The 72,089-nt window shown below is 37.7% G+C and overlaps 1 protein-coding gene across 1 annotated transcript; it reads right to left on the reverse strand.

Annotated features, from left to right (window-relative positions):
* Window positions 1-3,108: 3,108 nt before the first annotated feature.
* Window positions 3,109-53,220, reverse strand: NDUFS4 (NADH:ubiquinone oxidoreductase subunit S4). The gene is made up of 5 exons (XM_086479782.1): window positions 53,135-53,220; window positions 32,723-32,801; window positions 11,916-12,088; window positions 7,689-7,762; window positions 3,109-3,317 (listed from the first exon to the last, which is right to left on the reverse strand). Exons 1-5 carry the CDS (start codon window positions 53,218-53,220, stop codon window positions 3,214-3,216), a joined length of 516 nt encoding a protein of 171 aa, XP_086335908.1. The 3' UTR covers window positions 3,109-3,213.
* Window positions 53,221-72,089: the final 18,869 nt, after the last annotated feature.

The raw sequence follows: 72,089 nt of genomic DNA on the forward strand, positions 1-72,089 counted from the left end.
CAAGACAGGGACTTTTCTACCTTCCCTTATGATGAATGTGGATGTGAAGAATCAATACTTTAAATCCAACTGAAATCCACATTTTAATACCATTTCATAATTTGCCCTTTTTTATTCTATTAAGGTGCTCTAGGCACATTTATTTCCGCAATCTTGTGATGTTGGTGATATACTCCAGCATTAATCAAGTATCAATTAAAAATAAATCCTTCTTAGAATGTAGGAATAAGAACAAGGGCTTATCAAAGCAAGCGGCCTTACCAGACATACCGTAACTTAGTAGACAACTGTCTAAAATTATTTTTTTAGGTTGTTTCACGCTCATTCTCACTGTTTTTCTTTTTGGAGTATCAAAATATGTTGGCATGCCCAGTAACCAAACATAATGTCAGATAAGTTTATCCCTGGCAAAACCAAACTACACCAGTTTGGCATGAAATTACAGGCAAAAGGTAAAATTAGTCCCAATTAGCTTCTCCTTTTCTACCACATGACAAAACTTTGCAGATAAGGGTAATTAAATTTTCCATTTCATAGTCTGATTTGGTTTAAATTATCCATCAAACTACACAGTATTAAGAAATACACTTCTAAAAATCTGAAACTGTGCTTTTAGTCTCCTGACAGTCTTTAGGTTCCATTAAAACATGATGATTTTGAGAGATGCAGGGCCCTTGTTATAATAAAAAACTTGTTTGTTGGAATTATGAATGCTGCCAGTCTTCAAAATAACTTTGTATCCTGCAAATGTTATTTTACTTCAACAGAACTATGCAAAATTTACCAAACTATTTGCAGGTATGCACCCATATTTTGTAGGGAGTCCTATACTGCAAAGTAAATGCTGTTATCTGTAGCTAGCAACATAACAGGAAGCATTTATACTTCCAGCATTTCAATTTGGCTTAGGTAAATGAAATGCCATAAAAGACAAAGATTATGATCATTCAGAGCATTCAGAAGATAGCTAAACAGTGTTGTTCTGGGATTTGTTTTTCTGTGGCTCATCACTGAATTATGTAAACAGGCATACATTCAACAGAACCGAACTACTTGCAAAGAACTTGGGCGAAAAAGTGGCTGGAAGGGGGAAATGCAAATACAGGGTAAAATTAAAAAAAAAAGGGGGAAGTTTACTAATAAAGTTAAAATTACACCAAAACATTCCTGGTTTTAAATGACTGCCAGCAAGCTCATTCTTAAGAAGCCATCCAACAGGAGAAAAAAAATTTCCAAGTTCTAGGAAAGTCATCAGAGGAAAAGAAGGTCTGTGTTCAAACAGAACTTGGAAGACTTGAAGGTGGAGTGCACAGTACAGAATCATAATGAACACATGCATTTTAAAAAAAAACAAACAACAAACCAAAACAAAGAAAAGGCTTTCTGCTTTGGGAAGAGAAGGGGACTAAACAAATTCTCCTTTGAATATTGCCATTATCATAGCAGGAGAAACAAAAAAAGAAACTGTGCTCTATGTAAAACTGATTCTAGTTACGAGAAGTATAGGTTAACATACAGCAATTTCACACATTAGATGTCCAAAGTTAATGCTAGGTATCTAACATATATCAGTCATTTCCCTTGACTACACCATTTCAAAAACCAAGCTGTGCATCTGCTGCATTAGATATCCAAGCACTTTTCAATTTTAATGTTGCCAGTCTCACAAAGCTTGAAGACCATTAAATTAAGATCTTGTTCCTCTTATAAAATATAGAAGACAAAAAAACCCCCAAACAACTGGCTTTTCTTATTACTGTCTCCTTAGTAAGATCAGCATACGAAGCTTAGACAGAATACAAAGAGATGTAGTAGATTCTGGACTGTTCAAGATTCCAGTTTGGTGCGCTTTGGTATTTCTGGAGGACTTCAGGCTCCACTGCACAATGCAGCATTCAAAATGCAATAGAAACATGAATTGGAATAATAGTTCTTGTCTGTGATAGGAAAATAGTGACATCAGCCAACTGGCTGACTACATTGAAGCTGTGTCAAAAAAAAACGCTTTAAAGAAATGTTAGCCAGCATACGGGGCAGCTGGTTAAAACTGAAACAAGAATATAATCAAATATGGGCAACCCAAGGTAGTTTTATGCCTTCTTTTAGCTCGAATTCAGTGCATAGCACTTACAGCATTCTTTAGATCCATGTGGAGAAAGCAGTCTCAACTGCTTCTTTTGTGATAATTGGGATAAAACTCACAGTTGTATATGAAAAAGGTGTACCCTCCTACAATTTGTAATAGATTCCACTGATTATGTGTTGATATCTCAATTTGTTAAGTAAAATTGAATAAATCAAAAGTCATAGATAATGTAATGAAGGATTCAGAAAAGAATATTGCACATTATTAAAAATTAATGGTTTAATATCACACAAGAAAAACTGAGTTTAGGCTTTGTATTCAATGTTAAGGCTGAGATGCTATCACCACGTTAGCTTGTCAGGCAACAGGAAACCTTAATGCAGATAAACACGTAATTAGCAATAAAATCCCAGAACTATAATAGTATAATTAGTATATTTTGATACTGTATGAGGCACCCAGCACTATTCTGACTTAATTTGTGAATATTTAACTGGCTTAGTTTCACTCTTGAAGAACATCACAGTGTTCAACATCATTGCAATTTCAATCTTTCGGACTAAACCTCCCCCATGCCCAACACAAAACCCTGTGCTTTCTAGTCCAGTCATGAATGCTTCTGGAATAATAATATTAATTTGGGCAGAAAGGAGGTTATATAACATACATTTATACAGAATAGTCTAAGTTATACTCAAATGTTAAGTTTTATATATCATACTTCGCTCTTCAATTGACAAACTTCTTTTGTATAGAAAGAAAAAACCCCAGTTTCTATTGAAAGAATTTGTATAGGCAAGGCTGATAAGTTTGAACAAGATAGTGAATATAAAATTACCACCAAAGATAAACCATAATCTTTAAAGTTGCAGCTGATTTCAAACATTCCTTTTGATAGATTCCTAGTGCAGCAATTTTTTAGAAGTATGAACACTCCAAATCTCCTCTATTTATAGGGAAGTTTGTAACAGGTTCAATTGGAGACATCAAAAACATTTTAAATAGACATCACAAGATGCATCTGTAGTTTAAAGGTCAAATTTATTAGGAGATTAAGAGATGTATTATACATGGACTATAAATATAGCACAGCTGACTTCATTCACAGTCAGACAGCCAATGCCAACCTATTTTGTAGACACCCTTGTTCTTTTGTTCCAAGAAAAGTTTGCACCGTAAGACTTGGATTTAGGTTTTGGAATCTTCTTCTCTTCAACATCATAACTCCAGCCTGGATGTTACAGGGAAAATGGTGGGGAGAGACAAGAGACAAAGAGAATTCTAAATATTCTGAACACACAATAATGAGCAAATGCAATTTAAACATTTTAACTTTAATATCTTTTTCTCCACAGAGGCATCCACTAGTTTATTCCTTTGTAGCTGGCAGCAGAGAATAATGAAACGCCATAGATGTGACATATGCCCAGAATTCTCTCAGCTGGTAAGACTTCACCATACTATGTACCTCCATTTTCTTTACTCCTGCAAAAAACTTGACAGTCATCAGCGAAAAGCTCAACAGGGAACTCTGACTGTCCCTGCACGGCTGCAAGACTCCATAGCATCACAGAAGCACTAAGGCTCCGTGTATACTGCAACAGGAAACGAAAATAAAGATAAAGCAATGTGGAAAAAAATAGCATACAGAAGAACAATCCCAAAGGTTGGGAGAGAATGGAGACCTTGGAAAGCTAGAGAAAAAAGAAGGGCGGGAGGACCAAAGAAAGGAAGAGCAAAGAAAAAACTTCAGCATTAGAAAGGAGTTTAGTACTTAACACTTTTATAAGGACATAAAAAATCTGGAGTAAAAGAAAAAGGAATGAAGTGATAGAAGACAAGTAAATTATGTGATAGTTAAGCAAGAGAAATGCTAAAAAATGTCAGAAAAGAGGAGGTGGAGACATTAGTGTTTATGTAAATCAAAATGCAAATTGGTTGCAGCCTCCAGGTGCCTGGAAAGTTGCCAGGGCAGCACTCAGTACTCCAAAGTTTGGTCTCTTTAGCTGCAACATTTCACTCAAAGTTGAGATACTCGTTGAAGCTAGAAGTGGTTAAGTATGCAGTTTTAACAGATACTAGTAAGATGATACTTTTTTTCCTTAAGTTTTAAAACACAAACTTGCCAAGTACTAAAAGGTTGAACGTGTATCTTAATTTTTACATGTAAGATGTTCACAGAAAATGCTCAAGATACATCTACACAACAAAACACATTTTGTAAGATATATAAGTTGTTACGTCACTCTGCCTAAATTCTGTCTACTCACAAATGTCACACAAACATTTTCTTCATGCTCATGAGGCTGAACCAATGTTAATTGCAAGTTACCTATTCTCCCTAAGAAATACTGGAATAGAGGTTTTAAAAACATATTCTTTCCATCTGTGAGAGCATTGGCTTTTGCCTCCTGTTCTGATTAAAAATATAAGCTTTAGTAAACAGCCAGAACTCGATCCAGAGACAGACTTTGGTATTGCAACATTCAGCATTGTAACACCTAACTTCGAGGCACTTTGCTGCTGGAATGGAATCTACAGCCTCAAGTTATTGCTTCATATTTCTACACACTAGATAGAGAGCAGCCAAGTGCCTCCAAAAGAGATTTGCAACTGCCAGCACAATGACTTGGGCTGCCGTAGCTATCCAAAGTCCACAAAGTCAGTTGCATCTAACTTTGGACTGCAAGAGGCCACCATATGTGATAAGGTTTCACACATATCCTTGAGTTGGTCACCTTCACTTTTTGATGACAGAAAGCACAGATCACTTTGTAAAAATACCACAATAGTGGGGGAGATTATTCTTGCCTAGAACCCTGCAATACAAGCCAAGTGGATAGAAAGCAGATTTCATCATCTCTGGAAGAACATCCTCATCACCTGACCAAAGGTTATTGTGGAGTAGAAAAACTCTCCATCCTTGTTATTAAAGCTGTTTTGTTTTTAAACAACTGCCTTGGTGATGTCGGACAGGACAAAAAAAGAATTTAGGTCCACAGACTAAACTTTTAATTTCATCCAGTTACAAGTGTTTTCTCCTTGCCTTGACTTCAGAACATCCTCAGCTGTCACATTTTAGACAGAGAGCTCTCCCGTTACTGTATTCAGTGCTACATTAGAAAACACATCAGATGGGGCAGGCAGAAAGACAGTTTGCCTCAGGTTCCTGAAGTTCTCAAGTGAGAAAGAACTGTTAGGTTTCCCAACCATATCAAAATACTTGCAATATCTAGGATTTGCAGAAATTAAACTTGAGGTTCTTAAGGAATTTTGTAATGGAAAACTTGGGTGTTCGTATGGGAAGGACAGAGAGGTAAATATTTGTGTTCCTAGATTTAGGCATGTTTCAGTAACACCTCAGTTTAGAAGCTAAGTTCCATCGTAAATGTGTGCCTAAGTTTCTTATTTCTTTCTAAAAGCAGAACTAAATATTGTGAAATTTGCATTTCCAGCTACGTCCGATACTGAAGCTATTACTACAGAAAATATTATGCATACATCATATGCATAAAACTAACCCTAAATCTAAACGCAAATGGAAAAATAATTTAAGGAAGCCAGTATCCACAGAAGAGGTTGGTACATCTCAATTATGGTAAAATTAAGGGTGCAAGCTAAGTGAATATTGAACTAAGAATATTAATACTAAGTCATAACCTTAGTTTAGTTGGTAGAATTTCTTTGTTGTTTTCCTGCACAATGGAGATTCATTACTAATTCAGTGAAGGCATAAACTTTCCACACTGAACAAATCAAGTATTTTACTTGAATCTGCATTTTGAAAGAACAAAATATAACATGTCCAAAGAGATGACATAAGTAGCTCATTAATATTGCGATATATAGGCCAGGATTCATTTTTTTTCTTATAGGCTGAATTTCTCAAGAAATAGAAATACATGAAGAGAAGCATAAGTAAAGCAACAGCAGATTCTCCCAAATTTCATAGTTGTTAACAAAATGCTACAAAATACTATCAACATTGCACAGTAATTAGTATACCCAATGCAAATATGCTGATCCTATTAATTTCTTAATGAATACAATTTATTTTTCAATAAAATTAAGACTACTAAGTTTAAATAAATATCCATTCAAAGAGAAACAGAGGAAATAAATACTAGCCTTTGCCATTAAAAGTGCAAAGAAATTGCACATTAAATTGTTTAGCTTGTTAACTGTATACATTAATGGACTTATCCTGTTTTTTCAGTGTACAACATAAGCCGTCTAACAACTGCATAATTTCGCCTGACCAAGAAACTTTGCTATCTATTTAGCCCAGACTAAATAAAGTTGAAAGCTGTAGACCACAGGGAACACTTCTGAAGAAGCTTACTCCATGTGTGTCATTCCTAGCTCTAACTCAGTACCAATTAATCTTCTTCATATCCATGAGCACTAAGCATTAAGGCTAGCTCTTTAAGGAAAATGAAACTGATTTAAAAAAACCCACAAAACACAGCATAAAAATCATACCAGCACATAAAAGGACTGCCAAATATTCAAAAGGCTGGGATTATGGATACTGCTTGTGGTACCATAATTCTGTGAGACAATAAAAGCCTAAATAATGAAGTTAGTTTACAGATACAGTCCTTCTGATACATCATCAGGATTAAAAATATTAAGTAACAATACTGACTTTTCTACTGTCTTTTTCTCAACTACAAAACACCACCAAGTGTAAGCGTTTAGACTTTAGTATTATACTTGGGAAGAGTTAGTTGTAACTTCCTCAGTCTACAACTGCCTCAAGGGGGGGTGGCAGAGGGGGAGGTGCTAATGTCCTCTCTCTGGTGCCCAGTGGCAGGACACAATGAAATGGAACGAAGCTGCATCACAGGAGGTTCAGACTGGACGTTAGGAAAAGGTTCTTTACCGAGAGGGTGGTCGGTCACTGAACAGGCTCCCCAGGGAAGTGGTCACAGCATCAAGCCTGTCAGAGTTCAAGGAGTGTCTGGACGATGCTTTTAGTCATACGGTTTATTTTTAGGTAGTCCTGCGAGGAGCAGGGAGTTCGACTTAATGATCCTTATGGGTACCTTCCAACTAGAGATATTCTATGATTCTACAACAAATCTGTTTTGCAACATGGCCAAAACCAAGTCCAACAATGTTTACCTGGTAGTCAATTTTAGTTTTTTCTCATTATCAAACATTCACAAAGGTTCTGACAGTCTTTCCTTAACTAGAATTCAGATGTTTATGTCAAGCCTTCAGGCAAAAATCCCGCTGCTACATAGCTGGGAGCCCCAGCCTCGGATACTCTTAAGTATTAATATCACTTTTCTCTAAGACCTGAGAAAGGCTCAGTTCTCATTCAAAATACAGATACTTGCAAAAGCATTGTAATAGTGATGCTAAGAGGCCAGAACACTCTTCCAGAAAGTGAAAGGCCTAGATTCAATGCCTTCAGCACCCTCAGAAATATTCCCCTCCATTTTCCTCTTCCTCAAGTAAAGCACTAAGGGTCTACTGATTTCGCGAAATAGAGGGAAGATACTTTATCCTGTACTTTTTTCCGTTGTTAATACTTAGACATCAAGACTGCCTATAGAAAGCTGAATCCCTCATACCCAATACATACAATACGTACCATTTTTTTCAGCAAAGGCAATGGCATCTTCTTTAGTAGAGAAAGTAAGAACCATGTTGGATAAAGGATCAGCTCTATAAGAAACCAGATGACAAATTTTAAGCACATTTGAAATACAAAATAATTACATCTGGATTTCAAATGCTAGTCAAATGCTGTATTACAAAACTTTCTGTAGTACACCGCCTCACTAGTCACTCAAAATCCTTTACTTTTAATTATTTACAGGAATTAATACTCTCTGCAGAGTATAGTTTCACTCTTTCAGTCTGTTAAACTTCCCTCCCAACTCCTTACAGAAATTAGTATTTTAAGTTTTTTCTTAGACAAACACGTCTAACCACCTGCTGAGGTTACAGTAAACACTCTGCAACAATCTTTTTAAAGCTGTGTAGTCCCTCTCTTTTTTGGGAGATCAGGAGGCTTAAGGTAATTTTGAACTTTTCAAGAGGCCCACGAGTATTCTGTAGATCAGTTAGGGAAGAATAATCTTACACAGAAAAGAGCAGAATATCTGAGCAGAGCAGGAATTAATCAGAGACTGAAAAGTATGTAAAAAAATCTCAGCAGTTCAGCTTTGACTGAGGTCACATGACCTCCACAAATTACTCCACTACAGCAAGCAGATCGCAGGCCACCACTGAAAACAAAACTCAGAAATGCAAACTTTAGCTAACTAAATACACAGTGGTCAGTTTTAGATGATCAGCTGTTCCTCAACTGCATTTCTGAAAGGAGTCAAACAGCAAAAAGTTTTTTGAAACAAATTAAAATCTCAGTTAAAAAAAAACAAACTGCCTTACTTGTTGCTGTAAAAGCTCAATTTAAGAACAATGACAAAGTATGAAAAAACCTAACCACTGTTCTAAAAGTTAATCTACAAAACTTTTAGAGAACTAAGATACCAGTTGTAGCAGCACAATGATTAGGTAACGCTTCCCTTAGACAACCCTGCACATGAGCCTGGGAGACAACCAGGAAGACAAGACAAATTCCAACAACCTGTTGAAGGAGCTGCCTCTCAGTTGTTCTCTCTTTGAAGCTAGAAGGGTAAATGAAGACAAAAAGCAAACAAAGATACATTGAACTCTCTACAATAAAGGACAAAGCCTGTGACTGGTGAAGGGGGAGGGGAAGAGGGGGAATCTAGCTTCCAGCAAAGACAACAATGTAATTTTATTTGATGTACACATGGAAAAATGGAGTTCACTATAAATCCAATATATTCCCCAATAAAAAAACCCACACCAAACCAAAAAAAAACAACAAACCAAAACAAACAGGATAAAGGCAGAAATTACATTTTCACAAGCCACTGAGATGGGCACTCTTGAAGACATTTATAGATTTCTCTTATAAAGGCAGTAAGAAGAACGAAGGAATTAAGAATTAGTCCATGTGACCATTAGTCCATCAAGTGACCCAAATGTATTGCAATATTGTGTCATCTTTTGCTTATCGTTCTTCTCTTCCATGATTGGGGTTGGAAAAATCTTCTCAACACTACTAAGTGGGAATAAAGAAGTTTAAGTCTGAAGTGTAGTGAGGGATCAGTGCCTGTTCTGTACTGCAAGTTTAGCGAAAACCTTCCAGGAGAGAGGCAGTTTGGAAATGAGAATTGTGCAGAAATGGTTTGTTCTGTTTTCATGTGGGATCATCCCTCATCCAATCTAAATACAGCTTTTTGATTTCTTTCCATAAATGAGCCATCCACGTGTTTACATTCATGATAAACTGTAAGCAAACTGGAGTCCAGGATGGCTAGCCCCATGCCTGCCCTAAACTGTCTTATCTGTCATACAAACTGGGATTCCACATTCTGTTTTCTTATGAGGTCTCGTACAATAGAAACCATGCATTTCCCACGTTTCTTTGTTTAAAGCTTTGTATTAAAAGATGTACTCAAGAACTATCCATAGGCATTCCTGCAATGAAACCTCCCAATTAAAAAAACTGCCATGGATCCATATTCTTTAGATCTACTACTGGGTAATTTTCAGAGGAAAAAAAACGCAACAAAAAAAGCAAACAAGACTGTAAAATGACAGAAATATACCGAAGACCTATAGGTAAATAAGTATATCGAGTTCAGAGGAAAAGGGCTCTAATCCACTAGTACCGTTACATTATTCAAAAGTAAACAGGAAAAGTTCTAAGAACTGTTCTTTGCAAAAATTAAATCTGAAGAAAAGAAACTCTTCTTGGGTAATTCTGGGTGTTGAACAGTAACGTGAAATTACCAGAACATCCACTAACAGTTTTTGTAAGAATTCCTTAAAAAATGAACAGATACGAACTAGTTTACAAAACCCTTAAGCTAGCAGTGTCAATTCTCAACACAGCACCCGCCTACCTGGAGCTTGCTTACAAAGGAAATCTTCCTTTCCCCACCCCAAAATAAAAATGCAAGCAGACATGGATTCATTTGAAACAGCCATTCCTTTTTAAATTCCCATATTAAGCTCACTCTAGGACAATTTAACATACAGGTAAGCCCTTAATACCATGGATCATTATTCTAGGTGGTTTATTTAGCACAAATTGTTATAACTGTTACAAAGTTTAAAAGCCATTGTTTTGGGTGAGATCATGCAAAATCCCACCCAGAAAATAATTTGTCTGGGGAGCTGAAAAGCAAAGAGGTATTAGAAGAGAAGTTAAATTCAACCTAAACTAAAGCAGGTGTTACCGGCACCTGCTACAGTGTTATAATGTGTGCAGTGGTATAAATAGACCAGCCTTTCGTGGCTAGACACTTGGAGGGCACACAAGACAGGAAGGAAAGGTGTATTGCTGGTCAACGTTCTATTGCTTCATTAATTTATGCCCTGTGAAACAACCTGATCGTTACTTGCTAAACGCAGTAGCTACCTGGCAGTAGTCAAATCATCCAAGGCATACATGTATTTAATAATTGAAATCTTATCCCCTGAAACAGCAATTTAAATATGCTTAAGACAAAATGGTGAAAAATCCCAGGACGTGCTTAATTGTTATATACAGGCTTAAAGTTTTAAACCAGACTATTTTAATACAAATAATACTTTAATTCATATTCAGTATTTTTTCTTGTCTAACAATAGTTGAGTTTGGCTTCCTAACCCTTAGCAATACCAATACGTGCAAGACATTATAGGTTGTGAGCCTCCTCAATTTGTTATGGGAAACCAACACAACAGCAATACTTGATTTCAGAATTATTTTGAACTAATACTTCTAGATACATTTATTTTATAAATAAATAAAAATGACAAAAAAGTCATTCTGTGACCGGGTTTAGAATGTCAATAAATCTAAAAAAAAAGTGTCCTCACATGATTTCATATTTAAGTTTTTAAGGTTTTTTTCACAGAATTTTGATCTAAGCGCTAGTATGACTGCAGCCAGATATTTTCAGTAACACAGTCTCCTTTTTGAAGTTTGAAAAATAATCTCTAGTGGTTGATTTTTGTTTATTTATGTACAAAAATTAACTTTTCTGAATATGCCTCAAAGAAGACAGCTTCAAATCAAAATTACAATATTGTCGGGAGAATTGCAGGCATAGTTCTCACAGTTCACAGGAATTCTAATCACACTGTAAAATGTAGGTAGTGTATTCATATAGGGAAAAAATAATTAAAAATTAGCTGCAGCCAAGTTACACTTATGTCTCCAACTTATAGCATATTTAGCTAAGATTAGTGCTTTTCTGATGTATTTAAGAGTTTTTACTACTAATATTAGCAATATGAAAACAAACAGAGAAATATTTTAAATAGATTTGGTTTTGTTTTCAAGTTAGTTGTGGCTCCTCATTTCAGATCTTCAGGATATTTCTAAAACTTTGTAAAAAAAAAATAAATCCAGAGGCCAAGTATGTTATTTTATGTTTAGCCCAATTTAGAAGATGTAACTGAGAGCTGAGAAGGATTTATTGCTTCAGGTAACTAATAACCATCTTTCCCTTATGCTGCCATACAGTAACATCACCACGAATGTAATTGTTGAAATTTCTGCTTGATAACGCTTTTTTCAAACTCTTCCAGACGATGTTGTGAATTAAAATTTACTTTTAAACACAACAGATCATTAATCATACAACTAACAAACCCAACCCCTTACTCTAAGTACTGTTAAAACACAAGTAGATTTACAGGTAGAAAGCACATTCCAAACTTAAAATTTATATGACTATTAAGAGTCAAATATAGAAGAAAAGTATTTCCAAATTCAGTAACTACTCACGTAGATGCCCAGCCCATTAAAGGGTTCTCCCAGCGCTCCCTGTTATCAAATTCCATCTTCCATTTCTTTGTATTGTTAACTCCTGCCTGCATGGCATTACGTGCTGGAACAAATATGTGAACTTTTCTAGTTTTGATGTGCTCATCCGGAACACCCGTTAAAGCAGTGATATCCTATGAAAAACACAATGGAATTTGTTAAAAAAAGGGTTCACATAAAAGGCTTGTAAATAATACTGCTTATGCTTTTTATATAATTTCATGCTTTATTTTTATTTTTTAAGTTCCAAAAAAAAAAAGAAAAAAATTCCAGAAAAGTATGTTATGAGTCCAGTTGTATAGAAGTGAAGCTGATACATGTTGGGGCTGCTACCATCCTGCTTCCCCTGCCTGAATTAGATTTTGCATGGATCAGTTACCCGAACCTGCTCATCTCCCAGCTACACAACTGCTAGTGCCAGAGGAGGGACAGGACTTTCCCTCCCATCCTCTGACCATACCTGCAAAATCAGTACTGCTCTAACTTGTACCAGCTAAAGCAAACGCAGAAATGTATGAACTCTTCTTTCTCCCTTAAAGAAAATATTAGAGCGCAGACTGAAACATTGACAAGTCCCAAACTTTACATTACCATTAGAAGCCTAAACTTCACATGAACAGGACTACTGACCAAAACCCTAGCCAACCAACTATGTGTTGCTGTGTGTGTGCTTTCACTTGGGCTTAAGTCTGTATACAATTAAGAGGCAACAACCTCCACACTGACTCAAGAAGCCTTCGTTAGCATGAAGGAAGAGGCAGGAGGTTATTTTTCACACAATAACCTATTGATTGTTTGAGCCTGCAAAGCAGGTCCTTGAATTCAGCTCTCATTTCTTTAACCATTAGTTATTACATAAAATTGACTGCCTTGTGGTGTTTCGAGCTATGAATATCAGCTTTTGAGAGTCAATTATTCTGTTGATGTTCAAGATCAAGAGAGGAACATTTGATACTGGTAACATTCTTCAGTATTTTTGTGAAGGACAAAATAATTCAGGAGATTCCAATCTTCAAGGGAAAAAAAAAAAAGAAACAGGCTTGTAACATGGTATATAGTCAGTAGCAGGACATCCTCCTCTACTAAGGCTTGGCTTGAGCGCCCTCAAAATATAAACCTAACAAAGATAAAAACTGAAGGATCACAAAAACATCCTAAAAATATTAACTGACTTTAACAAAGAATAAGATAGGGAAAAACCTCACAAGAATTGCTATCAAAAATTAACCTCAGCAGCATCTGATATAATCAAAGTGAACCTTCTCACTAAAAACTAAACAGTAATTACATAAAATTAACTTGTCAGTTCACCCTAGTAAAGAGTGAAATCAAATATCAAATCCATCTCTAAGGATGCTAAACTACTCCTGTTCCTTACATACTTAAAAGGCCAGTGGGAGCTCTTTGGTCCCCCTGCCTGCCCTCCCCTCTCCTCCTCTCTCGAGGAACAGCTAGTAAACTGGTACAAGTCCAAAGAAGTGCTGCAGAACTCTGGGCATATTGAACCGATCTCACCAGTATGGCCACAACTTGAATGGAAAGGCAAACAAGTTTTAAAAAAACACTGTGGCTTTACATGTCTGTAGCTACAAACTTTATGGGATTTCGTTTTGTGGCAAACTTAAAAAGCTCTTGGTGCTGTCACCAGATCATTCTTTGAAATGAGGCAAGTCTCATTCTTTGTTTTACTTCTGAAAATAATTTTTGGGAGATCAGTCCCTCAAAACTACACAAGGGAGCAAGTTTAAAGCATTTGACTTGTATTTGTAATTAGAACAGCAGGGGAAACAAACAAGCATACCCCCTAATTTTCCAACTTCTAACACTTCTGCACAGACTACCAAAAGAAACTGTCAAAATATCTTAACAATTCCATTATAAATGCTTTCATTAGGACCAATTAATGTTTATTTTTAATATGAGTCTAGCAGTGATACTGAAACACTACCAGTCACTGGAATGTTGCAACACGTATGTTAAAACACCTCCTGACAGACTGGCATTTCTGACTGCTGAAGCTTAAACCACAGTTTTAGAAGGAAATAGCTTAGAGTTTTCTTATTTGAATTGGCAAAGTGCTTTGTTTAACAAAAAGGGTTTTTTACCTGCAGTTTGGTGGGGCTTCAATGTTTCAGCTTGTCTGTTTATAGGAGTAGACTAATATATTAGGCTTTGTTTCTGTATTTAACAAACATGCCTACTGAGAAAATGTAAGAATATTCACAAAAAATGTTTTCCCCTCTGAAATAATCTGCTACATGCAAGAATTCTGGGTTCCTTATCATTAAATACCTCTGAAGATGCAAGCTTCAAAATAACTCAAAATTATGAACCTTTTTTCCTTTACTATAATCATTCTCAGCAACTTGTTGTCCATTATGAATTTTATGCTTCAGATTTAAAGGCTTTTGAAGCGTTCCAGAATTATCTGGAATTATTAACATCAGATACTAAGTCAAATAACATTAGGCACATATACAATTTTCATTTTTGAAGCCTCCACACCAGAGAATCACAAAAATACTACACATTAGTGCATACAGAACACAATCTAAAAAGAGTATTAAAACCCAGCAAATGCTATATTTAGAGGGAACTGTAGTAACGAAACACCTAGACTCCTTCATCTGGATGAAAATAAAATCAAAATTCCAGACAAATAATAAAACCCTTCAAGCCATGTTTTTTCTGGCATTCAGTTGGCTCCAAATCAAAGTTATTTCACTAATAATAGAGGATTCATCTCATAAAAATATTTTCTAGGTGAAAATTAAAACTTGCCTACTTTTCGAAACTGAAATATTTACACGGTGTTGCTAGTTCTTCATACTTTGATTCATTATAGCTAAAGTTTCCATGCCTTCTGGGAAACTAGCAATTGTTTATTGATATCTTCCCCATTTTAAAGCTGGCAATTGAACAGACAGTTGTTAGGACAATGAGTTTCTGGTTTCTGGAGCCCAAGTTGTCCTGACATAAAATCACTGGTTTTGCTTGCTGTAGACATGTAAGGTACTGTAGCATAGCTGAGCTGTTGCCAAAGATATGGAATAAAAAGGCTTGGCATCTATCACATACTTGACACCTAAAGAGCACAGAAGCTCTAAAATTCCTATTCCCTGTAGGCGCACTCTTAGTCTAGACAAACTGATTTCTCACACTTTTAAAATGCATTACAACACTCTATTGTGATCATTTCATCCACACAGCTCCAGCTAGTGACAGAAGAACCTGTCCTTTAAGCGACATTTCAATGGGCTAAAGCTCCCGCTCCAAGATGCCATTAAAACAATATAATACTTGAAAAGAACTACGCTGCACTGGGTTGAACTCTTTACTGTGTCTTCAGTGCTTTGTTCTGAGTTCAAGTTCTCATTGAAACTACCTGTGAACCAACTTTCCAAAACAAAGATGTTTTTGACAGCTGGCTTCACATTACTATTTCTTTTTTTTTTTTTTATATATACTGTTCCTTACTGAATTTTGCTATATTAGCACACTAAAATATTAGTGAGGTGTTAAGCATTCAAAATTATAAATAATAAGGTGACAATATAAAAGACTTGAGATTTGAACTGTATAGGTTTGCTTTACTAAAAATTAACAACCCAGCTTCACATTTTTAACACAGATTATCAACTAAAAGGTGCAATCTGACATTCTGTTTTTCTTAATATATATAGAAGGGGGTTTTAATAGCAACCTCTGAACTTTTTTGTAATTAAAAAAAAAAATACTAATTTTGAGGCATTTTGGCTCTCCTGGGAATAAGGTGAGAGGGACAAAACACCCACTTGTTTTAAACAGCAGAAATCATGTCAACTTGCTTACCAATTAAGAGCAGATTCTGTCTTTATTATAATTTATGCTATTTAAGAATGCTTGTCATAGTGGAAAGCCGGATAAAGCTGTTCTGGAAAAAGTAATAAGAAATGATAAATGTGCTATACAGCGGGGAGAAAAACTGGTTCACAGAGGCAGTGTCAATGAAGGCAGTATTCGGCATGAAGATGGCTTTTAGTACTCTACTAATAGCATGAATTCCAAAGGGGACAAGAAATAGAACTGTAATTCAAGGAAAAGAGACAAAATGATTGAAAGTGTCTCTGAAAACAAGCGGTTTTGAATAGATGGGTCAGGTGTGCATAAAGGTGTCATGTTTCCCCTGTGACATATCTCTCCACGCATAGACAAAAAATGTACATAACCACTATCAACTATCTACTGTTTAGCACCCCCCCACCCTTTTTTTTTAATAAAGGAAACAGGGAACAAGCAATGGGAAGTTGATGTCAAAACACAGAAAAACCTCCCAGCAAGCTTCCAGCAACCACCCAGGATTTAGAGTCTTGCTAGCTGCTCTCTTTTCAATACCAGAATTTCACACATTTCAATGACCATTATGACTTCAAAGAATCAAATTTTCATCATTGTCCGTCATCTGCCGGTTGATTTGTATAAAGGAGTTCTTCTGCATGCACTCCAGACAAAGGGCTCCTTACTTTCGTGGCTATATATCAAGTTTAAAAGTTCTGTTTGTGACAGTTGTGTCTGTGGTAAATTAGGGTAACACTGAAGGAGTGCAGCTGCTCTGCAGGAACCTCCTTTTTGGCATCATTTCACTTAAATAAAAACTGAATAATTAGCTTCTGCCTTTATTAAACCGCAAAAATGCCACTGGCCTTAGTAATTACTTCCGGTTGCCCCACCTACTTAACCTCAATAGTTTACACTTGTTAGAAAGGAGGGAATGTAGAAGTTTTCTGTACTTTATAGGAGTTTACAACAGCTTGCTCTCTGCCCCACCCCCAACATGTTTTACCAGACTAAGTGCATAAGTTTGGCTATAAATTCATGTTGCAATACACTTTCTTTAGGAGCTGTTATATCAAAGCACAGAACATCTTGCATAATATCCACAAAATAGCTGCTGTGAAAGAAGCTTTTTATTTAGTGTGCTCAGCTGCTTAGGCTGTAAGTCAGGATATGAACATTTATGTTTCTACACTCCAATATGGTATTTTTGAAACAAATGTAAGAGAACAGAATCTATTATGCAAATTGTAAGTGGAAAAATGGAGCAGAATGAACTAAACATGGTCAGACAACATTTACCTAATAGCTACAGACATAACAAGGGGAAAAAAGCATATTTGCCCTTAGGAAACTCTCTATCACACAGAATGCAGTTTTCTTTCAGGCTTCACAATCATTTTGCATTATCAAATCTGTGAACGACATGGTGTTACCCGTAACATGTTCTCTCATCTAACCATCCTGCAGAGCAATTAATAAAGTAGTTGCAAAAAGCAGTGAAAGAACCGTAGTTTAAAAAAGAAAACTGAACATTGTAAACAGGAAACAGGACTCAATAATAATAATGATTGCATGAAAGCTTCTATTTGAAGAAAATATCTTTCCCTAGGCAGTTTTGTATCTGAAGAGACACTGGATATGGAGAAAAGGCTATGCTGAAAAGTGGGTCTAACAGAAACAGAAATTGTCACATTACTGGAATCAATTCCATTATAATACTTTTTAGACTCCTGACTGCCATTATGCAAAGGAGTTGTAAGCATCTGAAACAGCCCAATATTTGCAGGTTAGCTTCAGCAAACTCTATTCATCAGTTTGTATTTCACAGCTGAGGAGCTACTACTCATGGCTAAGTCAGCTACTACACGATGGCTAAGCATTCCCTGTTGTCGCAAAAACTCCTTGAGAACTTCCCTGTCATCTCACTGCACAAAGGCTCACTCCACTTTCCCAGTATTGTGCATGTCCAATGTTACATCATGCTGCTTGCATGAGACACTACAAACAAAATGGCATAACACATCCCATACACCATTAAACCAACGTCACTTGGATTTTTCAGAGAGAACATGACGAAAGAGTAAACAGGAATAATTAATTTGGTTTCTAAAAATCCCAGGTGCTCTCTACAAATTGGGACATGACTTCACACTAATAAACAGAAAACTTCCCCCTCACCAATCCTTCTTTTACATCTTAAAAAACTTTCCTTATAGTCTGCATTACATTCCCAAATTTGTATCCACATTTGTCTCCTGCAAAACTCATAGAAAGATTGTATTTATAAAAGTGGTTAATGGCAGAAGTTATGGCAAAAGCTGCTAAGCTGAGCTTTTGTTGGTTTAAACCACAATACTAAAAATAAAACCAAAAATCTCAGATTTTGCACCTCTCAGTGCCCTGACAAGCCTCAAAACAGAGAGGTATTTTTCTTGACAAGCGTGCAAAACATACCCATCATTCAGCCTGCATTCTTGATGGACAGGTAAGCAACATTTTAGAAATTTAAAAATGAAACATTCAAAACACGTAAGTCCCACTTTCAGCACAGACGGATATTTCATGCTCAGTATAGTTTTTCTGCCAAGAAAGAATAAAAGAGCAAGACAAAATGGTTATTTAATTATTAATATATTTTTTTTTTCCTGTAACAGTATGTCTTAGTCTTGTAAAAGTTGTCTGGGTAAATATAATGAAATTAAAGAGAATTGGAATCAAATATCTGGGTTACACATTGCAGTTCCTCCATACAACTCAAAAAACCATTATTAATGGAGGAAAGCAGGGGTGGTCAAGGGAGAAGAATATATTTCAAAAAAAATAGATTGATGTTGCTACTGGTAGTCATCACAGACTTCAGTGTAGTCATGACATTCTTCAAATTGAGGAAATGATAAACAGCATGTTTATCTGGAACAACGTGGAAAAAAGTTTGAATGAATTACAACAGATCTTGTAAACTACTTTTTTTTTTTTAATAACACAGCAAGATACATAGAGAACATACTTTCCAGAACTCATTCAAAGCATATGTAAGCAAATCTTTTGTTTCCACACACACAAGTGGATTTTTTTTTTAATTATGTGCAAGGCATTTAAAAATACAGAGTTTTCTACAGTGCATAACTTTCAAGCATTCTACAAGAATTTCAAAATCCTCAGATTATAAAATGGGCAAAAACCCCCAGTTAAGAATAACACTACAAAGTTTTTAGACTAAACTTTCAAATAAAAGGAGAGGCAGTTTTAGTTTACCTACATCTAGAAAAAGAAAAAAGATAACTAACAATTGAAATAATCTGATTCCTTTTACAATAATTTACAGTTATGGCAACACTCCACTGCTTTCCTACCATAAGCAACTGTTCTTCCAGATACTATTTCTCAGTTGGAAAACAAACATGAAGGAGCTTTAAAGAAGACAGAAGTACTAGCAGCTAGAGCCCACCTAGAATAAACAGCTTTCTACCGATTCCCCTGATCAGCTCAATTTTGTATATATTATTAAATAAATAGTATATTGCAGTACACTAGTATGGAAGAATGTATGATAGTGTATTCTTTCAAAAAAAAATTATTCGGTGTGCCGTTGTGATTATTTATGCTATACTCTTAGCATAAGTCACAATAAGCAGACTGGCTTGCAAAGCTAAACATAGTATTTCAAGAATATCGTGGTGAATTATTCTTACAGCTTACAGCCTGTAAAATACACTTTTGCTCATGAACACCCAAAGCCCCAACCAGAACTCTGGGTGAGGTCTTCCATATCTTAAGTGAGGGCCAGAATTCAGACTATTGAACATTTGGAATAATTTCCGTATTTCTGGGGTGTTTCTGATGCCATTTTTGTAAAGTCCTTATTTTTAACATTCATTAAAATCTACCTGTATTAACAAGATAAATCATAAGTGTATGACTTAAGTGAATTTTGTAAAGTGACTGTTTTTCATGAATTTTGTCAGGAACAAGAAAATCAACAGTTCTGATCTGCTTTATGCCCATCTGAAAACTTTACAGTACCCATTGAGAAATTTTCAAGTAAGGCTCAGGTAGAGTTCCCAAATATGGGCACTACTTGTTTCACTATCTTTGGCCTTTGGAGGGGAAGGGCTCTAATCTGTGTCAAATGTGTGGAGTGACTTTTCTCAGTTTTATGGAAAGATCCCTTACTAGTTCAAACTGCAAAAGACCCAAGGGAGCATGATGTTCAGAGCCCAGCAGTGAACCAGGACACTCCTTACACATAAGCAGTGCAATTGCTTCTGTGAAGCAGGAACACCTTGGCCAATTCATACACTAATGTGGACAGCAAACATCCTGAGGTGTGAGCTGTTGAGTTCAAATTTGGATGTACAGTAAAGTCTTAAGACTTGCTAACTCCAGTAAGATTTCCTATGATGAAGTCACAAGAAAGATTATCATTGCACTATATGGGACATCCATTGCGGATTCAGTTTTTAAGTAGCTAACAATCCCCTTGCGATGGTAGCTAGAGCAAGGAATAATAAATTATTATTTTGTAACATTCTAGTGGCCTTTTCACCTCTCAACTATCTATTAATTCCCTATTTAATGGTAGCTGTGGAACACCTTTTAACTTTAATGGTTAAAATTTAACAAACTATTTTGTTTATTAAAAAAAGACACTCATCAAAGGTGGGGGTGGGGAAAAAAAAAAGCAAAAAGCAGTGTTTTAAAGTGTAATTTGGCAACGTTGTCATGCTAGTGAATGGTGTGCTACGAAGAACAATATTGAGAAATCCTGGTTGGCTAGAAACATACTCTGTAAACCATGCCACTGCCCAAAACACCATCTTAGGCCTCAAAAGGCAAATTTTGTGCGGACATGGCACGTCAGAAAGAATTGAATGAGACAATGGGACACATTTCCGAAATAACCTAATGAACACCTGGGCAAAGAAACATGGCATTGAGTGGGTGTATCACATCCCATGTCACCCACAAGCTTCTGGAAAGATTGAATGATATAATGGACTGTTAAAGATGATGTTGAAAGCATTCGGCCATGGGGCATGGAAGCACTGGGATGTAAATTTAGCAGAAGCCACTTGGCTTGTTAATACCAGAGGATCTGCTAACCGTCCTGGTTCTGCCCAAACAAAACCTCTGCATACTGTGGGAGGAGATAAAGTCCGCGTAGTGCATACAAGAAAGTGGCTGGGAAAGGCGGTGTGGGTTGCTCTTCCCATGGGAAAAGGCAAACTCATTCTTTACAACTCCTTTATACAGAAAGCGATTTCTGTAACAGATCTTTGCACCACATAGTAACCAGCGGTGTGAGACACAGGGGAGAAAACCAGAAGCAAATGCCGAATCAAGAAATGCAAATTTAGAGCAAAATCCCTGTTGGTGCACATTTTGTAGAAGAAAAGTTGCATTAAAAAAATTACAAGGAAGCCGGACCTGTTAAAAGCTGTCCGTTACCCTAATGCAAGATGTAATGCTTCTATGTAATACACACGGACTTTAGAAGATGAAAGCAAGCGCTAAATAGTGTACACAATTTCTACACACAGCAGGTAGTGAAGCAAGAACAGAACTGACACAGTTACCTTCGTCAAAGAGATGCACAATAAAGAACTGTTATGCAGTGTTAGCATACTGAAGGTCTATGCATCAGGGATATTGTGTCTATTACAGCCTAAATGTTCACTGTATTTTGTTAATTAGTGCATATAGCTTTTAAGTCTTAAATGTGTTTTAGAAGGTTCTTTTCTAAGCAACACATTCATTATTCCCTGGTGGGGATGGGAAGGGTTGATGGGGCTTCAACTGTTTCAACATCATCAATAAAATACACAGCTTAATACCATGGGCAGTAACAGTTTCTTTAAATTTATCTATGTGGTTAGTTAAAATAGAAGCTTTTTACAACCTCCCTCTAAAAAGCTGAATCATAACTAGAATGTCTTAGTTACTTTACAAACTGTTTTTAGCTTGCTGTATCTAGAAGTCTGTCCCTGTAATTTGTGCTTTGGCCTTTATATGTTTGGCCTTTGAGGTTATTTATAGGACAGAAATTGTGGTCTCATACTTCCTGATACAATAGAGAGAAACCTGTCACCAATTAAGTTAAGTAATTCAACTGGATACACTACATCTTTCCTTTCAGTTTTCTATTACTGTGGGGAAAAAAAAAAATCAAAGGAGAGTACAATGTATAACTGTGTTTAGTAAACAGTGATAAAACCATAAGAATTTGTATTATAAACAGACATTACAGAAGATGTTCAACTTTTGACTCATCAGAGAATCAGAATTAATTGACCCAAGAATGCTTTCCAATGGTGCAGACATGGCCAAAAAAAAAGGGGTCCTAAGAAAATGCACCTATGAAAAAATACAAAACAGAAGAAGAATTAACAATAAAATATTAGTACAAACTATGATTTTAATCTTAAAAAAGTTTCTTCCTGGTTAATACGCTACTTAGTGAAAAATTTAAAATATATGATTTATGATGATGATGATGTTGCCCTATATAGAAAAATACTGTTATTTATTTTATACAGGAATATATGTGCACATCTGTAAAATTAATCTGTAAAGAAAAACTATCCACTTCTTCAGATGTTTGTAATCAGATTTAGTCACCATAGTCGTATTTTTTTAAAAAACATTTGCAACATAATTATTACATCTTTAAAAAAATCCTGTGTATGGTATGACTTACGAGTATTTTGTAGAAATTCCTTATAGCTCAGCTTGTCACTTGTTAATCCAGTTTTCAGGCTAACAGGTAAAAGGATAAAACTTACTTCCCCATCATGTGAAGATTTTCTTTTGTGCTGAACATAAGTCAATGGGCTTTATGGAGTGAACAGAACTGAGTATGCAAAAAAGATACGTAAGAGCGAGAAATTTCCTTACAGTGCATGCTCCACAACACAAGAACTAAACTGTATATTAAAACTCTGTAAGTGAACATTGGAGGCTCTCTCCATGGTCCATGTCCCCTCTTACACAGGTCAATGTTCCTAATTTGAGAAAGCAGCCATGAGTAGTTCAACGGGATTTTATAAACAAGCCACCAAGAACTGGAAGAGCACCTGGTTCCACTTCATCATTGATCTTCCAGGAAGAGGTAATACTGAAGAAGCACCAAGCTTTCTTGCACCATGACCAAGATGTTCAAGGATTCCCACAGGATTACTGGGCTTTCCAGACAACGAAAGCTTTTCCCTTCTGACTTGATAAAATGATTCAGCTAGAATTTTATGACTAGCAACAGCTTTCAAGTCTGTACACAGAACTTTGTTAGTTAGGCTAGGATTTGTGTCTCAAATCTACAACTTAGATATACCACAAAAATGCAGAAAGACACATCTGATTGAACAGAAAAGCAAGCTCTCTAACGAGGAGCTGTTTATTCACTATTCCTGACAGGACAAGAAGAACTCATGTCACCTACAAAAATATTTCATAATAGGGGATACTAACTTACGTGTTCTAGAAAATGTTTGGATAACAGTGTTGTTTTATGAGGACATGAAAACACTACCTAGTCTTTAAAAAGCAAAACTACTAAACAAAACAGCTTCAAAAATGAAGTTACTTCTAACCCCTCTTGATTACTAGACTGTATCGAAGACTTACTTTTATTCTTTCTAGCAGATTAGAAACATTGCTTGCATATTTAGACTTACAAAACTAAACAAGTATTTGCATGTTGAATAACCCTTTGGAAGCTAGACAAACTAAACATGGCACAACAATACTCCTTTAATTTGTTCTGAGCAGCCATCATAGCAAGCTCTTCAAAACCAGTATTGACAGAAAATGAAACACTACGTAATGAAAAGAAAAAAAAAATTGCCTGCATACCCTTCAGAGACACATATTCTTTGACCCAGTGCTCCAGACTAAAGCCTTGAAATTTTTGCACAAGAATGCTGCATGAAGGAAGCCCAGACAAAACAGACACTCGAGATGTTAGAAGGTTGTGTAACCTCAATCTCAGACACTCCTCCTTCCAATACTCAGCAGAGATAACACTACCATGCACAAAAAGAAAAGGCTCTTAGACAAAGAACTCTAAACCCTTTACCCTACCCTAAAACCAAAATAAACCTACATAGGGATGAGACAGCAATTGCTCTCATTGATACAATTATGTATCACTTTATAGGAGGTTCTGGGCTACGTGCAAAGTGCAGCTTTCTAAACTGAAGAACAAAATTATCTCAAGATGAAATTTAGTAATATAGCAGTATTTACTGCTCTTAAAAGACAGCTAAAGGTGATGGCAGTTTCTTTACTTGGACTGTCAGAGTTATAGAAAGCTTCTTTATCACGGAGAGTAACTTGTTGCCTGCAGACATTCTTACAGAAAGCTCTTTATCGGTATCCAGCCAACCGCGTGTTCTAAACCACCGCAAGCTTCATCAAACTACAATTGCTTACAAAAACAAGTTGGAGCAAGCAGTATAGACTGAATTGAGATAGGATATTCCAACTGAAGAAGGATTTAATTGCCAAACAGCAAAATACAGTGAATTTGCAGTACCAAAAATGTGTACATAGCTAGATAATCTGGTAACTACATACACAACTATACCTGAGCTTGTACTGTATTTAAGACCAAATGCAACTACTAGCCAAAATTCTAAGAAAGAAACTACGATATTATTTAAATTAAAAGTAAAAAAGCCCCAACCTGCTTAGAAATAAATATATGCTCTGGCAGACCAGCGTGGTATACATGAAGCGAAAAGGATTATTACTGTCCCCCAAATCATTAAAACCTTTAAATATTAAAATTCACACTAGCTGCTTGACAAAGTTATCCAAGACAGTTTTATTCTCCCTAGAGCAGTATTTCTTAGTCTTCACTGGGGGGAAAAAAGAGAAAAAAAAATAGAAAAAGAACTTTTTAATTCATTATGTTTTGCAGCAAAAATGTAATAATAAAATAAATACATTTATATATTTATCTAAATAATAAAATAAAAATAAACTATCAGTGTCCACAAAAAGTGAAGGCCTCTAAGTATTTAACTCTATGCAAGTTCATTCTTAAATTAGACACTGATTAAAGTACATTAATATGTATTTTTACTTGTGAACAGTCTTCTGTTTGGAATATTTCACTTTTATTGAGAGAATGCATTTGATTTTGAAATAATTCTAGAATGTGGTTTTATATCTTAAACACCCTGTACACTGGAAACTGGTGTCAAACCTGACAACTGCACACCACCAAAGGCAAACTAAACACTAAGTATTGCATATGAAGTGAAATGAAAGGGCGAGACACACTGTATTAAATATTTTATAAACGAGCAAACAACTTTTCTTTTATCTTGAATCCCAGGTACAACACAGTTCAAATAAGCTGGTCACCTGCTTATTTGACACAACTGTGATGGAAGAAAATACTTCTCCAAATCACAGGCTTCATACACAAGGCCATTTTGGCCAAAGCTAGAAACTGTTTCTCATAATGTATCTGCAAAATAAAGAGTGGAAAAAACATTTTATTACCTCATTTTATATAACATGTTTATTAATTTTTATTCATTTTTTCATTATTCTGAAGCAAAATTCAAGCTGCTGATCTGAGAGAAAAAAAAAAACAAACAAACCAAAACAGAAGGAACACACACTCAGATTTCCATCCTGGTACCTTGTACCCTTTGAATCCGACAACTTCCTATCACAGAGCCATACACATAAGGCACACCAAAATTTCTAAGTTCCACTCCTCATCTAAAGAGGAATGCTGTCCTGAACTGAATCTTTTATGGTAACCAGTTGAATAAATGCTGCAGCTAGAGCAGATTAAACCACTTCTAAATTCTTTTATTCCATTAAGTTACTTTTAGGAACAGCTTGAACTCACCCTCAGGGAACAACCCACAAGGGGTTAACAGCATTTTGAAAAACCAACACACAGAACACCCACTATATACTTATTATCTAACAGTGGTAATGCTTGGAGAATTCTTGGCTGAATAGTCACTTCAAGAAAAGGAAATCTAGTAAGCCTGTCTTTAATAAATGCACACTTTGCCAAGTGTTTCTCTTCACCAAGTTGCAAAAACAGCTCCTATACACAGTCTTCAAATGCAATGTCACACTGTCTCGCACATAATTTTATGACACATTACTGCTTTGGTTTTCAGAGTAAAGTGCATTATAAACTCTCAGTTACTGGGAAAGGCTGCTAGCAATGATCACACCTTAAAAAGCATGTTAAAGCTTGATTTGTATGTCCTTTGTATCACAGCACTGTAGACTACCAGACTGAGATTTGAAGAAGTTTCATCATTCCAGGCTATTTTTCACTTGTTTGTATATTTTATTTTGAGCTGCAGTATTATCACTGTTTATTATAGTAAAGTCTATGCTTCTCTAATCAAACATGGATTATACAATTTCACTAATTTCTAAGCGTAGCCAAAATTGGGATTTGGATGGCGAACAAACTATGACTCAATCCTGAAAACACCATGTGATGTTTGCTAAGTCTTCTAGAAAAAATGGACTGGAGTGTTTCTGCAACTTTTTTGCTGAAGAGGTTCATGTTCTTAGAATTCTATTAATACACTTCTACTCCTGGATTATCCAGTAGTAAACACTTAGGAAAGACACTAACTGCTACCTCTGGACAGCCCAGAGGAAACTGCTAAGATTCTTAATGCCTATTTCACAATAGTAATTAGAATCATAGAATAATTTAGGTTGGAAAAGACCCTTAAGATAGAGTCCAACCATAAACTGCCAAGTCCACCACTAAACCATGTTGCTAAGTGCCATGTCTCAAGTCTTTTAAATACCTCCAGGGGTGCTGATTCAACCACTTTCCTGGACAGCCTGCCCCAGTGACTGACAACCCTTTTGGTGAAGAAATTTTTCCTAGTATCCAATCAATTTCCTCTTGTCCTGTCACTTGCTACTTGGGAGAAGAGACCGACCCACAGCTTGCTACAACCTCCTTTCAGGTAGTTGTAGAGAGCAATAAGGTCTCCCCTCAGCCTCCCTCAGCCATTCCTCATAAGACCTATTCTCCAGACCCTTCACCAGCTTCGCTGCCTTTCTCTGGACATGCTCCAGCACTTCAATGTCCTTGCAGTGAGGGGCCCAAAGCTGCACACAGTATTCGAGTTGCAGCCTCACCAGTGCCCAGTACAGGGGGAAGATCACCTCCCTACTCCTGCTGGCCACACTATGTCTGATACAGGCCAGGATGTTGTTGGCCTTCTTGGCCACCTGGGCACACTGCCGGCTCGTGTTCAGCCGGCTCATGTGGACCAGCACCCCCAGGTCCTTTCCCATCAGGCAGCTTTCCAGCCACTCCTCCCCAAGCCTGTAGCGCTGCATGGGGTTGTTGTGACCCAAGTGCAGGACCCAGCACTTGGCCTGGTTGAACCTCATGGCATTGGCCTCAGCCCATCGATCCAGCCTGGCCAGATCCCTCTGCAGAGCCTTCCTAGACTCGTCTGAGTCACTGATAAAGATATTAAACAGAACTGGCCCCAATACTGAGCCCTGGGGAACATCACTTGTGACCAGCTGCCAACTGGATTGAATTCCATTCCACACCACTTCTTGGGCCCGGCCATCCAGCCAGTCCTTCATTCAGCAAAGAGTATCCCTACCCAAGCCATGAGCAGACAGCTTCTCCAGGAGAATGCTGCAGGAAACTGTGTCAAAGGCTTTATTAAAGTCCAGGTAAACATTGACAGCCTTTCCCTCATCCACTAGATCCCCTTCCTAATCCGCTTTGGCCTAGGCTGCTGCAGTATACAGTATTTACTGCTCCTCTTGAACATCATCTGAAAAGTATGACCTGCTCATCCTCAAAAAGGGGTTCCGATTTTTTGTGTCCGATTTGGTGTATGCAAGTTATCTTTCATGAGTTATGTAGTTTGTCTAAAGCCAAAAGGAAACTGGCCCTCTACTGAGGTTCAGTACTGAGAATTCCAAACCATCACTGAAAAAAAGGTTAATTAACAGTATTGACAAAACAGACCAATTTCAGGACAGGTGCTGAAATGTCAATAGCATCATTGTAGTTAGCCTGCCATGCTTATAATAAGAGTCTGTCCCTACATGTTCTCACAATGCTGCTAAAACTACTTTAGTACCATTTAAGTTGCACTTGATAGCATTCTGTGTAAGAAATTATCCCATGTTATCTTGGCCCGATACAGAATAAAAATATCTGTAAGATGGCTGTAACTAATAGCTGATCATTAACCACAGTTCCACATTGTTTCTAGCATCTCCCCGGTGACCAAACCCTACAACTGCTCTTGCAACACTTTTTGCTTTGACCCAAAGCACACATATTATCAGTGGAATATTCTGCTTTGGAGATGCAAAGGATATTTTCTGGCAGTTGCTTCTAATTTCAAACTGTTCTTGAAGTACCTCTCTCTGCTGGAGACCAGTGACGAGTGGCATTCCTCAGGGGTCAGTATTGGAATCGGCAGTATTTAGCATCTTTGTCAGTGACATGGACAGTGGGATCGAGTGCATCCTCAGCAAGTTTGCTGGTGACACCAAGCTGAGTGGCACGGTGGACACACTGGACAGAAGGGAGGCCATGCAGAGGGACCTTGACAGGCTGAAGAGGTGGGGCCATGCAAACCTCACAAAGTCCAACAAGGCCAAGTGCAAGGTCCTGCACCTGGGTCAGGGCAATCCCAAGCACAGATACAGGCTGGGTGATGAGTGGATAGAGAGTAGCCCTGCGGAGAAGGACTTGGGGGTGCTGGTGGATGAAAAACTGAGTATGACCCAGCAATGTGCGCTTGCAGCCCAGAAAGCCAATCGCATCCTAGGCTGCATCAAAAGCAGTGTGGCCAGCAGGTCGAGGGAGGGGATACTCCCCCTCTACTCTGCTCTGGTGAGACCCCACTGTAGTACTACGTTCAGCTCTGGGGTCCCCAGCAGAAGAAAGACATAGACCTGCTCAAGCGGGTCCAGGGGAGGGCCACAAAGATGATCAGGGGGCTGGAGCACCTCCCCTACGAGGACAGGCTGAGAGAGTTGGGGTTGTTCAGCCTGGAGAAGGCTCCAGGGAGACCTAGTGGTCTTCCAGTACTTCAGGGGGGCCTAGAGGGAAGGTGGGGAGGGACTCTTGATCAGGGAGTGTAGTGACAGGATGAGGGGTAACGGTTTCAAACCTAAAAAGGGTAAATTTAGATTAGATAGCAGGAAGAAATTCTTTCCTGTGAGGGTGGTGAGGCGCTGGCACAGGTTGCCCAGAGAAGCTGTGGCTGCCTCCTCCCTGGCAGTGTTCAAGGCCAGGCTGGATGGGGCTTTGAGCAACCTGGTCTGGTGGGAGATGTCCCTGCCCATGGCAGGGGGGTTGTAACTAGATGATCTTTAAGGTCCCTTCGAACTGAAATTATTCTATGATTCTATGAATATTGGTATCATTTAACCACTACAAAAGTCCTTTTATTTGGGTTACCTTCCAATTGCAGACAGAAACTTTCACAAAAGTGCCTAGCCTGTAGAAACTCCAGACTAGACACCCAGAATGCAGCATTACCAGCACAGACTGGGAAGCCTGCTTAAAGCACACATGCTGAACTGGATGACTTTAAGCTAAAACAAACAGTATTGATTGCACCCTGCTAACAATGAATGAAACAATTCACAGTAATTTAAAACAGTTTAAACCCTCATTTTAGGCAAAAACACTGAAGCTTTTTATAATAATGATGGAAGCCATGTTATGCTATATGCACAAACAGTTAAATCATTTGGAATATCACCTGAGGGAGATTTGCTGCCGACAGCCTTTGTCCTCTATAGTCCAAATTTCCTAATGCAAGCAGGGTCTTGAGAGACTACTTTTCACACAGCTATTTGTCCAGACTCTTGGAATATGACCTAATTAGTGGCCAGAGATTCAAAATGTGATGCAAGAACCGTATTTCTGTTTTGCTTTGTTATTTTGTATGTTATTTTCTTCAGATTTAACTGTTTGTTAAAAGTTATTTTATTCTATATTCACTGAAAACCGCTAGTAACTGAATCAAAGATATAATTTCTTGGACGTGTTCTACACAAGCTGAGCATTTAACTCCTTTTACATTAAAGAGTCCCCCTTTTTTTCTAATATGAAAAATGAGTGTGGTCTAAACTACTGTATTTTATACAATTTCATTAGAACTCATTTTTCTGTTGTATTCCACCCCTGCTGGGCTGCAGTAAGAAGGTGACCATACTGCTTAGTAGTGCAATGTCAGGATCCTCTGTCCCCTTCTATTTCATTTGCTTTTCCCGAGACAAGGAATATTTTAGTACTTACAGAACTAAATGGCACTCTAGATAATTCAAAGGAATCCCTGGTGAAGCCCTAGCATATGCATGTAAGCATAGGAATACAAGGTTTACATAAGCACTGGAAATAAGACAGATTAACTCAACTACAATATGCGGTTTAAAGTTTTCAATAACCACAGCATTATTCTACTAGCCTTGTAAACACCAACTCAGAGAAGAGCTCAGTTTCAGAATGACTTACAAGAGGAGTAAGGCAAACAAAGATAACCATATCCCATTTTCCACCCGTTCTTCTTTCTGATATGCATGTAAAAACCACCCATAAGGTGATGTCAGGATTTAAAAAAGCCAAAGCCAATAAATCCATCAAAATATGATTTCATGATTTCTAACAATAGAATGTGTATATTTGGCAATAACATAAGAGGGGTCTTTTAATTAAAAGTTAATCATCGACTTCTGGAATACAGTTTAATTACAACTTGCATGGAAGTAATAGTTTTATTATGCTTAGCAATATCATTTTAAAATCAGAGCATTCATGTAATATGTTAAATTAGTTTTAATGGGTTGTAATTAACCCTACTTAAAATTAGGAAATACACTGCAAAACCCTAAAATAAGTTAATATAGTACACTACTTTCTCAGGAGGTTTAACTGGTGTCTCGAGAACTTCTCCTAATCCTGAAAGAGTTGAAAATCACATCAAACTTCTTTACCAAGATTTTCCTTGCTAATGGGATATAAATTTTTGTCCACTAATAGAACATCGATTATTGGATATTTTATGGCATTATGGAAACTTCTCCAAAAACTTGAACTAAAGCTACAAATGCAAAATTTAAAATAATATTCTAATTTTCTATCATTTCATTTCAGGCCCTACAATAATCTGGAAAAAAATAAAGTACTTGTGCATCTAGAATGTGCACCTACATGCACAATACTGTGGGAAAATACTATTCAGTCTGACATTTAACCTAATACTTGAAAGAACTGAGGACAAAATAATCATTTAGATACATCACCATGTACCAAAATGAAACAAAATTATTCAATGGCTGCTGCTATGGGATCTCAAAAAAAACCCAACTCAAGCAACTATGATATGAGCACCTTCAACTTGATGAAAACATATAATGACAATAGAAATGACCACTTCGATTTGTTTACACCAACACTAAGAGAACAGAATAGTTGTATTTCAAATTAGAATCACTTTAACTCAACTGGAAGTATAAACTCTCATAGCTAGACAGGGTAATGTACAACCCTAACTTCAGATAATGTACATTTAAATACAGCACAGAAGAGATAAGAGAATTGATTTCATAGGTCTGTCTTCGCACTGTAGACTCTTTCAGATCTATGTATCCACCACCCAACATCACTATAGGGAAATGTGATACTGTAAATTCAGGCATTATAAAAACTATAGGGTTTGGGGGTTTTTTATATGTTAAAGAACAGTGCCACAATAATCAAATGCAATTCGTAATTCCTTTAGGGAAATGTAGGTCTATTGACTTGGTGAATCTTATCTATGTAGTGACTCATGAACTCTTGTACATTAAATGAAATTTTCTGAATTCCAAATTATGCAACTAGATTAGCAAGATAATCATGTTTGCTAGAACACAGTATTTATTTTTTCCCTAATTTTCAAACCTAAAATTATACTGTTACTTTTTAAATTCAGAAACAAGTTTACAAAAAACTGAAAATCTTTTACCTGTGAGTAGATCATTATTGCTACATCTATATTACAAAGCATGAGAAAAAAAAAGCCCTGAAGAGTTGTCAGAGTAGGTGTGCTTTTTTCCAACAGCCTGTTACACTTCAACTCTCTCAACCTGTAGTTATCGTTACAAATACTCAATTTATAAATACAAACTCCAAATATTTCTTAAATAGTTACTATAGCTTCAGAGATACAAGAAAGTACATACAGTATGAACTGTCCGGTACATATGATGGGAATTTTTTTTTCCTGAGGATTCGAAAGCAATACGGAAACCAGTGAAAAGCATGCTTCTGCTGTGATGTATTCCCCCCTGAAATCTTACAAAAATTATACTATTGAATAATGTAAACATAAGTGTCAGGTTGCATCTAGAGTAACAGACCACACATTATGGAAGAACCTACAAGAAAAGATTGCCAAATTTCTGATCTGCTACTGATTAGCAGAAGAATGTTATGCATTTGTTCCTAGTTGTAATCTAACCTTCATGCATATTCAAAAGCTAGAATACATGTGCGCAGTTAACAGTAATCTTGCATGATGCTTCTTTACACAGTTTCTTTAGTAATATAGGACCTCATGACAATAATTTCAGGATGCCAACATACTCTGTATAATTTCACTACACAGAAAATATAACCAGATTTCAAAAAGAACAAACTTGTCATAAATTAGCTGATACTGGTCCTTGGCCATAATATAACAATAATAAACAAGGTACCCATCATTTTATACTGCTTAACACTTTGAATGCCTTTTTTCTTTCACACACTTATGTTTTACTAATGTTCCCCTTTTAAAATGTATGAAGTATTGTTGCTTTGTAGTTCACATTTATACTGCTTTCCTAGAAGAACACAGAATACCATACTGAATGCCTATTGTGCAGAAACAACCCTGAAGGCTGTATCATAGCAGTATGCAGTAGAAAACCCTTACCAATTTTTCATCAACTGTGATGAGTTGCGTGTCTCGAATTTGGTCCTGTGCCAGCCGCCATGTGGAAGTGCTCAGTGACCTGCAGTGCAAGACTTGAAGTTAAAAAATGATTCATGCAATGAGAAAATAGAGGCAGACAAATCTTACATAAACAAGTTACTTTAACAATATCCGTCTTGTAAAAAAAATTGAAGAGGGAGAGATGAGGGCACAAAAATCCTTTTTCTCCCCAATTAGTTCTGTCTGCTGAGTTTTTGGCAGACTCCCACTTAGCAGTTCACAACAGGCTGCACTTTATGTCAGCCTACAGGCTCTCTGTCACAGAGAGACTGCCAGTGGCAAGGACTGTACTGCTCTATATGAATGTACAGTAGCTGGTTTGTCACGAACAGACAGAAAAATACAAGGCTGCTGCAAGCATTCTGGAACTCTAATCCTTAAAATGATGGCATCAGAGGAAAAAAATCCTAAATCTGTTTGTAATGGTAAAGCTCCAGTTCTACACTTTAACAACAGAATATTAACAAATCAAAAAAAAAAAAAAATCAACCAAACAACAAAAAACCCAACAAAACACACCCATAGCTGATAATTCAAAACAAATTTTCTGGGTTTTGCTTCATTTCTAAATCATGATAGGTCAGTTTATTTGTTTCCAAGAAGTACAATTAATCTTTTTGCATAATTACTAAACCTGTAAGGTACAGGTGGAAACACAGAACACAATTCCACATCACTGAATTAAGAAGTAAAATTTGCTCTTAATTTGCATTATGTCACTTATGTCAGGATTGGGCCCTTTGAGTAGAAATCATCTTTTGGCAAAATAATGTCATAGCAAGTGAAACAAGCCAAAAAAGCCCAATTCTCTGAGTTAATAGTGTGCTTCACATTTAATTAAGGTCATTTTAAACAAATGAGGCACAAAAATGCAAGAATATAGACAACTGAACAGTAAGAGACTAAGCCACTTTCGTTTCAACTGTTCTTTAGAATGTTACATAATTTGGGAAACGAGACATGCTTGCAGATGCAAATGAACTTTGAGATTTTGCCTTCGGGACACTTACAACCATATTTCTAGTTATTTACTGCTATTGGTAAATGTTTACCTAATTTTTGAGGAAACAATCCATAAGTGCCTTTAGAAACACCACAGCTTTTAAAGGCAAATTCCAAGACTTCCAGAAAATCTGCAATACTATCCAAACTAACCCCTCCCCACACAAACTGTAACTGTTAAATAGTCAGTAGCATGAAAGGTGTCTCAGGATCTGGTAACTTGTACACAATCATTCAAAATGTGTAGAATTAAGAAAGCGTATCTTCTACCACATTATACTAAGCCACGGAAACATGGAAAACCTTACTTGGGGACCATTCTTCGCAATACATGTATCTACCATGTCTTCCAATTTCAAATCCCCCCCCTAATTGTTGTCGATTCTGGTGAGAATGCATTTGAAGATAGGTACTCGATCTTTTAATTAATCTAGCTGCACTGGATTTAACAGTATTAACTACATGAGCATTCAATTTTCAGACAATATTAGCATAGCAAGGTTTTTAGGAGGTAAAACCTACACTAGAAAGGAATTTGAAATTAGTGACTATAAAGAATGCCACAAGAATCATATAAAATGAAGCAACTGGAACAAGTTTCAGTTCAGTAATATTTCAAATGCAGATTCCCACAAATCCATACTTCTAACACAGATTACACTCTACTAAATTACCTAACTTCAAAAAATCTCCACATCATGAAAAACGAACTTGAAGCACAAAGTTTACAGAATCACCCAACTTTGTGACATGGACAAACATATTTATTCTTATTTAAAATGACAAAATCTGTATGGAAGGATATCATGAAGAACAAGATGAAATTTTCATGTGCAAGGAAGCACAAGAATTTCATAAGCAATGAAATGACAACTACTCTGTTAGGTCAAAATCTCTGCCCCAGAGAGCTTCTGGCTCAACACAGTTGTAATTTTTTAATTTGTACTTGCAAAACAATATATCATAAAAATACAATAGACAGATACTACAGTATGATAAAGAAATGACTCTTGAGACGGTCCTTATTCAAAAACACACCAAGAGAGGTTATCCTAAAAGCCTTCAGAACAGTAGCATTACACTTGAGTCCCAATGTTAAGAAGCTGAAGCCACAAAATTTCCAATCTTAAACAACAAAATAACTGTAATAGGAAAATTAGTTTCTCCCTCACTCCAAGAATTTTAGTATCAAAGTAGTATTCTTCAGTTATTCTAGAACTTCATCTGATACAGTGTTCACTACAGTATTTAATATATGGCCAAACAAGGACATTCAATTATGCACTGAAATTTGTCCTTTCTGGATAGAAAATAATCTAAACCTTCCATCAAGAAGTTCTCTGAAACCTGATTTGTGGAAAGGTCTGATGAATAAGCAAAGATTTGAGTATGCCAGGATTTAAGTAATAAAGCTGATCACAGTCACAATTTTCTTGTAATATTTGGAACAAAATGTAGCACAAATCAGTTTGAATTTGGTTGGGGTTTTAGGTTTTTTTGCTTTGTTTTGTTAATCTGGAAAAGCATTAATCAGCTTTGAAAAGCATAAATGCCATGCCCTTCCAAAATTATTTCCACTCAGCATTGTGTCATTTCACATCATTTTTACTCAGATGATTGCTCATTTTGGAAATTTCTGTATTTGCAGAAAAAAACTTTAAAGATAATTCATACTATTACAGTTGATAGGGAAGAGCAGGGTAAAAATCCCACCAGATTAAAGGCAGGCAGAATCTCTCTCTGAGATGCCTCTACTCTGCACACAGAGGGAGTTGATTTTTTTGCAAAAGATGTCTCTGTCAACTGGGATAAATTGCAAGACATCACACCTTACAGCTCTCCATGATGTTTTAGCTCTTCTATAAAGGCAGACAGATGGTTACTAACCTAAGAATTTCTGCTCCTCTTCATCATTGTTCAAAGCCACTTCTCTTGACTACAGCATTCTAGAAAAAGCCCAACTGCGCCTGGAATTTGCAACCTTGTACATTTGCTAAATGTCCAGCCTTCTGCCCATCCCTGGCTTGCAATGAGTCACAAAGAACATGATTTCCTGAAGAACTTCTATTTGAAAAGTAGTTGAAAACTGGCATTTGGACTAGACTAGGAATGTGAACCGTAAGCCCATTGAGGTCTCTCTGTGTAAAAACACATAAAACACCAGTTTCGCTTTAAAGATGTCAGGCTGTTGCATCTCTCACAGGAAAGTAACCTGAAGCTTAGAAATACCAGCAACTCTGAAATACCATGTGAAATACTTCTGTGAAATACTACTATTTAAAAGTTAATAGAAAGTGTGACTTGATTCCCAGAACAGTTGTTTAGTTTTCAACAGGTTTCACTGCAAGTTTGTCTCTAATGTCAGGCACTTAACCGATGAGATAACCAGAAAACAGACCTCTTTCGCACAATCCAGTCTTTTCAAACTCCCACAATGACAAGTATCATTTCATCACTCAAGTTTCCCCTTAGAAATTCTATCAACTTTACAACACTGATTTTGCCATCAAATTAAATGAGAATCATAGAACGACAGAATGGTTTGGTTGGAAGGGACATTAAAGATCATCTAGTTACAAACTCCCTCCCACTAGATCAGATTGCTCGAAGCCCCATCCAACCTGGCCTTGAACACTGCCAGGGAGGAGGCAGCCACAACTCCTCTGGGCAACCTGTGCCAGTGCCTCACCACCCTCACAGGAAAGAATTTCTTCCTGCTATCTAATCTAAATTTACCCTCTTTTGGTTTGAAACCGTTACCCCTCATCCTGTCACTACACTCCCTGATCAAGAGTCCCTCCCCACCTTCCCTCTAGGCCCCCCTGAAGTACTGGAAGGCCACTAGAAGGTCTCCCCAGAGCCATCTCTTGTCCAGGCTGAACAACCCCAACTCTCTCAGCCTGTCCTCATAGGGCAGGTGCTCCCGATCATCTTTGTGATGATCCTCTGGACCCGCTGGTATCCCCTCCTTTGACCTGCTGGCCGCACTGCTTTTGCTATAGCCCAGAATGTGATTGGCTTTGTGGGCTGCAAGAGCACATTGCTGGCTCATACTTAGCTTTTCATCCACCAATACCCCCAGGTCCTTCTCCGCAGGGCTGCTCTCGATCCACTCATCACCCAGCCTCTATCTGTGCTTGGGATTGCCCTGACCCAGGTGCAGGACCTTGCACTTGGCCTTTTTGAACTTCATGAGGTTTGCATGGCCTCACCTCTGCAGCCTGTCAAGGTCCCTCTGGATGGCCTCCACTCCCTCCGGCATGTTGACTGCACCACACAGCCTGGTGTCGTCGGCAAACTTGCTGAGGGTGTACTCGATCCCACTGTCTATGTCACAACAAAGATGTTAAACCAGTCCCAATACCGAGCCCTGAGGAATACCACAGACATCAAGCTGTTGACCATGACTCTTTGAGCGCGATCATCCAGCCAATTCCTGATCCACCAGGTGGTCCATCCATCAAATCCATGTCTCTTCAATTTAGAGACAAGGATGTCAGGTGGGACAGTGTCAAATACTTTGCACAAGTCTAGGTAGATGATGTCAGTATCCCTTCCTTTATCCACCATCACTGTAACCCCAATGTAGAAGGCCACCAAATTCGTCAGGCATTATTTGCCCTTAGTGAAGCCATGTTAGCTGTCACCAATCCCCTCCTTATTCCCCATGTGCCCCAGCACAGTTTCCAGGAGCATCTGCTCCATGATCTTGCTGGGCATAGAGGTGAGACTGACTGGCCTGTGGTTCCCCAGGTCTTCTTTTTTTCCCCTTTTAAATATGGGAGTTATGTTTCCCCTTTTCCAGTCAGTGGCAACTTCACCGGAATGCCACAGCTTCTCAAGTACGAATAGTGGCTTAGCCATGTCATCTGCCAGTTCCTTCAGGACCCACGGATGCATCTCATCAGGTCCCATGGACTTCTGCACCTTCAGGCTCCTTAGATGGTCTCGAACCCGATCTTCTCCTACAGTGGGCAGTTCTTCATTCTCTCAGTCCCTGCCTTTGCTTTCTGCAACTTGGGTGGTGTGGCTGGAGCACTTGCCGGTGAAGACTGCGTTGAAAAAGTTGTTGAGTACCTCAGCCTTCTCCATATCCTGGGTAACCAGGACTCCCATTTCCTTCCAAAGGCGGCCCACATTTTCCCTAGTCTTCCTATGCAATCTAAATCACTAAAGTGACGACTCAATTTAAACCTTTTATTCTGTCCTCAACAGCAAAGTAAATTTCACAAAATTTCCAATTAATACTTGCCTCTGGCCACATCCACCTTAACCTTTAGGTAGCTTTTGTGATGGGTAAACTTGCAGAAGTATAAAACATAGTTTTTACAGTTCCACTCTCACAAGGTTCTCCTCCTTTCTTCTACTACTGATCTCTGGAAAGGTAATCTGCTGTCTTCCTTTCTCTTTGTAAGCAATATGGGTCCACATTACCCCATTTTGCCTCTTTTTGCCTGCTTATGCATTTTTTTTTCCTATTGAAACATTTTGGGATGAGGCGTTAAGAGCAGGATCCTGTTCCAATACTAATCAAACTCTAAATTACTGTACACATAATACTTTAAATAATAATATAAACATTGGAACAGGCTGCCCAGGGAAGTGGTGGAGTGACCATCCCTGGAGGCGTTCAAAAAACGTGTAGATGTGGCACTTCGGGACACGGTTTAGTGGGCATGGTGGTGTTTGGCTGATCGTTGGACTTTATGATCTTAGAGGTCTATTCCAACCTATGATTCTATGATTTTACAAACAGATCAGCAACATTAGAAAAAAAGTGCTGAAACAATATAGAAAGTTTTACACTTAATAGCTAGCAACAATAAATCCTGCCATCTTCTAGGCTCATTAATGTCCCAGCTCTTCCAGCAAAGTCACAAATGGGATCCACATCTCTGCTATACAAATGGAGGGGTCCACTGAGAAGCCATTTCAAGGTCTCCAGTCTTCACTACAATATTCACACCAGTATCAGATCTCTCAACCATTTTATCCCACTGCAGGTAAGGGTGTAGCAGAATTCCTTGTTGCAGAGGACATATTATGTTTCCTCTTTCCTTCTTACACTAGAGCCCCCAGCTCTGTTAACACCACTAACTAGTTCTGTTGAACTGGAGAAACCAAAGCAAAAAAACGGACAATGGAAGTATTTTGTCATACCAGGATGACGGATATTAAGGCACCTGCCTTGAACATTTATCTCAGTAGTTTTGAGTATCTGCATTCAATCTCTAAAACCCAACAAATTTGAACTTTTTAACATCTGCTAAATAACCTATGCTTAACCCCTAACTGCATAAATGCAAGTCTTACAGAAGAGGATGCCTGCCACAGAGCCTCTGGAAAGGTCACAAAGAATCCCCCACAAACCTAGTGCAAGGTAAGAAGCAGCCATATTTACAAGGCATGAATTTGCCTTCCACTAGGAGCACTGCTGTGACCAGCGTGTTATGCAACACCCAGATGTGAAAACCTGTATTTACTTGCTCTAATTCAGTATCTGAGATTTAATTCATCGAACACAAAAAAGGCTCCTTAATCTCTTTATGAATACATCTGACTGTTTGATGTATTAGCACCCCCTTTTGGTCAACTGTTGGAGATATGTTAAAGAAAACCACATATCACAGCACAGGAAATCAGATCACAACATAGAGATGAAACAAAGTCTTGAAGAAAACCTCATATGCCTCATGAAAAATGAAGGTAGCCATTATGAATTAAGTCTAAATGGTGTTTTAAGTATTCTTATACTGAATGACCAGGGTACCAGTAGGTGTGAATATACATATATGCAAAAGCAGAAGCTGTGATGAACCATTCAATACATTGAACAGATAATCATTCTTAGAAAGCCAAACTTTTTCAGTATTACGGTATTTATGTAAGCGGCACAGCATACAGCCACCAAAGACATTAAATTCAGAACAAAAAGAACATGGAAGCATTGCCAGCTCAGAACTTCCACAGCATCCAACCTAGTCACACACTGCAATTAAGTAGATTAAAAACAAATCAGTATAATGTTCTCTTATATAGAATATCATTTCAATAGAATGATTGCTTGTTATATGATGTCAAATACAGTACAGATCACAGTATTCAGCTGCAATATAATACATTTCTATAAAGACAGCTTGTAAATTTGAACTTGTGAGAGATGAAATTAAATAGAGCAGGATAATACTTCCGTGGTATTAGATTCACTACCGTAATTAAAATGATGAAGACTTAACAGAGTCAATGGTATTTTATTTTTACCAGGATACATTTACCATTCTTACTACATCCCAACGTAAACAAAATATGGAATATAATGCCAAACACTGCCCGTAAAGACCATGCAGTTCTATTTTGTAGTATGAACTTCATGAGTAACTTTTGGGGTTAGAGGAAAAGCCAGTTCCCCATTTATAAATAGTTAAAATCTCAGACAATATTGGCACATCACAGTTCTTTCTTTTCCTACAAAATGATGTTAAATTATAAACACAGTAAACCATGTTTCTAAATGGATGAAAGGAATACCAATTTATTTAATCTAAACTACTGAAATTTCTGTATTAAGTGGCAAAAAAGATCAAAATTGAAATGAAAATATATAAACACTGCTTCTACTTGCTAAAAAGTTCATATGAAAAATACGGTGGGATTTTTTTCTAAACGTGTGTTTGGAAAACAGGGCAGGAAGTGACTGTGCTTTTCTGTCTGGCAAATCTGATTTATGAAAAGAAGTAATGGTCACATAAATGTACTGAATAAACATGAAAATAACTTTAAGCATTTGACTTGTGGCTTGTAACTTAGTGTGCATCTTCAAAGCTAAATGTTAAGTTCACTTGCCTTTAGAAATATTAAATGAATTACATTTTCAAGTAGCAAATACTTTATTAAGTAGAAAACAATAAAATTTTAGTTATTTTAGGTTCTACTTTAATTATCCCATAGACAGGAAAATGCTATTGACATATCTACAGGCAACCAAGATATCAGCTAAATCACAGCACTATGCAAAACACAGTTGTAGTCCGTCCAGAACTACCTTAAGACCAGAGCACCACAGTCACTCCCGGCACTCCAGTTAAGTCCCCAGGACAGAAGTCAGCTCTGTTAAGACACAGCTTGAGTTGCCCACCATCAGTTTCCCTCCTTTAACCAGCTTTCTTGGGGTCAACAAGGAACGAGTAGTTAGTGTCAAGCCTTCACTGCCCCTGACTCAAACATGGCCCACTTGAACTGCTCTCTAGCCAGCTACTTGAGTGGACAGCCCTGCGCACACAAGACCAGAAGACTACACAACAGCTAGACAGTAAGCACAGTCAGGCTCAACCTACTCCTGCAGACCTACACAGGTGTCTCCACCAAGCTTCTGAGCACCATGCCTTGTAGGAGCATTAATTAGGTGGGTGCACGCGTGGCATAAGCACGCACACCATGAAAACAGCTTGAGCTGATGTATAGTTCAAGCAAAAATCCACAGAGCTAGCTTGGGTTCAAGTCAGCACACTGGCAAGTGAGGGCTGCACACCCTCAAACAGTTCTCTGGAAATCCCAGGATGATACCAGACTGTTTCTCGATCCGCTTGGACTTAAACTCAGTCATTATCATGCCAGTGCTTCTAGACCCCCATATACATGTGACTCAAAGTATGCCAGCGATCCTTCCCAGATTACAGCAAACAGACTAGAAACATTGAGAGAGTGGCTTAACACATTAAGAACAAAATGACCCAAAATTATTTAAATATTTTTGTAGTAAAAATCATAAAACTCACTATAAATGAGATCTGGTGTATTACTTATACAGCAATAGAACAAATAATTTATAAGATGTGCAACTGCTGTCAGGTGGCAGGAGCTCTGAACTATCACCACCTATACAATTGCTGATCAGCAATTTCATTACACACTACTCTCCAAACCAGAAGACCTAATCTTAGAAATTAACCTCAGGTCACAGTCTAAGAATAGCAGGTTCCTCAAGAACCAGTGGAAATCTCTTGTAGGCAAGTCAGCTGAAAGGCAAATAATACTAGAAATGCTGCACAGCCCCTATCAACTATCAACTGAATTTTGCATTATCTAGTTAGAAAGCCCAATAAAGTTAAAAACGAAGAGGGAAAAGATATGTAGGGAGCGAAGACAAAATACACAGGTGACATATTTGGTCTGTTTGTGCTTTCTAAATGTCAAACTTCTCCCCACACATGCACATTCAGGAATTCATACAACTAGACAATAACTAAAAACTGTGCTCTCTTTATAGTAAGAACAACAAAAGTCAAAGGGTTTAATTCCAAAACTGTGAGGAATGAAACTAATGTTCCACAACCCACCTCTGTCTTAGGGAAGTTTATGCATTTTGAACAAGAGCTTTTGAATCATGTAAAATTCAACACACACAGAAAAAAAAAAAAAAGAGTAAAGATTTCTCTGTGTTTGCAAACTGGTTTATGACATAGTACAGTCCTGTACTTGATCCCTATCCTTTCCCCCTAATTTAGCCTTTAAAGTGTTACTGGAAAACTACGTCTTGGTTTATAATGGTTCACAAAAGTCAATGAAGCTATTTGGCTCAGTTGTTTGGCAGCTATGAAAAAAACGTATTTAAGAGCTATCCATTTATGTTTGTAGTACTTCGTAAAAGCCACTTAGAGACAGCAAATGCCTCACAAATGGAATGTGACATACAGAAGCAGGTCACTTTTCAGAACTGTATGCTCTCAGCACTTATTCTAGATGCGAGTGGGCTAAGCTAGCTAATATTATTGCATATCATTTTATTTCACCTTTGTTTTGTCAGCTTTGCCTTGTCACCTTACTCTTCATGTCCTCAACAGCCATTCCACAGTTATCAGGTACCTTAGCTACTCTCCATTATATCACACATCTTAATCACATCACAGCCCATTTTTTAATTCTTCTGCCTGTCCACATCTTTCCTTTGTTGACATATTTCCAACTTCCTTTTCACACACCTCTGAGTGGAACAAGCCCCATGCTATTTCAATAAACCTTTGCCTACTGAGTTACATGTAGAGAAGATACAACAGTGGTGCCACCTTACATGCAAGAATATAATTTGAGATTTCAAGTCAGCTTGTGCTCTAATATTAAGTCTGAAACCAAACTCTCTCAGACCATGCATCAGGACCCTAGGGGCACTAACAGGTCTTAATGGCCATGACCAGCCTCACACAGGGCCTCCATGAACATCCCCTGCCTGTGGTCCTGGTGCTCAATTTAAGCTCAGCTCCAGGTCTTCAGCCCTTGTCTGAGCAACATCATTTAAGTGTACCCACCTGCAGCCCTGGCTCTGGTTCCTGTCTCTGAGCCTGGCTAGACACTTCATCCAAACTGCAGTATGACTCCAGTCCTGTTCAGACCCTGTTGCCTGGATGGACTTCAGATACACATTGCAAGCATGTTTCCAAACCTGTCTCTGGTTCCTCTTGCTGGTGACTGGACTCCCCAGATGGACCCTGGACCTTGCTCACAACTTTGCTGTGTCTGGGACTGTTCATGGACTCTTATTACCAGCACCCAGCTCTCCTCATGCATAGATGCTGCAGGACTGTGCCCTGGTCAGTGTGGGCACTGTCCCTGATTGTATCACCCTCAGCTTCCAGCTTGCCTTACCCTCAGGAGCAGCCAGCCATTGCTGCTCCCTGACACTTCGCTAGTCATTAATTCCTACCAAAATCCATTTTTTACCAGTATATGCAATATATTTGCACTTGTTTTTCACTCTCATTACTTTGCAACCAAAGCACAGGACTTAATTTTTATGTGTGTTACAACAGAAATGTAACGAAACTGTCAAGCTACTTAAATTAAGCTTACTTTAAAAGAAAGCTTGAGTACCCTGTTGTTCTATAATTATCTTACTTCATTTTCATTCCATTTACGCTATTTATCAATACAAACACACCCTACAAGCATATTTTGAGAACTCATCTTTGAGAACAAAAACCTCATCAGCTACTCTATTTGTGTGCTTTCTTGTACTCTTACTTATACACAGACCCTCTCCTCCTCCACTGGTACTATTCTTTCCTTTTGCTAGTCTCTTTTCATATTCTTACTATCTGAGCCAGCTCTCTGAAAGGACACTGTTAGGCTTGCTACTGCTCACTCTTTTCTAAAGTGGAATAAACCCTTAAGGCAAAACTGGTGCTTCAAATGCAAACCTTATTCTTGAATTCTAGTTCAGACAACAACATTCAGATTATTTATCTCTTCCTCTGGTAGGCACAATCAACACTGACATATGACAAAACATCACCGCTGCAGAATTTCCCTTCAGATAACTTACGCAGCACATACAAATACTCCTTGAATACATGACAAAACAGTTAAAGCTACTGCATGAAAAGCTCTGCATTTTTTTCCTTAATTTAAAATATAGGGGGTTCTACTGAAAGCAGCAAGCCACTTGTTTATTCCTGAGTATTTAAATAGCCACAAAATACATGTCTGGTTTTATAACGGAAGACAGTACTTCTGAGTATTATTGACATCAGATGCAATATCCATAAGAATCTCTACTTAAAACTACTGAAATATATAGAAGAGGTGTAAAATTAAACAAAATTTTGGTTTGGACTTTAATACAAATAGCATCACTAACATTTAGTAGAGCATTACTTCATTAGACTGACATTAAACGGCAACAACAGAAGAAGCATTTACATACAGATATACATTCATAAAAGATAGGTCTTCAAATATTTTATCTAAAATACATCAAATCTGATTTTAGGAAAATAATGAATAAAAGCTGTTTATGAAATCTTCCATGTTAACACTCCAAGAATAAGCAGCTGCAAGAATTGTTTGCCCACACACATTCTGGAGCTGCCTACAGTCTGTCTAGCTGAGTCAAAAGTTAATTTACTTCCTCAACGTCAGTCACAGGTCAAGGGAAGACTAAGACAGACAGAAACTGCTGCAGCTAGAAAGTGGCTTGTTAACAAAATGGTACCTAAACGTACTGTTATATTGCCAGGAGGGAACAACTGCACTTTGAAACTGGGACAGAAAAATGCCATTAATTTCCTAGGAAATATGGAAAGATTATAAAGAAGGTAGTGATAACTGTTTAGCTTGCCTTCTGCTAATTTAACAATATATTTTATTAGAAAAAACAAAGGATGTGATCTTAAAACAGTTTGGAGATACACTTTGTAACAGATTTGGAATAAAACTCTTACAAAAGAATTTAAGAAGCTTACAAAAACCCACTGTGTGGTCATGAGAATGAAAACATGTACATGGATAAAACAATAACCTCTTCAGCACTGTATACATTTACTGAAACTATTAGTATAAAAGAAGATTTTTTTAAAACTATTTGTGAGTAAGTTCAGGCTTTCCTGCTAACTATATGAGCCTCTCAGCATTTCAGCCTCTTACAGCAAATAATTTCATCTCAGACAATCTGGCCAACAGCAAAGTCAACAGCCGCCTGGCAGGGTGTATCTTTAATTTCTAGTTTTTCTCAAAATACCAAAAATTTAATTACAGGCCCTATGATTAAAAAAAAAAAAAAAAAAAAAAAAAAAAGAAGCAAACTGACATGGTTCACTCTCAAAGCACTAAAAATGCAAAAATCTAAGAACAGCTATTTTCCTTCATCACAAAGAATCACCTAAAACATGGTAACTATGAACAAGACTGTGTGTTAGTCCCAGACAGAACTGCACAGTGACACTGCCTTTGTATCTCCAGAAATTTACGTTACGCTCAACAGTTTTCAAGCACGCTTAAAGTTCACAAATTCCAGACAAAAGTTAAAAATATCAAACATATTAATTATAACTAGAGTTCCCATCCTCATTATTCATCAACATGTAACAATAGGCAAGACTTCCCACACTGCAACAAGGAAGACCTACCACATTGGTCTAATACATTGAGAGCTACACATTGGTGTAATAATTCCTACTGTCGATTTCATTTGCAGTTTTTCCCTCTCCAAAAAAAGAAATACCAGATACTGATTTTGCTTGTGTCTAGTTGTGAGTGAAAGGCCAAAGCAGCATGTTATTGAGGTAGATGGTATCAATTAAATTCTCAAGTTACTCTGAGATTTGGAACTTAACTTCTTCTGAATCTCACTGGCGCAGTTTGATAGTGCCTGTTTTTGTGAAGAACAGCTTTGAAAGTGACAGTTCCTATCAGTCAGAAATACAACCCAACCCAACTGTCTTCTGGGCTTTTTCAATCACATATAAATACTGCATCAAGTTGAGATGTATAATGGAATAACCAAGGTTAATTGAGTCAAAATGCTCAAACCTATATTAAGGCAACATCAATGTCATTTTTGTAAACCAAAAAGTTGTATTTTTCCAGTACGAGTTAAACCTGCTGAACAGTATATATTAGACCACCACCACTAAAGCAAATGTTATTATTTTGTTAACATAGATTTGAAATTCTATCTATTGACAGCTGGCATTCGAATTCCCCTTCTCCATGTATCCATATGGCATTTCATAATCTTTCTATCAATTTCTTTATTGATTTGACAAAAAAATGTGCTTGAACTCATTGTAACAAGTTCTACAAACACATTTCTCTCAAACTTTGAGATACCAAATACTTGGTACTAGCAAATACCAACCTGAAAGCCTTTTCCATAAAAAAAGTTTGGCGTTTTGTTTTGGAAACAAAGTAAGTGTCATTTTCAAATGCAGTGTCAGAAGCTATTTTAAATTGTTTAGTCCCTGAAATAAAGTATACTAGTGCCAATAAACTTCACCTCTACCCTCCAAGGCTTTTTTTTTTTTTTTTTTTATGTTATTGTTTTGGTGGGGTTTTAGGTTTTTTATTCATATCTCCACTCATCTTCAAACTATTATTAGGATCTCAGTTCAGTAGATTTAGTGGAAAAGCTATCCTAGCATGTAATAATGTGGTTTTTTTAAAGATACACCAAACTTTAGGTGAGTGACCTGCAGTTCTGACCCCACAATAACTAGTTGCCACAAAGCTGGTAAGAACAGTTTTCAGCTGTTCTAGTCCAGAAGAAAGTACATTGCTTACTTACTAGTTATCTTTAAAAACAAACATACCTTAGACGTCTGTCTGCTTGTCTCTATTAAACCTTCCCTTGCTGAAAAGGCTGTCATTCCTCCCCCTTTGAGTTTCTAATTCCAAAAGTGAAGGAACCAAATGTACTTAAAAGCCACTCCACATTATATGCCCAATAATGAATAACAATTTAAGAAGCTTAATCAGGAACATTTTGCTGTCATAACGCCTGCTCTACTTACTTCTCCATAATAACATTCGGAAAACAGCCATTTCCAGAACAACAAATCTCTCCCTTGCCCCCATTCTCAAACTTTGGCTCTCCCATTTTCTTTTCCCCTTCTGCCCCACTTACTTTCATGTCTTTCTACCCATCCTCTTCCTCACTTAGGCCAATACTAAAGTACTTGAAGTTTAAAAAACATTATGGGAATTCCATACAAATTTAAGAACAAGAACGATCTTCATCTTAGCTCACTAGGAGACAAGCTGTGCATTAGAAGAAGGCTAAACTACATGATACATGGTATTTTTCACTTTTTCATTTCTCTAATCTGTAACAGAATTCTTCACTTTGAACATCCTACTGCTCTGTTGCATTACATCTAACATCTTCATTCCTCCATGGGGGCTTTCCAAAGCTTCCTCTTTCCATTCTAAAAGAAACAAGGAGCACTCCTACACCCTACTTCCCATAATGCCAAACAGAGAAGCCAACACCAGGAAATCTAAAACACCATTCAGGTTCACCTGAGCCACTCTAACCTCATAATAAAGGTGTATATGCATGAACAACACAACAGTCATGAATAAGACAGTATGTTAATTGTCCCATCAACTCTTACAGGACAGAAGCAAGTAGTGATGGATTACCAACTTTGAGATCCTACATAAAGTACTGCAAAAGGACTCAAGTCATCCTACTTGTCAGAAATCTCATCCTCTCTCCCCCAAAGCGTGCAAAACTGATAGGGAAAGAGTGCCTTCCTTCAAAGAGCCCAACACCAGATCATCATCAAAGGACCTGTGACTATAATAAATAACAACTGACGATGCTTTCGGTTCCAGTGAATATGCAAGATCTGCCTCCTAGACCCTCTCTGACCACACAATCACTATTTGAAAAGTGTGGACGAGGTCAAAGGGAACAGGTTTTAAATGATACATGGATCATCTCCCAAACTACAGCTTCAGGCTGTTTGCAAGATCAGATGAACACTCACTGATGCTCGAGTTCCTGTTTTTAAACTTATGCTCATTAAGCATACAAAACAAAAAGGTGTTTTTCACCTTTTCCTCCCCTCACATGTCCATTTGTCTCTCCCCATCTTTCACCTTGAGTCTGCTCCAAACTTCCACGTCACTACAACCTTATGACCAAAAAAAACCCCTGGAGTTTTATTCTGCATTTCAGTTTACAGTTGTACTATTGTGCTGTAATATAGTGCTGATTCACTGTACTTACTCTGACATGCATCAAAACCAAAAGAATATAAAATAGTAAAATTCAAGTTAAATATCTATTTTAAAAGGTCTTTTCCCCCTATGAATAACCAAAATGAAACTATGTATAAACACCACGTACGCAGCAAGGGCAAGACCTGAAAAGCTTTTTCTCCTGGTCTTACCTTGAAATTGTATTCCTGGTAGTGTTTGCAGATACAGTTAGCCACTGCAATTAATTTTGACAAAGTTAAATGCTACAGAGCTATTTTTTTTAATTAATGAAAACCAAAGCTTCTGATGTATCTAATCCTGACAACACCACATGTACACTATCCTGCACAGTATATGAGAGTAAGTAGCAGACACGCATTACAGCTGGATGAAATAATAAATAATACAACTGGTGCAACATACTACTTATTCCAAACTTGACAAAAATGTCACACTGGCTAAATAGTGCTTCTATTAACCAGACGCAGTCAGAGCTTTGTCCACCTATGTGTAGCTGTCTTGTCTACCCAGATCTAGATCTCGGAAGTCTACTAAGCCCTATTTTAACATATGGCTCAGTATAAACATGCAATAAAAAAAGCCAACACTGTTTTGAAAAAAGGAAAAAAAGATAACACAAAAGAGTAAGCTAGTTATCCTGAAGGAAAAAAAAAGCTTTTTGAAAAGTTAAGAACCACTTTCTCTGTTATTAATGAAAGAGCAAAACAGGTTTCTTCTGTATTTTTTAAGTCCTTTATTTTTCCCACACAAATGGCTTCCCCCTCTTACCACTGAGAGGGAAGCTTGCTTATGTATATGGTGACTGAAGAGTAAGATTTAAATGGCATACCAGGTTTCCTTATTCTCTTGAGCATATAGCATGAATTGAATTTTTTTTCATAATCTCAGGTATCCATTTATGATGAACTAGCAAAACATTTGCTATCATGCTCATAGTCTTTACAACAGAATTACAAGAGGAAGGTAACACATTTTGAAGAACAGTCACATATCACAAAAAAGTGATAAAAACAATCCATTATCATGAAATGTAGGGACTATGTGGCCAAGTATTACACCTGCACACACAAAATACTCTGCTTCTGCAACAGAAATTAGTATCTTTGTATTCTGACTGCACTACCTTGTGAAATAAAGGGACTCTCTGAAACACTAAGTGGTTTTGCAACAAACAGCTGATTCCCAGTTCAGCAGACATTTGTTTGAGCTTTTCGTTTCGCAGCTCCACCTACCCATATTTCCTAGTGCAAGGAGACACAGCAGTCTTTCCCGAGACAAGGACATTTAAAAGTCCCTCCTCTACTTTCCTCCAATTCATGTGAAACTTAAAGAGATGTAACTATTATCTAAATCATATGCCTTAATCAAGTTTGGGCTGCAGATAACTAAGAGGTAAAATTTGAAGTAATTAGGTAAGACAGACAAACAAGGTACAACTTTCCTCCTGAAGAGGTCAAACTCAGAAGAGTATGTTCAGTACAATTTCTAGCTCCTGAAACACTGACAGATCATACAGCATGAAAGCTTCAAAACTGTGATGAAAGCAAAGGAGGCACTTCTGTTTTCTGTACCAGCTCAAGCTATCTGCCTATGGTCTACATGCTCACCACCAGACAGAATAACGACAGACTTCGTCACCACTGCCTCAGTTATTTAAACTAGGTACACAGAACTTCATAAAGATATAGGGAATGTTGCTGCATGTTCTCTTAACTTCAGACTGCACACTTATTTCCTTATTGTGTTACCAGTAACTAGTTCAGAATCATCAAGCAGCTTGGGCACGTATATTTTGAAGTGCTTAAACATGCACCAATAAATTCAATCTTTGCATTAGAAGATGTCATAGTATTTGTAAAAACCAAATATAGCTCATGGAAATCAGAATAGAATCTCTCTCATGACTATTGGAAAGTGGTCTTGGGAATTGTTTTCAAAATCAGCTGTATCACTCTGTAATTGAAATTCTGAAAACTGGAGAACTATCGGAAGTTTCACGTGCAAAAATTTGCAAAAAACACTACAAATAAAACTACTGCTTGAAGGTTTTAACTTCAATCCTACAGTGCTCAAACAACAAGCTATATTACTCTCATAATCTAATTTAAGCAAATAACTGAAACTGTAATTTAACCAAGTTGTACCAAACTCTGAATCTTACAAACCTTACTCTGAATCTGAGTTAAAAAAGAAGCATAGTGCTGAAGTGATGAAAGAATCATTCAAATGCCCTCACAGTTGACAATTCCAGCATCTTCTTCAGGCATCTCCAAAGAACAGTGTTAGCTTTTATTGTTAGTAATTCTAACACCTGTATTTGCTCTAAGACACACACCTAGCATACTGGTATAGCACATTCTTTCTACGGATTGACAAACAGACTGATTACTAATAACTCAGGCAGACAAGACTTTAAATATACTTGAGTTTGTTGTAACAAAGAAGCTATTTCCACCAAACTCTATCTGCCAAAATACTTTTCTGAAAGGAAACCAGTATTGCAGGACCTGTATATCCAACTGCAAGATATGCTGCAAACCACTGGCTTCTTAAAGAAGCAGGCTTTTGGACAGTTGCTGATCATTACAACTGGATAATAAGCTTAAGTGGTATGTATTATAAGACCATTCACAATCCTGTCAGGTAGAGAAGTTCCTTTATCCCTTTTTCATAAAATAAGATGTGAGATACTAAAGCTAGAAATGGGTCTTGTATACTGCCAAGCTTTGAGGAATCTACCTGTCTACAGCAATTTATGTAGATCGATTACTCAATCTACACTTCTGGTAAAATACAAAGGATTATGTGGTATACAAGAAAGGTATTCACAAAGGAAAAGAAACCAAAGAGCTGCTTTCAAGAAGCAATAGAAAGTACAGAAGCAAAAGATACATTTTCTCCCATGAACCTTTGCCTATTTTTATTACCTCACTATGAGCTGCAGGAAGACATCTTGAATTTAAAATTTAGTGCCTTGAATCCTTTTCTGTAATTATGTACTTTGATTCTCCCTTCCAAGCAGGGAGACTGCAGAGGCTGCTTAAAAATATTTTTCATATACAACAGTAACTGTGAAGAGGAAAGATGTAAGTTTCAGTGCCTAGTTCATCAAGAAAACAATTAACTACTTTACAAAAACTATGCAATGAATGATAGCCTCAACTGTTCCTTCAAACTGACAAAACTATCTTACTTTATAACATGTTTTCCTTGCTGCAAGGAAAATTTTATTCTCACTCTTCCAATATGCAATGATCGCAAAGATGTGCAAAACTTTAAAAAAAAAAAAAAAAAAAAAAAAAAAGAGTGATTCAGAGTGCTCTTCCCTTTGATTTCTCCAAGAAACCTGCAGATTTACGATCAGGCCACTGCCCTATGGAATGTGAAACACAAGTTCCAGCCCCCCTCAGGCAAAATCTTCAACCTCTCTCTTATTGAAAATATTAGCGGACACTAATTCTTCAGTCTCCCACTGTGGCAAGGGAGGAACCTAAGGCACTCTTCCAAAAAAAGAAATTTCCTGGAAAAAATGCCAACTTAAAAGTCCCTACCTCATATTTCCATGCAGTTCATTTCCACCCCTGCTACTTCCTACTATTTGTTCTGGAATAACTGCTTAAAAGGCAGAGAGGTAAAACTTTAAAACTAACTAACAAAAATATTTTTAACCCAAATCAGTTGATCCAGTTTACACCATGGCACAGGCAACAGCTGCGTCAACACCACAGATGATTAAAATAACGGCAAAACCAAGCAAACATGAACAGTAAGTTTCTGTATTAGCATAAAGGAATTCCTAAATTCATATTCACAGATTCCTAAGCATTTTTGTGAGACTGAGGATGAATCTCCAGCACTGTAAACCAGGTGCCATTTTAAGAGGGAGGAAGCAGCAGTAACCAATGTCAGAGCGTAAAAAATGGGAAAAAATAATATGGCCATAGTCCTTCTTTCCTGCTGTATGTATGTACATATAGCTTTCTGTGTGTGGTTTTATATATACATATATATGCTCATAAAGAGTCCATAGATTTAAAAAGTTATTGAAACTACCTTGTATGTATGTTTGTATGTAAAGATTTAAGTAGCATGGAAAAGCAAAACCTCCAAATCGTACTAAATGGCACTGAACTGTATTTTTTGTCCTGACTAGAAGGAACTCTTACAAAAACCTAACTCCTGTGACATGCACAGAAGTAAACACATGCACACATCTTCAACTGGAGTTTCAGTACAGGTCTCTGCATTAAAGAAACAAACAGCAAAGTGCCACCAAAGATTATAAAGCCATTTCCAGCATTATTTCAAGGAATCAATGAATAAGTAAGTACATACCCCCCCAAAAAAGTAAAGAGATCTTGGGGCAGGGCATGAAGAGGAAAACCTAGAGGGTATGAAATAGGGCGAAGGGGTGCAAATCTCTGGGACGACCGTGCCGGCCATGGAAGGAGCCATCCCCCCCTCCGGCTCCCTGGCAGCGAGGCAAAACGCTGCCCGTCGCGCTGGGGCCGGCGGGGCTCCTCTGCCGTTTCGACCAGCTCCCGACCTCCGGGCGCCCAAGGACACCGGGCGGGCAGTCACAGCGAGGACGACAGCACGGACAGACACGCACAGCCCCGGAGGAAGGCCTCGGCCCGGCGCCCGCTGCCGGCCCGGCCGCCCCCCGCTCGCGGCGGGGCCCTGCGCACCCCCCCCCCCCCCCCCCGACCTAGCGCCCGAGGCGGCCGCGGCGAAGCGCTAGGCCCGGGTCAGCCTCCTCGGCAGCGCGGCCACCGCCGCGGGCCGCCGCCGGCGGGCCCCTGGCTGCGGCGGTGCCGCCCGGCCGGCCGGCGGAGCGCCCGCAGTGCCCGTTACCTGGCCGGCGACAGGCGGGCCGCGGCGGCCCCGCTCCTCGCGACAAGGTGCCTCAGAGTCGCTGACATTGAGAGAGCCGCCGCCATGACGCTCGCCGCAGCCGCTGGGAGACGGCAGCGTCGCTGGGCCAAACCTCCTCCGCCCAGACAGGAAACGCGAAAGCGAGGGCGGAAAGAGGGAGCGAGAAGAGCGGGAGGGGCGGGCAGGGAACGGCAAGGGGTGCGATGGCGAGAGTGCTGGGGGAGAGGGGAAGGGTGGGGGCTGCTGGCAGCCCATCGCCAGCGCTGAGGAAGGTCAGGCCTGAAGCCCGGAGCCCCGTGGGGGAGCCACGCAGTCGCCCCTTCCCCCCGGTTGCGCGTTCAGCCCAGAAACATTTTCTGTCTGGTTGGGGCGCGACGCCATCTTCTCGATGGCATGGGACGAGCCTCCGGTAGGAATGGAGCAGGCCTCCGGGCTCTGCGGCCTCAGCCCCGCATGGCAGCGTGGCTGGGCTGGCCGGTGTATGTGTCTGTAGGGAGGGCATGGCGGCACCTGGCCCTAGTGTCCCCAGCACCTGGAGCCCCTCCCACTTGGGCGTAAAAGCCGTGGGGCAGCTCTCGTTGGCCCCATTTTTTCTCATTACATTTCACGGACAAAATGGTGTACTCTATACAGAGACATCAAAGCTTTGATATATCCTCTTGCACCTGTTTTTTAGTGTGCTTCTTGGTTTCGCTGTCTAAAAAGGATCCATGTTCTTGGTTCACTACAAAAAGCAAGTACCTAACATACTGTGGTGCTTTTAGGAGCTCTGTTTTGTTTTTAAACTACCTTATATCCTATATTCAAGCAAGGAAGATTGGCGAGACCGCTGTTCCGTTATAGCAGAGTCATATTTTTTAATACATTAACTAAAAGGGAAGTAGCAGTACTTAGGCCCTGGAAGCACTATGGTGCCATGTTCATGGTTAAAGAAGACAGATTGCTATAAATCAAAAGTCAGATACAACCAATTCCAGTGCCAAAACCTCAAATGACAGAAAGTTTCCAAAAATGCATGGTGCAACAGCACAGTGTTATACTAGGATCTGTAATACTGTGAAGGACTGAAAAGCTTTTTTGGGGAGTGGGGGGTGATATTCTTAACATTATTCTAATTATTTTTATACTAAAAATCTGTTGACATTTTGAAAATAAAGTTTCAGCTTTGATTTTACTGAAAAACTGAAAAAATATTTTGGAGTTTGTTAAACAAAAAAGTGATGAAATTCCTTCAGGAGGAGATGTTGGTCTTGACTGTTTCCACGTTGCTCCAGGAGAAGCCAGCCTTGTTCTCAGTTTTGACAGCACAGTTTGATAGGGTCAAATACAAAAATTCTGCACAAGCATGTAAATTCAGCATTTTCCTGCCCCAAATAAAAGAAGATGGAAGAAGAATAGTTCTAATGAAAAGTTAAACAAACTTTGAACAAATGTCTTCTGCAGTTATCAAATCAACAGAGCATTCATTTCCTATGAGAACAAATAATCAACACCCTTGTATTATGTAATCCTAGAGCTACTATTTCATAGTCTTTGTCATAGGCAAAGGTTGCAAGATTCTTTCTGTTATAAATCATTCTATTAGAACTTTCCACTCTCAAATATGTAATTTGCTATTTTCTATTTCATGGCTTTCTTGCCGTGAAATATTTCTGAATTTTGATGACATGATGATACATACTGTTTTTCACTTTCAGAACAGCAACAGCGCTGCAGAAAAAGAAGAAAAGTGAAAAATCTTTCTGGGCAGCGTAATACAGAGATACAGAGACAGAGCAAGGACAGTGATTTACAAATTCGGTGGTTGTACAGATAGGAGTATTTAGTTTTTCAATCATTAGTGAGTGTGTTCAAAGTCAGATACAGTAAGACACACAGCAGTAGTAATTTTGTAGCAGTGATGAATTGAAATGAGTATTTGTTAAATGCAGGTGGGAAAATACCCGAAACTTTCAAACTTACTGGTTTTTGTTCATGATTTCGAGAGAAAGACTTGAAAAACTTTGTTCCCCAGAGTTTTTTGTGATTTATTTTTTCAACTGTATCAGTTAGCAGCCTAATAATGAATGTCCAAACTTTCAGTCACTTGCAGATAGACATAGTAAAAGTATCTGCATCTCAGGAAATTCATGCATTTTTCTCTCTGTCTTCCAAAATCTTTTTCCCATGCATGAGTGATGGTAGGTTTAAAGGAGGCATTCACACCAACTCAGATGTACTTCAGCTAATCTAAACTTGTCCCTTTTGTGGTGCTTCAGCTAGGGGAAATGTTGTTTCACTTCTGGAAGCAGAGGAAGGTTTTATAGCTGTTCAAAGGCACCAGTGGTTTGGTCAGGCAGGTTGCCCTTGGAGGGCTCCATTGTGAGCTGAGGCAAGTTGTTTGAGTCTCTCTCCTTTGCATCAGCTGGCAGATCATCATAGCTCAGCCAAAGACCTCTGGGATGGATCAGGTTTGTATATCTGGTGTCTTCTTGCACTGTCAGAGAGGGAGCCGGTGGTTTGGGCAGCATGTGAAGCCTCCTGTGCTTCATGTAGCTCAATTCTTTGAACTCCTGCTCTCCCTGCTACTTCTTCTTTGGGTGGGGGAAGGGAAGAGGTAGCACACAGCAGCTGGAATTTGGAGCTGCCACCTTATTAACTGAATCTGTCAAAGGAGGGTGCCAAATTCAGGAGCTGCCTTTGGCAGCTGCAGAGGCAGGACCGTCTTGTGCTAGATCACAGCGACTGATGGGCTTGAGCATGTGCACAAGTGAACGTGCTGCTAATTGCTAGCACAGTCCCTGGAACTGTTTTGGCCCTGGCCAATTAGCACTGTCCCAAACAATGTCTGAGTACAATCTGGGAACTAGTGTGGGCCTGGGACTGTTCCTAATAAGCTGCGTGGCTGAGGCCATTCTGGGTTTTGGATTGTTTTTTTGGAGCAGGGAAGAAGGGAAAGAGTTTAGTCCATGGATGTCAGCTGTGCCACGTAAGCTGAGCTGCATCAGGGGTACAAAAGGGTCCTTGGACTGTTTATTTACTAATATAAATGTAACCATAGCATTTGTTGCTGAAGTATTATTGTATGTCACAAACACATGAGAGACTATTTCAAGACAAATAACCATAGCTCTCCAGAGGCAGCTTGTGTGGCAATTCCAAGTACACAGTTTACCGTGAAATTGATATGCAACAACAGTCCCTTGCTGTCTGGTGCCTGAGAAAGGAGAGCTACGAATTTTTGGGTCTCCTACTATTTCCCCAGGTTTAGAAGTAGACCTGTGAGATACTCCTACATAGGTTTAAGTTGAACGTATACTGTTTTGTGTGATTGGCTTAAATTTGTGTAAATGTATTCACACATATAATGCAACACTTTTTTAAATCATCATGTCTGAGGTTAAACTAATAAATTTGTGTCTGTAGCAGTCTTAGAAAATTATGTGTTAAATGTTGTATTTCCCAAAATAATTCAATGCATCAATTTTTGAGGTGACTGCAGAAGAATCATTTGAAGTCCATACTTTCATGAAGGCTTAAACTTTTCATTCATAATTCTGGCTGCAAGTTGATCTTCTGTCACTGATATACTGTGAAACACTGTCCCTTAAGACTGAAACAGTTCTTGTGCCAGCACTTATTGTGCTGTACAGTATGCTCAAAGTTCCTATTGTCTCACTCTATGAGAAAGCTTATTAGCTTAACTATGCAGAGTTAGAGTCATATTTTCTCTTCACATATGTGAGCTGCACACATTGTGAGAATTGGAGAGGAAAATTTAACCTTTTACTTTTTTCCTGGAAGACTGAGATTGCACAGCTTTACTCCGTGGCCAAGCAAATAAATTCTGGTACAAATAATTTCATAGGCTCAAATAAACCACAGTTAGCAGTGACAAGCAGAATTCTAGAGCTATTCCTTAATGTATTGTTGTTTTGAATTGGTTTGTTTTCTTCTGGGTGGCATAGAGGAACTGGGTAGGAAACAATAGCATCAGTCTCAAAGATCTCGACAGTCTAACATGGCAAAGAACTGGAGAAAAGGGGTACAACATACAAGCAAACTGATTATACTGGCTGTAGCTGAGTCTATTCCCAGTTCCATTTTGTTTGTTAGTTGTATTGCTTTTACGTACAGAACCTATGATTTCAGTGTTGGATAACTCTCAGATTCTGACCCTTCATCATGTAAGTATGACAGCTTAACACACATTAAGTAATTCACATTAATTAACTTTTATAGTACTGGAACTTAGTTTTTAAAATACTAATTTTTAGTTTGAAAATTTTGGTTGGAAAATGCTGTCTTTGTAAGAGCTTACTCTGTAAGTAGTGACTCTCTTGGCTCCATTCTGTCCAAAATAGTTTCTTTTGCTGATGAAATATCAGCTGCAGTTATGCTCACAGGTTTTTTGAGTATTTGCAGTGGGACAAAGACTACTCCTCTTATATAGTCCTTTGCAAACCTTACCATGCTTTAAGTGGTAATTTAATGGGAGAATTTGTCCCAAATGTCAGGTTTTGCATTAAAAGATGAGTTAGCAGAAGAACATGATGTTTTGGGATTTTAGTATTTATTTACATTCTCTATCTGGCAGCCAGGTTGGTAAGGAAGCTGACAACATTCTCAAAGTCTGTTTGATTGCATATGAAATTTAAAGTGCAGTTGGAGCTGTCTGGATTTAATTCCTCCCCCCCACCCCCCCTTTGGTATGGGTGAATAAAACATCTCAGCTCATACAGGAGGAAAAAATTAAAACCAGGCAGAGTGAGCCCCATTGTAAGTTTCACATGCAATCAAATGGCCTCGCAGGGAAACTCCCCTTCCTGGCTGCACTGCTACCACTGGTGAACCACAAATAAAAAAAAAAAAAAAAAAAATCACTTTTTATACTCCCTGCTTTCAAGCTAGACATTGACATGTGAACCAAAATCTTCTTTTTAACTATTGCCCGGGAGGCCACCAAAGAATCCCAGCTGACCCCCTGCCATCAGAGTGAGTGATGGTCGGCTGCTGGTGTTGCAGCTCACTTCCCCCAGGCTGCCACCCTGAGAGATCCCACCATCGACCGTCGGTGTGAGTGACATTAGCCCACTGGGCTTTGAAAACACTTTTCAGGTCGGTCATCGTGGAGAGATAGCTTCCTTCACACATACCATCAGGGTGAGTGACGTCAGGCCACTGGGGTTTAAAATACAGACCCTCAGGCTTGCTAAGCTGACACTGCTGAGAAAACTGCTTTTATTGTTTTACATCAGCAGGGACCTCTTTGTCTTTTTTTGCATTGTTTACTTAGAAGCCAGCCTCCCCTTCCCCGGCTCCCACCCCAGACAATTATTAACATCTGTAGGGTAATTTCTACTTTTTTTTTTTTTTTTTAAGCTGGAGGTAGTGCGGATTTTTAAAATTTTTTTTATAGCCATCTGCTTTCTCATATGATTTTTGAAAGATACTGGGTGTGCCTGAGAATTTGTTAGTTGGAGAGGCTTAGAATAATAAAAGGAGAGCAATTCTTAGAGATTCTAGTTCCTTTTAACTGTCCAGGTCAGACACTCCTTGAATGATAATGCTAATGATAGTCATTCTTCCTTCTTAGCTTTTCTTGAGGCTCCTGGAAAATTAAGACTTCAGAAAATTTCTCTCCAGTCTTGACAAAGTATGACTCTGACTGCTTGATCTTCCAGTTCATGCTGCAAAATTAAAAGGCTCCTCTCTAGCCAACCGTTAGAGAAATCTATACCTGACATTTGAGATAGTTCTTGAATCCTACATTCAGATTACAAGATTTTAGGAGCTTTGTGAAATAATATATGGGATTTAGGATAAAACCCCCTGAACTGGTTAATATGGAATAAAAAGATTTAAATTGTCATTCTATAATATTGCTGAAAAACTGTATCATAGTAGTATGTAGTACAATACCATTTTTCTGAACTCTATTTCCCTTTCATTCAAAATTAGGAAATGTTTCTTGATCTATTACTGAAAAGTAGTAATTTTTCCAAATATTTTTGTCTAAAGGATTCTAATTCCTTATGAAAACAGCAAACATAGGTAAGCTAAAATAAATACACGCATTTGAGAATTTAGGAAAATAAGTTCTGAGAAAGATCACTTGGTTAATTGTTAATTTATTTAATGGTATAGACAGTATTGAAACTAACATTTTTTTGTCTGATTTGCAGTTTTATTTTCTTTTTCTTTGCTTTATGCAATTTAAAGGTCTTCTCTCACTGATCTGATCTTCATTTGGATGCATAAACTCATTTTGGAGTCAGATTTCACAAGAGGTATTGTGCAAAGTACTGTTGCTCTCTAAGAGAAACTTGATTTCTTAAAAGAGTCTCTCACTTATTCTTCAGCTTGCCTAATTTTTGAATGGCATCGACTACAGATAGATAATGAATGGTACCAGTTTTATTGAAGGAAAAGACTCGTTAACTTTTTGAGAGATTAGCAGGAAATTACTGAAAATTTATAATAAAAATTATTTTGATGAAACAACTGGGCTGTCCAGTGAAATACATTAGAAAATAATTAGCTTTAACCTTATGAGAACTGAAATATAGAACAGAAATATATTGACATTGCAATATAAGATCAGACTGAGGTCCCTTCATGTTAGCATGAAAGTAGCTCCTAGTAGTTACCACTACGAGATGCTTCTGAGGACACTGCAGGCAAGGATGACACTGAGTCCTTCACATTGAAGTTCTCATCCTAAGTGATGTCCTGAAACATAAAGGTTTTTCCTACTCATAGAAGTTCTTTTAAAGATGCAGTTTTAATGAGCTTGATAATATTCTGTGGTAGTGAACACATTGTATATTGTGCAAGGTTTTTGAAGTTATTGTCCTAATTTTTTAATGAGCCTCTGCTCATTTTCATATAAATGAGACTTTCAAGGCCAACTGCTTGTTTCTGCCCCATACAAACTAAAGCAAGTACTGGACCCCAGACTTATGCAGTTCAGAACCATAGACAAGATTTGCTGTGCTGTAAAATTTGCAAGAGGTTTTAAGGAGGAGTGCTTTTGCTTTTTTCCCTGGCTGCGGAAATCTGTAAGCGATTTGCTGTTGTGCTCCTGTTTTGTTGACCAGACTGAAGAAAGTGCTAGTTCTAGCTCTGTTTGTGCTGTTCACAGGAGCTCATGTGTTGCTCCAGGCAGGCTCTTATAATAGCAGCACACCACAACCAGCTTCCCCGTCTAGTGTGATGTGGGAAAGGGGAGTGTGTATTCAGCACTATGCAGTTTTGGGATTCTGCTGCCATGGAAGTCCCAGGTCTCCATCTAGTCAAAAGGCTGACCATAGCGTATTGTGTGTGAGGATTGATTCATATGTCACAGACCTAGCATTGCAAAACCTGTTTGTTCAGAAACGAGAAGATGGCCCCAATCGTCATGAGTTTGTTAAAAATTTTTTTTAAATAAAAATAAAAATATGGGTTGCCTCCAGACATTTAGGCCTTTTTGGTTTACTCAGTTTGCATATTCAAATTATTTTATAGAACCGTGAACATTATTTTAGATCTCTGTTGTAAAATGAAAATTAAGTTTTCTCTTAAGTGCACAGCTTGAGAGTCTAAGATTCACGAGAGTTGCCAAAAAGTCTGCAGTATCTGTGACTGTCCATATAGAAATGAAAGATGGATGTCCCTATAGCAACTGGAATCTGAAATCAAGACATTGTAAAAAGGAAGGCAGCAACCCAGTTGGGTGATGCTTGCTTTGGCTCTGAGTACTTTGGATAAGGAATTACAAGTTCTCTGTCTGTCTGCCTTATGCACTGGCATGCTGGATCTGGAAGAGACCACACGTATTTCTGCACCTTCTGTATTTGGATGGAAGACATGAAAATCTTCTGCTAAAATGCAGCATGCTATATAGTACTTCAGATTTTGATTCTGTCCATCACTTGATTAACTGCACCAGGAATGTTGGTTTTGGTGACACAATTAGTTTCTTCAAAAAGGATTGTGGTGCCAGGAAAATAATACGATTTGTGTAAAAGAGCTGTTGGAATTCTTAAGGATAAATAATTCTATTTCCATGGAAGTAAATTACTGAAATATGTATTGGCAGAATAGTTTCTAAATAGAATAATTAGAAAATGGTTCTGAGTACTTTGGATAAGGAATATTTAGAAAATATCTAGAAAAAAAAATTCTGAGTCATTCATAAAAGAAGATGTTGGAGAATGTGCTGGTTTTACTCAATACAGTGGTGAAGAAACACCGTGCCCTCCTTAAAATAACCCCTGGTCAGGTTACGTGCTGTAGGAATACATTTTTTTAATACAGATGGTTGGCAATGGCAGCTTTAGGTTGCCCACCACAACTCCCCCAAAATGTGCTCTCATTTTTATGAATTAAAGCACCTGATTGCTTATTCACAGTAATTCTCTCTTTTATCTTCTCTAAATGGCTTTCTATAAACTCTTTTTTCCATTGGTTAAATCACAGTGACACCAGGGATTCACATTATTTTTCTGCTTGCTAAGATACTATAGCCTGCATAAAACTAATCACAAAGGTGAAATTCTGAAAAACATTTACTTACCTATGTTTCTCAATATAATTTTGTTCTAAAGACCTGAGCTCTGCTTTGTCACTAGCAGTGTACACAGTGATGAGATTATCATGCTGGTAGTTGTGCAATTTCTATTGCATACCATAATTTGTCTTGACAATTTTGAAAAGTGCTATAAATTAGTAATTTCACCCATTTGCATTGTCTAATTCATTAAGATTAGGACTACAGGTACCACAAGATTTCTACTTGCAATAAATAGTTACGTTCTTAATTTTGCAGAGTATAGCTTGATGTGTTACCATGTCAAATGTCAGGGTCTTAAAATGAATTTGTAAGTTGTAGGCCTGTTTCAGCATCTGGGGAGAACAGGATAGTTCTGCCCTGTGCCACTAAAAGGCCTAGCATATTAGTATGCTTGCCACTATCAGCCATTTAGCTGCAGGACAGTGTCACACGGAGGAACAGATGACTTAAATCCAACAGGAAAGTGGCAAAGCAAAAGTGACATTAATTCTCTGTCAAATGAAAATGAACTATTATTTTGCAATAAATCATTTAAATTAAAACAATTCCCTAAACATATAATTAAAATATAATGATAATAGAAAGTAGTTCATGCAGTCCTTTTTTAATTTGAGGTCGGTTTTTATTCCATTTTCTGTGACATTTTCTTGACTAAATTGTTGTTGGTTTGGTTTTGTATCAGATTTAGTTTTCAACAAAGGCAGTTGTATTGCCACACAACAAAAAACCACAGAAATAAATTTGTATTTCATCTGAAACAGAAACTGTTAGACACAAGTAGATCTTTTCCATCCAGTTCAGAATTCCTCGTGAGTTTAATTTTAGCGAATACAAATAGTAAAATAATACATACTTGTACCTTTTAACTTGGAGATATATATATATATATATATATATATAATATAACATGTCAAGATTACATCAGGGAGGATCTAACTGTTGTGAAAGCAAGGCTTTTTCATACGAAAGCCTGTATGATCACTACTTTTTCTCTTCCTGCTCTTCAGTGAAACTGTTACGCATTTGCTAGATTAATTGGCTTGTAAAATTACCTCATCTTGGTACTTTTCTAATTTTATCTGTATATTTATTATTCCTCTCCTTACCTCTCTTCCCACATTTGTTCTGACCTCTAAGCCTTACATTAGCAGTTATATTTGTATCATTTATTTCCAAAAATACTAATTTTGGAGAGATTATCTCATTCCATGAGGAAAGCAGAAACAAGTTTAAATGAGAGAGACTTCATCGGAAAGACTTGTAATCCCTGTTGTGTTTGTGTGTTGTTCTCATCAATTTTGAAAGTATCATAAAAACACCTTCTTTGAGACTACTTTTCTCACATATTTTCCATTTTATACCCTTCAAGTGTAGTGGCATAAAACAGACAGAAAACATCTTTTTCCCTCATTTCATAAACAACAGGCTAAATAGTACTATAGCTCTTGTATTTCTTTCTTTACTTTCTTTCTGTACTTTATTTGCCGTGTAAGACTTTGGAGACCCTTCCTCTTTCTCCTTTTTTATTTTCTTCATAAGAAGGTGAAGGGTACTAGTATTACAAGAGTTTAATAAATTCCCTGTACACATGTACATGTCACTGGTCACAGAAATTGTGACTAAAATGACAGATACAATAAGTATTCTTCAGGGTCTTTTGTTAGTTTAGATTTAGGTCACAAAGTGTATTTCCCAGGCTGTCATTCTAAGATGAGCCAGTATGACAACATAAATGTTGTTTTAGCTTTTTCAGAGCATTGGCTTTGTAGCAGCAGTGAATTAAAGAGTTTTCAGAACTTTTGCAGTGTTCGCTACAATCCACATTAAGCCATAAAGATTAATTTTTAAACAGTACTTTTCCTCCTCAAATCCTCTGCCCGTGTTTTCATATGGTTCCATTTTAATGCCCATGAATCCATACTTTTATTGTTCCTTGCCGCCTTTTACCAGAATTCACTGGAGGAAAGTGCTATTAGGATTTTTTTTTTTTGGTAGAAGGTGGTGGTTGTTCTGAACAGAGAGCAGAAGATGAAATAGAAGAGTACGTATATGGACATAATGTTCAAGGTTTTCTATTGAATCTTTGTGGTCTAGAGAGGATCACTGGCATTCTGAATGAGAACAAAGGCTCTCAGAAAAAAATTCAGAAATTAGCAACATTTTCTGGAGGCTTAAATTTTGTCTTATGCCTCATGTCTCTTTCTGACTCTGAAGAATCTTAGAAATGGAAAAATAATTTGTGTCTATTCCCAAAGATTATTTTTTGTTAAGGTATGTAACACCTGTGTAACTAGCATCTGACAGGTTCTGACAATTTAGAAGGAACTCTTTAGCCTCATGTTTAGATATTAGATGTATTGCTGATTTATATTACCTGATTAGAAATGTGTATTCAAAACCAAATGCATTTTGAGCACATTTTAACCTAAAATACTTTATAAGGTCTCTTTAGATGTGTTTGAAACCCAGCTCTCACATTCAGTTTCTCACATTCATGTAATGAGGAGTCCTTCATGCATTCAGTGGAGATATTCATGGCCCTAAAGAAATTTGGAACATGCTACTTTGATGAATTGAGGCCTCCAATTCCAATGAACTGAAAAAAAAACCCCTCAAATAACAAGGAAACAACCGCCAAAAAAAATGTACAACTTTCAGGAAAAGCTTTAAAAAAACCTTGTCACTTTTTTCTTTTTTTAAAACAAAAGCAAACTTTTGCACCGACTTGAAATACCCTCTTTATTCACAAACTTGGAATTTGCACTTGAGAAGGACAACTAGAATCAGAAAGTATAGTAAACATAGAAAAGGAATTTTCCCTTTTGTTAGATTTCTGTCTTTAAGTACACAGACAGCAGTGTTGAAACTGGTTTTTACATGTTTCTGAATTTCAATTTCTAGGGATATTTCTTGAAAAATGTGGAAGTTATGAAGTCCATACACAACAATTTCTGTAGTTAAATAATGAGCAATGTTTGATTTACCAGCAGGAAAATTATATATTCAGAAAAAAAACCCTGAATTTTCAACATTGATATTAAACTTTGTTTAATTGCTACAGATTTGCTACAAAATAAAAGGGAATTTCAGGAATGCTTATGTAAATTATTTTGGAACTTTGCCTTGAATAGTTATCTTTATGACCTTCTCCATCACCAGAGTCTTTAGTCTTAAAGGTCTCCCTACAAAGGAAAAGCCCATGCTTTCTTTTATATATTTATTATGGTTTGACTGTTGTCTCATCAGGTTAAAAGTTTTCCATCACAACTTGGATTTCTGTAGTGAGATTCTTTTCTTGAATGCTTAAAAGATTTTGCAATGATAGCTTCTCAACATGAAGAACTGGAACAAGAAAGTAATTTTAATAGAAAATTGTTGAATGCAGGTTATTGTGCTCATAAATGACATTTCTAGAACTAGCAACAAGGTGTTTTGGTCTTTTTAAGCAAGAATATACAGGGACTGAAAGCAATTATGTGGCTCATCCAGTCTTCTTGTGCTTCAGGCAACCACATCATGTAACCTTTTTAATAATTTGATGAAATTCCATCTTAAGATGATGTGGGCTAATTTTGCCCTGTTGCTACTTCTGGAAGAATGTTCAAGAGCTTCCTTGCTCTTTCTATCCTGTCCTGGCATTGTCTTTGACTTGTAGTATGTCCATATCACACAATTGTCTTCTACTATTGTTAGTAGTCCCTCTGTCTGGAGTCTCATTCTTTTCTATCTTGTAACTAACCAATTATCAACGTCATCCAGCTCTTTCTGGGTAGTATCCGTGTCTTCATCTGTACTTACCATGTATGGTAATGTTTGTTATCAGCATGTGTATACTTGGATTTTTCTCTCAAGTCAACAAATATATTAAACAAGATGTTTAAGGAGCACTCTGGTCTGATACTTCATTTCTCAGGACTACCTGTAATCATCTCCTTTTCCCTCTTTTTGGCCATTTTTTAACCTGCCTTACCATTCTTCCATCTTCTTCTAACATAACTAATAATCACAATTTTTGCTGATGACCAAGTGGATTATCTCTATTGCATTTTCTTTGTCTGAAAAACAATGTCAGTATGACAAAATTTGTATCTAGCATTTTACTCATCTCTTCTTGACTTCCCTTTTTTTTTTTTTTTTTTTTAATTCTTGTCTTCTGCTATGAACTTTCACACATTAAGGTCATTCTAGGAAGCCCTTTCTTGACCCTTCTCAAAACTAGATGCAATGCTGTGTATTCTCTGATCAGAGGTTGTGTTATAGATAATAGGCTTATCTATAGGGCAGCCTCGTGGAACCTGAAGGTTTTTCTGCCAGATCTGTAAGAATGGAGAATTACAAGCTAGCAATTTCCCAGAATGCCATTCACTTCTGCTCTTTGCTATGTCAGCCTGCTGAAATATGTAAGACAGAAACTAAACTTTGCTTACTAATGGGAAAATACAACATTGGGATGTCTGCAACTGTAAATATCAGTGAAAGTTTAAATACTTTAATGCAAAAATACGCTCCAAACTCAGACTTCCTAAGGGATATTTTTATTATAAGTTGATGCTAGCCTAATCCAATTTTATTCTTGTTTTTGTATTATTCATTCCCTTTTTGACAACTCACCAAGTCATGCTTTTTCCTGGCATAGGTCATCCTCCTTTTTATAGCAAAAGTAGGTGGAGAGGAGTCAGCAGAAAGAAATCACAAAAGGTCCTTTGTATTTCCATCTCATTTTACTTAAATATTTGGAGGAAGATTGTATTTCTTTGTAGTATCCTAGGCAGCTGATGTCCCTATTGCCAGTTTCTGACAATAGATTTCCAGAATTAGAATACAGTTACCATGTAACCTGTCCAAAGATGACTTAGTGACCTCTTGCAGACTTAATGACTTTAGTTTTCCAGCAGCTAAAACCCCATAGTGTTATGGATTTTGATTGCCTACTACTACAAAAAAGGGTCTCTGATAATTTGCGGGATGGTTGTAATAATCTTTCAGATCTGCCATCTTTTTCACCCTATTTTGTATACAGAGAAAAAAAATAGCAGTTTTTTAAAATATGGGTGAAATTTTATTTTATTTAGTGAGCATCATTTCTGGGGATGGATGTGACTTCCCTGGTAAAGCACTTCTTGACTGTATCTTTTAAGGGTGTACAAGCAGTCTAGGTACTTTGATGGAAGTAGAGATAATGCCAAAAAGGCAACTTGCCCACAAATCCTCGTGTCGGTAGAAAAATAGAACAGTCTTTTCTTCCTCCGTGCATGGACCAAGTAAGTTAGATCAAGACTTTATTTTCAGATGGTAAGATAATTTTATGACAGATGTCTTTAATTGCAATTAGGTCTGTTGGATTAATTAATGAATCTGAGCAAATCACACTGCTAAAATTAGTCTCAGAAATGCAACAGTCACTATTTTGTAATTTTCTTGTGCCTTTCTTACTGCTTACCTTTGTGTTGTTAAAAGCCTGAATTTGACTTTTACCAAGGCTGGTTGCACATTTCCTTCACAGTGAAAATATAAACTAAAATCATCAAGCTGCTGGTGGCCGTCTGAGACCCTCAAACAGTTCTACCCAAGACAGAAAGTTCTTGCAATGGAAAAGTTAAGAGAACAGCTCTTCTTATTGCAAGGGAAAAATAAGTGAATCTTCTGAAGAACACCAAACTTTGCACACACAAAGGGACTGCAGCTCTCACAGCTCTCATAAGTGGAGGAATAATACTGCACTGAACTCCTGGGCTAACCTGGATGCTCAAATCAGGTCCAGATTTCTCCAGCTGGCATTGCAGTGAAGGCTTGGAAGCTGTGGTTTCATTGCTTTTTTTTTTTTTTTTTCTTTCCTCCGAGTGGATCAACTAGTACTTGCTATGTAAGTCTGTAAAATCCTAATGGAGACAAGGCAATTATGTTACTGCTCTGAAGTATGAAGGTATTAGCATTGACTCTGCTTAGTTACGTCTGGAAAACTAGAGTGCTTTTTTCCACTTGGATGCTACAAGCAGGTAGCTTTTAATTACCTGATGTAAAATTGTCTTTCCAGAATAAAAACAAAAGCATATAAGCATCTCTGATTTAACTCCTCTTACTCGCTTGCTAAGACTAGTAGTCCATCTGGCTATTTTAATATGATTTGTTGTCGTGCATTTTCTTCCTTTTTTTTTTCTGTCTTTTACTGGTGTATTTTGGTATTTTCTTTAACCTTGTAAAAATTTCTGTGATCCTTTCTAAAACAGAGCTTTATGATTTATTTTTGTTTAGTAGATCAGATAACTTGTTCTCATGCAGACAGACCAGTGACATAGAAGAATGGAAATGTGAGTTATATGCCCTCATCCCATAGTTTAGATACCATCTCAGACAGAGCTATGCACCTGGGATATTCCTAGTAATATCAGGAACCCACGAGGTGTGTCCAATAGCACTTCATTCCTTCTCATTCCTTGCTTCAGTCTGTCTAGCTATATTTGTGCAGACAGCAGCTCTTTAATTTACACATGAAAGAAATTATTCTAAGCAATTATTTACTGAGAGTGTCTCCACTATTGAAGTAATGTGTTGATTCCATGTTCCACTGAGATTGCATTAGGTAGTTCATTAGTCAGAATATCAAGATAGAATTGCCTAATAAGAGAAGCATAAGACAAGATGATTTGCATAGCTCAGTTGAACTTCACAGTTTGCATTTCTGAGCAGGAGGAAACGCCAAGATTCCATAAGGCAACTACTTATTCCAAATCTGGCATTTCTTCTATTCAGAAACACAGATTGTGAGGTTCACTTGAGTTACTCAAATCATATCAGGTTTTTTTTCCAAGTATTTTAATAACAAGCACATTTTCTGTTATTAGGGTTTCACTTGTACACTATTTGCATATTAAGATATTAACTGAGTGTATTTACTTACCTTGCTGTCTCTCTTTCCTGATTCTTCAAGAAAAATCTCTGTAGTACATTTAAAGGAGTAAGGAACATAGACAGGTTGATACATGTGTGCTTTTGCTAGAGAATTAAGATGAGTATCATGCACAGCTCATTTGTGGCTTTGTCTTATGTCATTCCATCACTTGCAAGTTATACAAGCAATTCCTAGACCATATAAATAGGGGGTTTCATACATACAGCATATCAATCTGACTTGAAGGCTGTGTCTGTATTAGTGAATAAAATGGACTAAGGGCTGTTCTTTGGTCCTGAAGCTAACTGGGATGGCAAGCCCTGTGTCCATATGGCTAGCTAGCTCTTTTGCTCTTATGACTGTGTTAACTGTATTCTTGTTGGGGATGATGGCCTGTGCGCATCCCTGAAATACAACTTTGAATTGTGGAAGAGAAGTAGTTAGCCTGAGCCAAAACTATGCCAGGAACCTTGATAAGAATTTCATGCTATGCTCGCACACCCATGCTGTGGCCCTGCTGAGCTTATCAGTGCAGCGTTCTCAGAAGATTTTGATGTATCCCTGAATGCCTTAGGATACCATTCAAGGCCCCTTTCTAGCTCAGTAACCTAAGCCCCAGTACAGCTCTCCGTACCAAACCCAGTGGCTTAGGACTACTCACGCTCATGGAAGGGTTGGAAGGGCAAAAAATTCCACCCCCTTCCTCAGCTTAGGTTTATTTGTTGGTAGCAGTGCTGCTCTGTAACTTTTGGAGGGGAGAGAGAGAATGCATGTAATGGTGGGTCTGTACAACCTCTCTTATGAAAATAAGTAACAGTTGTTACACTCCCTTTACTCAGTTGAGCGACCGTCCCCCTATGGAGACTTTAAACAAAGACCCTATCATCTAGGATCTGCAGTTTCTGTGAAACCCAAGGCAGCTTTGAGGTTTCTGTGCACATGACAATGCAGCCAATCTGCCCGAGACAGACAGCACATCAAGTGATTGTATGTGCAAGTAATGACATTTATTTTGTTTGAATATCCAAATAGTGTGTGCAAGCATTTTTCCATGAGTTGTGAAAAAATTGACCTTAAATATTTTGCTTTTCATTAGAAAAGATGAGGATTTAACAATGAGAGACATACTGAACTCCTCCTGTTCTGTGGATCAGATATGTCAAAATATTATGTTTTTTTTTTCTTTACTAGCATCATTAGAACAAATAATGAGAACATAGGTTCTGGGCTTAATACATGCTGTTGAATATTTTACAAGACTGTAATAAAAGCTTATTTGATACATTCTTATATGATTTGCTACCATAGTGAAAAACATAGCTAGTAAAACTTTATTAAGCAGCTGTGGCTACTTGCTCCTGTGAAAAAGCAAATCCCAAATGTCAACTTAAGTTTCTGTTGTTCTTCAGAAAATAGCGTATTCAAGTCTGGTCTTTACTTAGCAAGTTTTACTGACATGATTATGTTTGCTAGAAGTGCAATTTTTTTCATCATCATGACTGTGCTTCACACTGCCCTGCCACAGATGTAGGTATGCTGGCACTCTTGCTGAAGATACGACTCTTGCTTCACTGACCAGAAAAAGGATATACCTTTAAAGCATGTTTAAGCTAGAATTACCATTGCTAGATGAGGGGAATGATTGCCCTATGCAGGACTAATAAAAATGAGATGTGCGTAAGTGGTGACAAGGCTTCAATTTCATAGACACAGAACAGTTCTGAATAAAGTTCTCCCTGTCAGACAGCCCTGATGACTTTTACGACTTCATCACGTTTTTCAATATTTGCTTTTGGTTTGTTTCTTAAAATCCTCAAGTTCATGCATAATGTGAATGTATAGAAGTCTGTGCTTCATATTAGACTATATTTCTAGCATTTGGTGTTGTGGAGAAAAAGCTTGAAAATGCTCTTACAATCCCCATTTCTGACATAGTAAATAGAAGATGAAATGTGCAGTATTTTAAAATATAATGTTTTAAATCTAGTTCCTTCTTTCTGAGACCTCCCCTTTTTATAGCTTTGATAATAATGACTTCTATAAATTTTATTTGCCTGAGTTAATTTGAAATGTTTTGGATCACGTGCTAAAACAATCAGGCAAAAATACGTAAGATGGACTTTTTAATAGGATTGCATACAATAGGAAAGTATGTTTTTCAGATTCAGGGTCTTTGGCTCAAAATCATGGCTGTTTTCTTTTTGGAAACATGTTACAGTAGGTTCACTTACCTTTTTTAGATGTGCTTTATGAACTAAAACTTACAAGTTGAGCTCTGTGCAGAGTACTGGTTATTATTAACCTTCTGAAACGAGTAGATTTGGAACAAATTTCACAAACACAAGATATCCCATGATTTTGTTAATATAAACGGTGCCCATGAGCCTCCTCAGATGTAGTATCAAGAAGGAGCTTTCTGCCTGTATGTGACTGTACACATCTGTTAATTCAGAGATCTAAATGTGAAATCCAGCACTCAGGGACACCAGGTGGATATCTGATACTCTCTGAGGAATTTGGGCTTCATAAACCATTCTATGGATTATTCACAGCCGCACATTTTTTTCCCTGCTTGTGACAGAAAAAATATGGGTGAAATATTTGCATCAATAATTAATCCTGGTATAAATCCATACAAGTTACTAATAAATGAGAAACAGAGACATGTTGGTGTCAAAAATCAGTTGTTAATGCCTCTTCACTTACTGAAATGGCAAGCTACATATCACAAATGTTCTATTACTAAAATACTTCTCTAGGTGAAAGTCAGGAATATTATCCAGCTTCCAGAGATTGGAATAAATGCACATAGAGCATGAGAAATAAGGAGGTAAGGGGATACAACTCTTTATGTCTATTTTTCATTACTATTTAGAAGTACTTACAAGATTTAGGAGCCTAAGGGCTCAATACACTTGTCGGCACATAGGGATCTTTTCCCATTTAAAACTCATTAGGGTGTCCCAAGCTTCCTTGTTGGGCTGTCAGATATGACACAGGAGCTATGGAAGAACTGTCACCTTTGGGAACAGCAGCTGGATACCAACAATGATATCCTAGGGTGCCTGAAGTGGCTCTAGGTGAGTGTGTACTGGCAGCTGAAACTTAAACCTTCAAAGTCCAGGCTGAATTCAAGCTTAGGATCTGTTCTTGAAGAACATATCTGTGCCACTTCTTCTAAAGAATGGAGTAAGACATAGCCTTTTCTTCAGAGTGGCTATCCCTTTCTATTTAGTAAGCTTGCTCAATATACTGACTCTTAGCCAAACATACTTGCTCCTTGCCCAAAGATCATGCAGGTGGTGAGGGACAAGCCCCCACCTCCCCTGGTAATGCCGCAGAGTTGGGCAAAACCCACAAACTTGTCTCCATCCCACAATGATACCCTGGTGGTAAGATTACCCTCCTGAAAAATGGCGGAGGTGGTTTTGGTTTCTTCAGGACAAGGGTTGTTAGGGAAATGCTCTAATCAGTAGACTGCAGCTACCAAAGGATATTTTAAAGAAAAT

The sequence above is a fragment of the Leptosomus discolor genome, chromosome Z (genome assembly GCF_034619465.1).
Source record: "Leptosomus discolor isolate bLepDis1 chromosome Z, bLepDis1.hap2, whole genome shotgun sequence".
Taxonomy (NCBI): Eukaryota; Metazoa; Chordata; class Aves; order Leptosomiformes; family Leptosomidae; genus Leptosomus; species Leptosomus discolor.

Bases quoted from the DNA above. Each gene is read 5' to 3' on its own strand.
- NDUFS4 (XM_086479782.1), bottom strand. From the start codon at position 53,220: ATGGCGGCGGCTCTCTCAATGTCAGCGACTCTGAGGCACCTTGTCGCG. The intron at 12,089-32,722 runs GTAAGGGTTTTC...TGTTTTTCATAG, and splicing joins TCACAGTTGATGAAAAATTG to GATATCACTGCTTTAACGGG. The intron at 7,763-11,915 runs GTGAGTAGTTAC...GGTTTCTTATAG, and splicing joins TTAATGGGCTGGGCATCTAC to AGCTGATCCTTTATCCAACA.